Source organism: Pleurodeles waltl, chromosome 12, assembly GCF_031143425.1.
Source record: "Pleurodeles waltl isolate 20211129_DDA chromosome 12, aPleWal1.hap1.20221129, whole genome shotgun sequence".
Classification (NCBI taxonomy): domain Eukaryota; kingdom Metazoa; phylum Chordata; class Amphibia; order Caudata; family Salamandridae; genus Pleurodeles; species Pleurodeles waltl.
Window position 1 is genome coordinate 686,119,939 of NC_090451.1, and position 72,089 is coordinate 686,192,027.

Sequence of the window (72,089 nt, forward strand, 5' to 3'; positions counted from 1 at the left end):
ACTGAGGGGCTGCAGGGCAGAAGGTGGTCTGTTTAATATGGATATAAAAATCACTATTGGGTCCTCACTACCTCTGCAGTGCTACTGACTGACCGGCTCGCCAGGGACCACTCTGGACCATGCTGACCTTTGGACCAGAGGTTTGAGAAGGACTATTGGGAACCAGTGCCAGCCCAAAGGCGTCGAGTGATGGACAAATATACCTGAAGCTTCTATAACATTCCTATCCTCAGGAACATCGTAAGGGACTCCTCCAGCACAGCTGTTCTGGTGGTTTAGAACTGCCCCTCCCCCCCACCCCCCCAACCCAAACTATTTCATAACTGGGCCCTTAAACATAATTCTTCCCAAAGCACCAATCACAAAGATTAAAAAAAATGTTTGTATCACTCTTATTTCACTATCGCCCCTGCCCCTCCTGTAGGCAAATTATGTCTCTGGGAAAGTGTTAAAGGTTTCTAGCCAGCTCGAACTATAAATCCGTCACATTTTGCAGCACTCTGTCCTGGTCTTGGCCCTAGACTGAAAATCGTGAAATTCTGGACCAACCCCTCCCTAGATCTCCATTTTAAAAAATTAAATCAATTGCCATCCCCTCCAAATGACAAACAAATATTCTATAAACAGCCAGCTCTGAAAATGTTTGTTATAAACATCACACATGGTAGGTATTTCGAGTTTTCCCTTTTAAAATGGGATCAAATATTTGATTGCCAACACTCTATTGGCAACCTGGTCTCCTTGGAAGTGTTAAGGTACCCACAGTGTCAGTGAAATGGGACTCCAGTTTTTTTGAGGCTCCCTAGCTCCTCACTTTGACACCTATTCCCAGCCAGGAGATGAGGGACAAGACTTTTGCTAGTCGGCTACTGCAATGAGTGGCTCATAGCCATTTCCTTCAGTATAAAACACAGCAACTGTTTTCAACATAGTGTTTGTATCTGCCACCTAGGAGCATAATAAAGGTTCCTGCTGGCCCAAGCCCGAGGACAGTCCCCTCCACCCAGAGCTCAAGTAAACAGCCCCCCACCCTCCAAGGTGGCCGGCTCGACGGTTGATGTAGACTAAAACAGAGTACCTTCATCCGAACAGCTACTCTACAGGACATTTAAATCAATACTATTAGACCACTCAAAGTCAGAAGGCCAGCTGAGTTATTAGAAAAATATTTTATTTTTCAACAATTGACAGCTCGGATTCCAAGGAAGATAGACGCCACTGCAAGTACACCGATGACCGCCAATCCGACAGACAGGAGCCAGGGCCATGTCATCCACTGCTTCTCACCTGGGGGACAAGAGAGCATTCTCAATCTTTGTCAGATCATATAAAAAAAAAAATCCATCAACAAAAACAATTTAAGACTTATGCAACTACATTTAAGACTGAATAAATATTCCTAGATTTCTAAAAACGTACTAAAAAGGCATTAAAAAAACCTCAATTAAAACAGATGCTTGTTTTTAGATTGTAACTGTCTGACTGCCTAGCATTTTGAGTCTTATTAGCCAAGGTGCGTCCAGTAATTCAGAAACAATATGCATTTTTGAATCAGTTTTGCACAGTCTTAGAACATTTATCTGGTCTGATATGCCCATTATATAATATAGCGGATCAATCAATTTAACCCTAGGTCTGGAATAAGTGGAGGGGGGAAAATAATAAAAGTTCCTTGAATTCTTCTGGCATAAGGCATAAAAAACCAGGCAAATGTAAATTTGGCAAATGCAAACCTTTATCTTAATCTACCACTCTCTAGGTCCTTGTACTTTAAGTTAAGTGTGAGGATTTTTTAGATTACATCAATCACAAACATTTTTGCTCCATAAAGCTGTTTAAGTGCTACAGAGGATTCCCTCTTCTCCATAAATCATTCCCAATACCTGGCCTTCACTCCAGCTACTGTATTTAGGCAGATAGAAGATGGACTGCACCAGCAGCTTCTCAGGCCAAGGTCTACCAGGGGCAGCTTGAAAAAACTAAGTGAAGGGATCTTTCATGATTGAGGTAGAGGAATAATATCCCGAAGCACATTCATGAATGGACTTAGCCCATCGGTACTCCGAATACAGATTCAAAATATTATGGGCCTCAATTTAGTAAGCTCCGCAATGCACTTTACTGAAAGATCTAATCTTAAAGGGAGCCGAGGAGTACTGCGGCCAAGATTCAATGTTATCAATTTATGCTCTTCAGTCCTTAAGTTGGACATCAAAAGCCCCAAAGCTCAGTATTGTAAGAGCAGCATAAATTGCTTGGGCTTCACAGATTTCTAATGCCAGGAAATACACTATGAAGATATAGGATTAGCAAACCTAGAAATGTCCCAGTCCCCGTGCATTATAAAGAAGTCATTTGAAATTACTGACGTCCATGAATTCGTGTTGGTTAGTCTAATCCCCAAATACTCAAATTCAGTGGCTCGAGGTGGTTTACCCTATCGTCATTGCCCCCTAAAATTTTCCTGGCAAGCTTGGAGCCCTTCTGAATACTTAAAAAATGAGTAATCGGTCATTGGTAAAGTCAGGCCAGGACCCTCTTCCCAGCTAGTTTTGGGGCATCATTTTCGCATCTTGACAGAAAGCTACTACAGTCACTGTTCGAGAAGAAAAGTGGGGACTAGAATGCAGCCTTGGCGAACACCTTTGTCATCCCTAATTTTGCCTGCAAGTTCTCCCTTCGTGCCTCACCTGACCGAGCAAAAATATCTTCGTGGATGGGCACTATGACTTACGGTGAAGAGGAACTCCGGGTTCAGAAAGGACTTCCCATTCTGTCAAAATTGGACTATCCAGTTCACATTGCATACATTCACCAGTGTATCCTTAGCACGTCTGAGGTGGGCTCTTCATGACCCACTGCCTTACACCAAGGTTCACGTTAGACAGCTAGCACATACGTCTACATGCACATACTCACTGGTGCAGCCCCCCCCCCCCACATCTTTGTCACACAAAGGTGAAATGAGTTGAGGTAATCTAAAGGTTATGATCATCTCTGCAGAATTTTAACACCAAGCACCGAGACTAGGTTCTCAAGAAGCACAAATTTATGATTTAATGGAGACAGCAGTTGTCATGCAAAGTCAAGTCACTGGAGCAGCATGGATGTTGCACTGTTACTCACGTGGAGCAGCACTATTGGGAAATGCCACTAACATTTTATAACAATCTATGGGGCACCACTGAGAAGAAAAGGACATTCAGTTCCTTTAGTCTTCCAATTCATACTGCATGAACCATGTGTCTAATGTTCATCTTAGCCCACCACTATAATCCCAATAGACCCCATTTCAATTTGCCTTTTGACCCAACGGCACACAATTCCCAGTTGGGTGTTCCAAGTTGAACCATCGACCACATGGACTTGTCCTCCCAACTAGCCCAAAACGTCTCACCACATACACTCTAGTGGGACAGACCCCCTCGGAGTGTCATAATTAAAGCGCTCTGCTGCGAGGCAGACGGCATGTGCCATATGTTCCAGTATGGAGTGAGAATGAGACTAAGTGATGCTTTCAGCATCACACTGTGGATGTCACCAACCACCACTGAAGAAAAGCTTGACACCACAATCTCTAAGGAAAGCATGCTATTTCACCCCCCCCATCCCCCTCAGAGGTGAAAGGGAAAAGGTGTGAGATAGGGAGCAATGATCCAGTTAGCACTATGTGCCAGAGCCCACCCTTGCTAGCATGACTAGTGGTATAAATATAGGAGACATGCTCCTTCATCACAACTGTACCCCCAATTTCTTGTTCTGCCTCCCCCCGCCCCCCAGTTAGAGACATTCAAACTGAAATCCCGTGGCCTGCTGGCGCAGCTTACCCGAATATTTAGAGCTGACCACGTCCTCCATGGCCAGGATTTCCACAGGTCCCAAGGACACAAACTCAGTCACTCGATCAGACACAAATCCTGTATGGAAACAAAAGCAAGCACATGTCAGAAAAATTGCGGACTTAAGTCAAACCACACATCCTGACCAGAAAAAACAAGCATTGGCAAAGCAAATAGGAATCAACTGTGACTTATTTGCTGTTCAAGGTGGCCAAAAACCATTAGCCAAAGCCATTGCAGTACTGTGCAGAGTGGCTAAAGTCAAGGGGGGGTGGGGTGGGTGGAAACCTTTGATGCTGCCACACATTTTATTGGCGGGCATGCCTTCAAGATGACAGTTGCATTATTCGTTTTAATTAAATGAATTGCTAAATAAAAAAAATGAAGCCAGCAAAAGCATTTTATTTTTTAAGCCAGTGGGGAGTGGAAGTAACATTGGGAACAGTTTTGGCACAGGAAAGGCAAAGCAACACGGGTGAGGGGGGTGGAAATGTCTGAAGCAACACAGAGGGTTGGAGGGGGGGAGGGGGAGACAAAAACATGGGCAAGAGTGAAAGCCACATGGGTTGCGGAAAGCTACACAGGGCAGAGCATACAGACAGGCACAAGAAGGTGGAGGGCAAGGATAAGCAGTCTTGCAACAGAGCACAGGAGATGTGCACTAGGCAGAACGCTGGAAACACTAATGGGGTGCTTCACGCAAAGAAAAACAGTGCTTGAAAAGCAAGTGGTGGAAGCACTGATGTCAGCTAAAGAGACTGAAGTACCAGTGTTTCACAAGAGAGACAGATACAAGATTGACAAGCTGGGACACGAATAAGAATAGGCAGGCAAATGAGTGGCAAGGAAAGCCAAGCAATGGACGGGGTCCAAGTCCTTTTATGTTCTCGGTGAACCACAGTATGCCTCGCATCAGACAGCACATGTGCAATCTAGTAGGCTGGATCTACAAATTAGCTAATATTGAGAGATACAAAAACAGCACAAAAGCCTGACAAAAGAAAGCCTGCATGCAAACAGGGTGAGAATGCGGAGTAGGTCCCTGGGCTAGACCAGCCATACTGAGATATTGTGCCTCTAGTCTTCAGTCACACATGCTGGTGCCACAGGCATTGCATAGGGCAGGGTTAACCGCTCTCCTTTAGCATTCATGATGCCCGGTTGTCCCTGGGGGCACTTGCACCCAGTGCTTAATCAGTGCTTGTTGTTTCTGGCACTTATTTTTGAGGGCCGGCACTTATTTTTCTGCCTCAAGCATTTACTGTGAGCAAAACACCTGTATGGAAAAGACTGAGGATGAGAAAAACAAAAAAGCATCACAAAGGGAGAAAAGGGAAAGCTGCAGGAGTGGGCTGAAGGGGCAGGGAGCGGCTGTAAATGGATTAAAGAGGCCCAAGATGGCTTCAGGATTACGCTTCCTCAGTATTCCGCGTTTGCACATTTAATTGAAGCAGTCTCATGTTTAAGAGGAGGGCTTTGAGCACCGGCATGTTTTTATTTACAAATTAATCACTGCTTGCACCAGACCCATTGTTCCCAGTTACAGTTCAGGTAACCCACTAAATTGGGAGGTTCTCCACTGGAGACGGCAAGAGAGAAATAATTGCTTACTGCGAGACTATACCTTTACGATGACCACCCTCCCCAGCCACTAGTCCAACAATGTTGATAAGACAGCACTGTTACTTGTGCACAGGTCTCCTTGGACCTCCCCCAGACCAGTTTAACCCCTTCCTCACCAGTTCTTTCCTCCCTGGGGTCACAGCTTTGCACACAGGCCTCCTGTCCAGCTTGGCTCCCATCACAGACAGATACTCTGCAGTGAATGTGTACCTGTCAAAAAGGAAGATGCAACAGAGTTCAAATGAGTGGTTCTATCAAGTAAAGATATGGTGGCCTCACTGGTTCTATTCTTAAGCAATGTACATGCAAGAAAACATGTGAGCATGGTGAGCAAAGGAACAATGGATTAAACCCAGATCTGTGACTGGGGGGGGGGGGGGGGGGGGGGGGAAGTGTTTGCATTGTTCAGCACTCCATCCATCACTCTTGTGTTGCTAAAGTTGCCCTAGTTGGGAAGGATAATGCCAGACCTGGGTCCCGTGCTCACTGGATTCAAGCTAGCCTGGCAGATTAAGGATGATATCCTGAAACTGGTCCCAGGATGCTGGTTTCCTGTCCAGGGAGGACCTAGCTTTGCAGTTCGGGGCGGACTGTTCCCATGAGGAAAACATGTAATTCAATCAGTGAACCACACAACATGACATAATTACCCATTCAGCGATTGAAGTATTTTAACCTTCCCCCACCATCTAGTCATGCCTAGTGTCAATTACAGGCACAATTGAAATTGTTAAAAGTACATTTTATTAACTCACAGAAAAAACAAAAAACGAATTGCTAGGTGTGCCCTAGGGAGAGCTATTGCATCCTTGTTAGCCTCACGATTTGCAATTTAAAATTTTAATATTTTCCTGGCATCCACCTAGAGAAGTTGAACAGGAACAATTATTTCTGTTCTCTTAAAACCCAGAAGATTCCCAGACCAGCGATCCTCTTACTGCCCGATTCCCCTCATTGGGGTGGAGCCCAAAATCCTTGCTAAGGTACTAGTCATTGGCTGTAGTGTCAATGGCAGAATGGATCACACTAGACTGATTACTGCAGGGCGGCCAGTAGGAGTGAGCCATAGAGGATCGTATTCACTTAATGAGGACCTGCCTCTTTTCATCCAGTCGCCCAGATGGACTGGGCAAAGATCAGTAGAAATCTTGCCTCTATATGGGGGTATGTATCCTGGGCGATGGTACACTAAGATAAATCAGCGATTGTGCAGCTAAAGCGAAGCTTTTTGCTACAGGTCGGAAGTAGAGGCTGTGAATTTAAATAGATCACCTTAAATAATTAAGATGCCTCTGCCACGAAGAGCCTACATCAGTGGTTCCCAACCTGTGGGCCAGGGACCCCTGGGGGTCCGCGAAGCCTCGACAGGGGGTACGCGGCAGCTTAAAAAAATGTAATATTAGGTCCCAGCTATCAGTATTGACTCAGTGGGGGTCCCCCGGTTCCAATAATGATTCAGTGGGGGTCCCCGGGCTCCAGTATTGATAAAATGGGGGTCCACAGAAGTGAAAAGGTTGGGAACCACTGGCCTACAGCCTTTCTGGGAATTGTATATGGTCTGCAATGGAGGGGTTTAGAAAGCATCTACAGGGCTGGGGTGCGTGCTTCCCACTCATGAGCAGCCTGGTTTAAAAAAGATAGCTCTCAAGAACTACCCTTTAAGAAATCCCAGAAATTGTGCCCTTGGCTGTGCTTACCTCTGGACAGGGAAGCAACCCAGCGTGTCCTCTGATAAAGGAGTCCAAGGGGTGAACGGTGATTGTTTGGGGAGCAGGATATGTACCCATTACTGGGCTCTGCATATCAACCCCTTCAATGACTCTTGAAATGGGGCAAGCTCGCCTCAGACTGGACCTTGACTTGTTTTGAGAGCCCAGTCTGTTGGGCTCTTTACAGCTCTAAGATTCACCCGGCGTTGCCCTCCTGACTACCAAAACCATCTGCTCCAAATCTTGGGAATCGATGGTTCAGAATACAACTCAAGCGAGACTCCGCTTTAGGAAAGCACATAGCGGACATACTGCACACCAGAGTCTGCCATATTTGTGTTGCACCACCCTGGTGTACTGTGCATCTTTAAATGGGTGTGCTGTGAGCCGACAGGGTGCACTACCCCAATCTCAGTGGATGCACTTTCCCCCAGCACAGTCACAACTTATTCGCCAGTGAATGGCAGACTTGCTGCTTAAAGCCACAGGTCGGTCTTTCCCTGTGCAGGTGGCACAGTGAGTGACTGCATCTGCTTACAAGGGACTGTCTAGAGCGTCCATAGGACCCCTTCTCCTTTCAAGAGGAACTCTGGGCATGCATAGACTGCTCCACCACTGAGGCACACAGTCTGTGCACCACACACTGCTCCTTTACCTCTGCACCTGTGCCGTATTATAAGTACACAGGCAAAGAGTTTACTCATTGGAATGGTGGCACCCCAATGGAAATGAGTGATGTCCCCTTGGGATCACTCTAGCTATACGTTGGCAGTTGCCCTCTTCATGCATTTGGTAGTTCAAGTGTCATTCACATTTTGTTTCTGCCCACCCCAGCATACAACATGAGGCTATGGGTCAACCCCCTTCATCTGTTGACTGCATTTTGCCCGATCACCCGAGCACAGCTGACTGAAAAGGAATGTACCGTCTGGGCTACTGGGCCACGCTTTTTTTTTTTTTTGGTGAGACATTTCCTGCAAGGGCTTGGCTTTTGTATGCCTGATGCTGTTGCACCAAATGATAAACCTTCAACGACTTATAACCCTATGACTGCACCAACTATCATTCAACCATGTGGTTGTATTATAATAAAACCATTCTCAAGCACCTCAGGCCTACAAGGAGCACCATGCCCCACCAGAATTTCAGGCAGGTCATCTAGCCGAGTAGTGCCTCCAATTTCCTCCATTGCTTATGTCATGGCTGGTCACTGTGACCCCGCCCCCCCAAAAAATAAATACAAAATAACAAAGGACTGAGGGCTTGAGAGGGACCTTTGAACCCAGTGGATGGAAAATTAAAAAAGAGGGAGGTGTATTTGTTGTCAATGACAAATGTAATTAAACTTTAATCCAGGCAAAAGCAGGCCACTCATCACACAGAAGTAAATTAAATGTTATATAGGCCCAAGGTGCTAACTTCTGGCAAGGCAGGTTAAATCTCCAGGGCACCCCACATGTCCAAAACACTGTCAATGCAGCATACATGTTACCCCCCCCCCCATTCAGTGACACAGCAGGAGTAAATTTTGTGTCCCACTGGATAGGGTGCTACACAGTTCCAGACCACTAAGTAACATTCTCAATGACTAGCAGTTACACCTAATTCAAGTTCACATCTCACTCCACCTCACATTTACCTTAAGATAGCAACAGATCTGCCCGGGACAGCCTGGGTGGAGACAAACCATGATGCACTGTTTTCACACTGTTACCCACCGGTCATAGGAGAACCACGACGAACATGAAGATCAAACAGAAACCAAACAGACCGTCCATCCCTTACCGGGCCACGCAGTCCATTCACATCTGCGGAAGGCACCGCTTTGACAGCAAATCGCTTCACGTTTTCCACAGGACTGTCCTTCAGGCTGGTGCTGTGGGAAGCTCCAGCAACAGCACACCTGTAACGGAAATTCAGCAAGTCACTTAATTAACATTAAATATTAAAACGCCTTTGAACAGTTGATATAGAGCGACCACCAGAACCCACATTTCCAGAGTATGGTAAATACCTAGTCAGGTACGAGTAGACAGGCCGACAACACAGAACGAGGACTTCAGCGCCAATATACTGCTCCTGCCTCCCTCAAGTTAGGAGACGCTGGGATGCAACTAACCAATCAGTAATGGACTTTTCCTCAAACCCTGATGCTAGAGTCATCAAAAAGCCAGGGTACCTGTAAAAAGAAGGAATTCTTTTGCCCCTCAGCTCCTTCCCGGTTGTTCCCTCTTAGGCTGTGAGCCCGAAAGTAAAGATGTCATTAGAACAAGGGACAGGAGAGGCCACTGTTGGGAAGGAGCCAGGACTCCTGCATGGCTCTGGAGAGGGTGTGCCCCTGCCTAGTTCATCATAGCAACTACTGCAGTTTTAACCCAAACCTCAGCACACAACATTCATGCATTTCCCCTGGAAGGCTTTGTGGCATGGATTGCAACCCATGCAGAGACCCCAGCACATGAGGATCTACACTCCCAGGTCTGCATCATAGAAGTGACCAATGGTTCCAACTGAGTCTATGGTTGTTTTGGCACCCCTTGGTATACAAAGGGGTACCCACCTTCATACTCCCACCAGCCTCCTTTACTTATTCCTCATCCACACAATACGTGCCTGTGTGATATGAAGTCCCATCGCATGGCGTCATCCGAATTAGCAGTCTGAGTTGCCCAGCAGTCCTCCAGTCCCAATGTTTGCTGCTCGCCATGCTGCAGCAGATCCACTTCCAGACACAGCACCGCTGATGCCAGGTTCTTCTGACTGAAGTCTTCAGCAGAGTAAAAGGTGTCGTAAGAGCCATCTGAAAGTGAACAAAGAGGGCAGATGGGTTCCTTACGCACTGCATTTATAATATTATTGTGCCGGCCATGTGATTATCTCATTTAGACCAGCAGTTCAAAGCCAGTGGTCAAAAAAGCTGGACAAAGAAGATTAAAGGAAAGGGATTAAAATAAGGCAACCTCTTCTTTAGCAGTCCATCAATAACATATCACGTTGGTCAATCAAGGAATTTACCTTGCACTATGACAAACACATCACAACAACCAATTTACATCAAGGCTCTGGGATACCTGCCACATACCCGGGTGCACACAGAACCACCAAACCAACCTTCAAAGTTAGATAATCTGCAACTTTGTAGTCTTTTTCCATGAGGTCTAGACCCTCCTTGCAATGCCAGGGACACATCCGCCATGTAAAGAGTTCCACAAGGCTGCATAAAAGATTTATTTCTCCCGGAAAAATAAATCTGGGAAAAAACCCTTTCCCTGTGTAGCACACTCAGGGGTGTCTCTAGGGCACAGAAGAGCCAACAGGTAAGTGGTTGGGCCATCTACAACTGGCCTTCATGGAAACCGTGCACACGAGTATGTATATGTATTATATGTGCACGCACAGTCCTTTAAACATTTTAAGCAGGCCAAGCATTAAACCATCCTAAAGCCTGTAGAAGGGGTAGTGGTCTTAGGGGTAGTGGTCTAGTGGCCTGTAGAAGGGGTAGTGGTGCCACTCCCATTTTTTCTCAGACCACTTTACTCTGCATTTTTGGATCCACTTATAAAGATGGAGGGGGGTCAAAGATATCAGGAGAAAAAATGGCATCTCGCACCTGTTTTTATGACCACAAATGCATCCTAGCATCTGCTTCAACTCACCTCCCCACACACCACATCCACTCACCTTTAAGCACAGCTTTGTCTTAACTTTTAGTGCCAATATTTTGACAACTGTATACCTCCTTCACACATTTCCGTCCCCACCTGCCCCCTTGCTCAATCAGCCACTTCAGTGGTTCCCAACCTGTGGTCTGGGGATTCCTAGGGGTCTGGGAAGCCTCTTCAGGAGGTCTGCGACTGCTTAGAAAATGAAATATTAACAGATTAGGTCCCCAGCTTTCAGTAATGACTCAGTGGGGGGGTCCCCAGGTTCTAGTAATGATGAAGTGGGGGTCCACAAAAGTCGAAAGGTTGGGATCCACTGTATTAAGCACACTGGCTGCATTGTCAAACAAGTCACGTCGGATATCATCAATACATCAGGAACATGTAGAGCGATGTGGCCAGATCTCAGACTGTACAGTTTTCTGATGTCTAAAAGGAGCTGTCACTGTCTGAGGTGAGGGGGAGGGGGGGTGTTAAATGATGCTCCATTTGTCTAGCCCATTTCCCACCCCTCACAGACTCCCATAGGTTGATCAAGTTTACATCACTACATAAACAGGCCATTCGTTAACTACACTCCAGGCACCCATCGCTCACCTTTGGCCAGCATCAGTTGTAGATTCGGGGCACGCCGGGCCACCTTCCTGGGGGTCTGTTTCCTTTCAACTGAAAAAAAAAATTAAAAGTAAGTCAGCAGCTGGAATCCCTGCCCTGACCGGTGTTCAACATGAGGGTAATTGAGCAGGATCAAGGGAGCACTTCTTCATAAGGCCACAAGAGATGAACACAAGATTCTCCAGAGGAAGAAAAGGACATTGAAAAGGCAAGCTAGGTAAAGTGACCGACTGTGCCTCCGCTCTTTCGACTAAAATTTGGGCCACCCGGACACATTAGGGATGCATTACTGCGTAATAGAACTCACTGTTCACTCTACACCATTTAAGAGTCCACCCATGCATTCCAAGTGATTGAGAGAGACTGTTTACCTTTGGCCCCTCTCTGAACAATCAGCCTCTTCTTTCCATAGACTCTCTTGGTTTGGCTGATAGGGTAGCGGCAACGGATGGTTAACCTAGAAGAGAAACAAACGCAGAGTTTCGCAACTCCAATTAGCACCAAAGACAGTAACAGGGACATAGCCCTTTGGAGAGTTATGGTTGTGCATAAAGATTATATACGATAAATGAAAAGACAATTGCTTCAGGTGTGACCTGAATTCAGGGAACACCCTCCTGAGCATCCAGGCTAAAGATCCACTATGCCCCAACCCCCTTCAATTTTCAACTTCATAGAAACACGTTTCCCCACTTTTTCCACTTCTCAAATCTCCAAGATAGTATAGCATTGTACTTAGGGAAGAAACTTACTTGTATTCTGTATCTCTCGAGATTACCGGCTTTTGAACGGGAATCAACTCTCGGTTGAACACGATTGAGTTCTCATTCACCAAATACATGCCATCAAACTGTGGTTGGGAGAAGACAAAAGCAAGAAGCTCAACTGGAGGGTGGGGATGCAGGAGCAGTCAGCGATCACTCTTACAATGTACAGCAACGGTAGGCTTATCCAAGGTCAGATCACCGGGTCTCACTCCATCCGGCGTTTTTGTCCGCCTCCCACAGGTTACTTTCAGATGCCACCCATTTAAATGTGCAGTCAGGCATGCTACTACGCCATGGATGTTCATGATGAAGGCACTATTAGTCATGGAGTATCATGGTTTGTCTATCATACACGGTTATCAACGAAACAGCATCACACGTTTCAGACATTTCCTCGGATTTGGGAAAGGGGATTCATCTTCCGAGTAGTCCATTTCCGAAATTCTCAAGTAGACCAAGTTTAAGAATTCTGCACTACATTAGATATCAGAAACTTATCTGGAAGGAACCAACTTTACATTGGCCACATTCCAAACAGTGGGAACAACGGAGACACCCATTTCCATTGACTTCCCACACCCAGCTTATTGTTCATTTAAAACTTTAGTTAGTAGCACAAGTGTGTTGCAACAGCCCCGCTTGTATCTACAAGAGCACTGACTAGGATGGACATTTGCATGTGTTTACATTTGCAATTGCTCTATGTTGCACAAGACAATCACCTAATGCAAACAAAGTAAAGGTCACCGTTTACAAGGCAACTACTGTGTGGAAAGTGGGGTGTATGCATCTAAAGGCTGATCTCACCACACAGGCTCAGACCACACGAGATCCCAATTCACTCACAAGTGATAAAAAATAAATAAAAAAAAATAAAAAAAATAAAAACCTTCACTGGTCATCGATCAATTGTTTTAAATTATTTCGTTTTAGTCCAGATTCAATAGTAAGTTAGGTCTTGAAAAGTTCAGGCATCGGAGGGGCTCAAAAGGAGAACTTGCACATGCCTGATGAGGGTGGATCTGACCAGCTAGTGGTTGGACTTCGCCAACCACTAGCTGGTCATTGGTCGAAAGCGTCAGCACCAATGCCTCAATAATGGCTTCTTACCTACCCTGGATGAGGTAATCTGGGAAGGACTCCACCATGGCAGGATCTTCCAGTGGGCACAAGTAAATTATTTTCCTTCCACTAGACTGAGGAAGTGATTTAGATCTTTGCGATGGGGAATACTGTCACAAATGTCACAGGTATCCCCTGTATGCTGTACTACGACCCCATGATAACCTATTGAGACCGTAATATGGCAGATGGGATCGGTCATGTTTGGGACAGTACTCCATCCGCCAAGATGTAAATCAGACCCTTAGTCACTTGGGTGGAAGAAGATCTCCCACTAACATTCCCCTTTATTTGAATTTCTTGCCCAACATCATGGCTTGAAGCTAAAAGGTTGGAGCACACACCAATCTTGGGTATAGAGTTATTACAAATATCGGTAAAATGTCTAAGGCTTGTGAATGAGTCCAGTAATATTTATTGCTCTTCACGAGTTGCCACAAGTGTTGATGTAGAAAGATGAACAGCCAAGAGGCCGACTAGTGTTTGGTCCTTTTCAACTTTCAGACTGAAGACATCCGGTAGGTTATAATGCCAACAGTGAGGGTCAACAGGTGATTAATTTAAAACAGTGATATTGGGTATTCAATTGTGTGCCATAAATAGCACTATTCAAACATAACATATCAATCAGCCCCCGATCAAAAATACACCATCAAAATAAAGGAAGGTCACAGTGGGAGGATACAAACTACTTTCCCCCCGCCCAGTGTTGAAATACCTCTCTAGCTATCACTGCCTGGACATAATAGGCGTACCTGAGCCTCTTGCTATCAGACTCAATAGGCTTAGAATGCATCAGTTTAGGGGAGGTCCAACACAAATCTGGATCTTATTTAGGCAAGTCATGTACAAGGTTAACGGTCAGACGATGACCGGGATTAGTAGTGCGCTCACACGTCAAGTGGCCTCAATTCACCCTTGCACCTAAATTCACTCTGCCACCAGAAAGACACTTACCAGCCGGGAAGTCCCACAGGTAGAAGAGGATGTGTAGAATAGGGCCATGGAGGAGTTGGCTTCCACTGGAAGACACTTCGGATCCCGAAGGTGTGTTCTGCGTGCGTCCAGTTCAGGTAGCACATCTGCACTCAGGATGGTGGCGATCATGGTGCCATTGGGCAAGCACACTAAATCGGGAACCCAACAAGAAAACTAGTTAGGCGCAGCGGAAGTACCAGATTCCAATTTAAATCCTTAGCATTGAACAATAGTGTCTGCATTGAAAAGCAGGGCAATAAGAGCACTTACCCACTAGATCTCACCAAGTATTCATTACAAGGAACCAGAATTTTAAGAAGCCCACAAACTTTTCAGGGAATGTCCAGAACTCATGACTTGCTCATGAGAAGACCTGCCTGCCATCCAGGTTTATTGGAAGGGTCTTCAGTGGCAGGGATGGCTACAAATTGCTTCTCTTAAGACCACCAAGAACAGGTGGTGGTGGGGTACAGTACCCCTTTAGGGCAACAGAGAAGGTCTGAAATAGTCTTTTTACTGGAGAGACTCGGTACACAACTAAATCAGCTGTACAGATGACCCTGTCCCCAGCTCCCTTGCCATCATTCATGCACCACCTCCCAGCCCACTGCAAGAGATTTCTGTAGTATGTGTTCATGCAGTGTCCCCTCTGGCACAATGTGCTGCTCTGAGCAGGGGCTGGACCTCAGACCTCTGAATAGCAGAGTATAATTTCACTGACCAGGCCAAAAAAAAAAAAAAAAAAGAAGTTAGGGAAAACATTTCAAAGTTAGAAAGGGGGAGGACAGGGACTTGAACAGCACGTTGAGTGAATGAATGTAAGAGATGGGGAGGAGATTTGTAGGAAGTCCAGCTCAAGTTTATACCTGGTAAGCATTAGACTGGCCACAAAAATGTCAGCTCGCTGGTCAAGAGGGACACTCCGGGAGGCTCTAGATAAGGCATCACAAGTGCCACAGGCTTTTCGCTACGAAGGAACACACACCTGCGGACTGTGCCCCTTTATGAGATTGTGGACTCTTCAATAGTGTTCTTTATGGAAAGTGCAATTCATATTGATGGACCAGAATACTTCCAGGCTCATGGGTCAGCCAGTGATCTGAACTCGGAGATAGGCTCCACCACCAGGGAACCTCTTAAGGATTTTGGGGCCTTGGGCCATATCTATTTTAGGGGCCTCTGTTCACAACAGCTTGGATTTCGGATCCAATTTCAGCTCTCTCGTACCCTTTTCGTCCATTTCACAGGAACACTCGTACAAATTCCTAATTGTTTACGTCGCATTCAGGGATAGTGACTTAAGTTGTAACAGCAGCAGCGGACCAATATTACTGTGAATAATCCAACACCCTCCCGTTTCTCATATGCGAGGTCCTGTTTTAAGCAAAAAAACTAAAACAAAACACCTGGTTTCGTTTGTTGCATGAAACAACCACGTCTCTGAAAAATGTCTGTAACACTCACATCAAGAGTAAATTAAATGGAAAACGGTATTTAAAACAATATGTGTATGAATTAATCAAGGAGGTCATCAGGCAAGACTTTCTGCAGAAAAAAAACTGGTTCCATCAAGGGGAACCATGACAGGCTGTGGCCCTGGGACAGTGTCTACTTTGCACATGCCTTAAAACGTCTGTCCACCCCTGCAGTTCAGGAACCAGACTCCTCTGGTAGGGCCGCCACCGCCCGTTGTCATTCAGTGAAACAAATGCGCGGGTAATTGTCGCAGTTTGAGATCAGTTCTATTCGCCTTGGTCATATTTGCTTTGACTTTGCCGCCATCTCGTGGCCGTACTGGGCACTGCAAGGAGGATGACCAGAATGTCCCGGTTTCACCAAGTGTCTACTGCATAGAGAATAAGCTCTATGAGAGGGATTCGTTTAAATGGCTGAACGTGAATACCAACTTGAGTGATGATAGGTAAGGGAACGGCTGGCTTGAGGCCGCTGGTTGCAGACTCAAAACAATCAAACGAGTTAAGTAATCAAGTTGTATAAATGCACAATTGGAAGAATGATGATTCGAGTTTGTACAGCAGCCACGAGTATTTATACTCCAATTCTCAGAGTGTGGGGATTGTCAGAGATCCATTTCTGGGCAGCGAGTATCTGCTTTATGGGTTTATGGGGCCATCTGCAGCAACGGACAGCTCAAAAGTTTGGAAAGTCGGAGAGAAGATTTGGGGCGATAGTAATTAGACCGACTCAAGGGGTGGTTATGGGGGGGGGGGTGGGGGGGGGGCTTGTGGACGGTGGGGGAGGTCTCTAACTAAGTTAGTGGCACACTACTTAGGAGTCTACAGCAGCTCATCTCATCTCATCCACTTAAGCTTTCCGAGAGCTCCACTGGCGAGTGGTTTCCTAAAAATTATGCAGCTACCAAAATCTGCTTCATACTGAAAGCTCTAAATAGAGCCACATTTAGGGTTCAGGTCCCAGCCCGTTTTTCCCAGCTGTGGCACAAAACCTGCACTGAATGATCTCAACTCTAAAATCTGGCCATCGAGTCTCACATATTGTGAGTGAGAATCACACATTTTGGAATTAGCGAGCTGCAGGGAGGATTTGGAAATAGAACCCAATAACCAGTTTCTCACAGGGATTGTTTGGCCTTACCAGATCCTTAAGTTGAGCTCCCGAGCCAATGCAAGAAACTCTGGTGCCACAAGAGAATTTAAATCAACCTCTGCTATTGGGACAGGAATCTGAGCAGGAGTTAACAGCACTCCAATATGCAGAAGACTCTGCCTGCTTGTGGAAATTGAATCCTGCTAATTTTGGCCCTAGTGACACACTGATCTTGCATGTATGCAGAGTTCTAAGTCCATCTCTGGTAGTGGGAGGGTTGGACCCGTCCTATGACCTGACTGCCCTTGGACCATCACAAAGCAGTTGTGGTAAGAAGTGTTTTTGTGACTTTCAAGTGACAAAGCACTTCAGTCAGTGTGGTCTACTGAATCCTCTTGCGCAAGGTTACACTGTTAGACGAACCCCAGAACCTTGCACGGAATTTATGCATGCCTCAAGTGACTATGTGCAGTGAGAATGCAGCAAATGCATGACAAATGGACACTGGTTTGAGTGCCAGGAGCAGCGGAGTTCTATTTTGATGACAGCCAGTACAGCAATGTCTTACTTCAGTATGCTTTATTTATTTATTTGTTTTTTTCTATACAAAAGATGCTCCTGCTTGGAGCCAGCACCACTGCAACCTACTGTAATAGCCATTACCTTGCAGCCAGAAAATGACATTTTACAAAGGAAACTTCCTGGTTCTGCAACTTAGACAGATCCAAAAACCTAGTCGGAAAATATGTAGAGAAGTGGAACGTAAACCAATAAACTTTGTTCCTTTAAGTTCTTTGTGACCAATGGAGGGAGCACTCTGCGGAGTCCTTGAAGGACTGCAGTGTGAGCCGGGCTGTTGTCTGCAGGACACCCAGTCTTAGAAGTGACGGTGCATCAGCTCAGATCTGCGCAGCTTGAGCGAGGGGCCCGCGGTCTGCCTAGCACATAGGTGCCGGCACGATCAGAGAGGAGTATCTGGCACTGCATGAGGATAGAGTGACTATCCTCATGCAGTGCCAGATACTCCAGAGGTCTTCAAACTGGGAGGCGATCCCCCCTTGGGGGGCCTCAAGTGATCCCAGGGGGGGCGCCAAACTCTGGCCAAAAGAAATATTATACAGATAACATGCTTCTGCTCAGAACAAAGGCATGTTATTACAGTTTTAAAAAGGTAACAGCACTTAACTGCAATGTTTAAATAGGTTTAGACCTATTTAAACATTGCCATCTTTCTAAAATAATTTTGAAAAATTCTGAGGGGGGCCCAATGATTTTTATTTTTCAACTGGGGGGGCGCGGCATTAAAAAGTTTGAAGACCACTGGGATAGACTGTCTAGGGGGAGCCAGTTCTGTTACAGTACAAGAAACACCTCGAAGTTGCTGAATGTTTTAGGGATCAAAGAAACAGCAGAACAGTGGTGAGGGGGTCCCCCAATCAAAGCCCTTACAGTAGACCACATAAAATCGAGCCAAGAAGTTAAATGATGTCCAGTTCGCATGCATTGCCGCAAGGCTCAATGCTGTCACTGCAGACTCCCCAGTGAAACTGGAGGCAGAGGATACTGGTGGAGAAGCGGATTCCAACCCAGAATCCAAGGCTGCTAGAAGCACACCTGGAGGCCCACAGAAAGCACTGTCCCGGAGGCTGCATCTGCCAGGTAGGGCACCCTCGAGCAGGCCTGATGGGCTTCCGCTCTGCAGAGGCTCCAGTCTACTGCTGCGGTATGGTATCGGTGTAGATGCCGCAGGAGCACCAGCCATGAGGTGCCCATCGGTGCCATCCAACAGCAGTGACTAGGACACAAGTCACGAATGAGTGAGCTAGATGTGCTGATCATGTTCTGCAATATGAATAGTAATTGATGCCCAGGTAGTCCATTTTATTTGGTTAGGAACTACTGAGCTGAAAGCTAATGAAAGCGAGTAGATATCCATTGAACTAAACCTGTGCCTAGTCTCTGCCGATGATTACATTAAATGAAAGCAGAGACAATAGACAAAAAAAAAATGCATTAAATTGCTACAAACCAAAGGGCATGAGACTCCGTGTGCAAGGTTGGGACTGCTTTGACAGAGCAGCCTCGGAAACCTTGGTGGCCATTTCGTCACTGCATCTTTGCTTGCAGTCCTTGCCCACCAGACCAAGACATCACAATATGCAAGCTAAAGGCCAGGGCAAGAAGGGTACAGGTCATGGTCCCTTCACACCCAGAGTAAGCCAGTAAGAGTCTCCCAGACACACAGGAGTCCTCGTCCCTTTGTCTCCTCATAACCTCATGATGGACACTGGCCACAGGCCATGGTTGAGGCCATGCGGGTTGCACTTTAAGTCAGTAGAGATTTGGAATGGTAAACAATAAAAACAACAGCACCGGAAGTTGTCTCAGAGGGGGAAGGAAAGTGAAGAGAAGATAAGCCAGGTTGTCAGATGAAAGTACCGGCCGGCTCAGTCCTCAAACTCAGGAGCTTGTAGGTTAATGCTCAAGAGCAGGAAATTAAAACTCCTAAAGATGCAAATTGGGAAGAGGACTACAGTGACCTAGCGTCCTCATTGGCCATTCAAGGTCTTTTGAAGACCTCTCCACTTTTGCCAAACTGGATGCCCCCACCTTCAAGACCAGTGGTTAAAAAAAAAAACAATTCCCTCGGTTCATGGATCAATCAATTACAAATCGGTCTGCTCTTTCAGGGCCACTAGAATCACATAGAAGCTCCAACTGAGGTAAGCAATACACATGGCCTCCTAGGAGTTTTGGCAGCATGACATCTTAAACTGAGACCAAACGCAGAATGGTTTGTAAATGTCAACAGAATCTCAAAATGGCAATATAGGAACACATTACTCACATCTATTACGTACATTTTATTTTGCGGTAATGAACATATAAAGCGGTTTCATTCAAAGTGCAGATAACTACGATCACGGATGGGAATTTTAATGTTTGACATAACAATGGACACTAATCCTGGTGGCCCTGAAGGGTAAAACCCTGCAGGGTGATTTGGTCACTTTTGTTGAAAGCTGTATTTCTCAAGAGGCCATTGAAATTTTCCATATTTCATGGTCCCTTATGGTCTTTAAACCACTGCATTTGGTGCAGTAAATTCAAGCAAACATGTAACAACTATTTACACACCTGTACACCCCAAAATAGATAATCCATCCTTGACGCCAAAATAAGAGTTACTTTTGATGAGACCACCCTTTCAACAAGTTGAAAATAAGAGCTCTCCCCCATCCCACCCACAACTACCATATCATTGTGTTTCAGGAAAGCGGATCTCCTGGATTTGACACAGGAAGTGAGGTGAATACAGAAAAAGGGAAGCATTACCCAACATCCGGCCAGTTGTGAAGTTGCAGGTGACCGAAAAGGAGCTCATGGTTTCCAATGTCTGGTTGTCCTTCAGGGAGAAGTCCAGTCTGGCCACAGTCCTTTCCAGTGTGACCTCCTAAACACAAATGTCTCGTTAGAACATTCAAGGATGGGGCCCCCACCTCCCTTAATACAGTTGGTCATGCAATAGTGAACATCTCACCAGCCTCTGGCGTCAAGAACATCTTAAACTCAAGCAAGCATGCGTAAGATGAGCCGCATAAATACACTTTACCTTGTACACCAGACCAACAGCTGGGACGGGCACCTCCAGGTGGAACACAGAGCCATTGCCAGCTACTATGTATTTCTGAGATCTGCTCAGCTCCTCGGTCAGAGGGAGGTCACCGATGTAGGGCACCCAGTACTGGTCCATTGAACCATGGGTCAAGTCCATAATCAGTCTCTTGGTGCTACAGGAACCCTTGTAACTTGGTGGAACTGGAAAGAAAGATGGGGCACGAACAGTCCCATTAGCAACAATTGCAGGAAGCATAGATTTTGGCAGGTGTAAAGCAGCAGTGAGAGGACTGCATAATTGAGAGATCATCAATGACACTGTTGTGGACACAACCCTTGCACCTTCTTTGGTGCCAGAAATCTGTAGTGTACCCTGGGCATACTGAAACTTTTTCAAGAGCTCTTCTGCATGGAATTTTAAGAAAACTCATGAAACATCTGTTACAACTATTACCCCATCTAAAAAATAAAATACGAAGAAGCCAGCGTGGTGGGCACATCTACCCAGAGCTTGTTTGTGCGATCATGATTCAATATATATATATATATATAAAATGTAGGCTTTAAATGTTAGTACTTTAATAGCTTGGACAACACCAGGATGATGTTGCTAGCTGCACAAATAGGTCAACCGGATAGATCATACATTACACCAAGACCAGCGCTACCTATTCTGTCCGCCCCATGTGAAACAAGTCAATCAAATCCAGTAAAGCCCAACAAGCATTCCAACACCCTGGTTTGCTGGTAGCAGCTACACATTTTGATTCACAAATACTCATGTATTGGAGTGACATCTATTGATGTATCTTGAGCTTGTGGAACTAGAACCAGCAGACCTGGGAAAAGGAGGGATGGATATCTTTCCCTCCAAGAGCCATATGCAGCACACTGGATCAATTTAATTCATTACATTTAGTATACACCGAAGGATAGCAGTACATCCAGTGACAATGAAGTTAGTATACAGGTAATCTTCTCAGTAGCTCCTGGCTTCAAACACAAAGCCCTTGAACCCCACACACCTCTTCTGCAGCCTGTGACTATTTACTTGAAATGCCACAACATGTAGTTGTCCATCCGGTATGACGGCATCCATGTGCCAAAGCTTAGTGGAGGTAAATGAGCTTTGAGGAGAGAACTGGAATGGAGGACCAATTTTTTGAGCTGCTAGAGTCATGCTTCTGGAATGGAGATTAGCTTCTGCAGGGCACCAGTTATAGGCACCAGCTGTTATAATTGGTAAACTATTGAATAGAAATGTTTTCTGTGATGCAAAAAATCATTCAAGTCAGGTAGAACATTGCCTGAGCCAAGATTCCACACATTCCTTTAGCATCAACTGCATGGAACACTTCCTGCTTTAGTAGGAAAAATAAACCCTCCCAGGGAAACGCTTTAGAGGAGCAGGGCAAATCAAAATGAGGTAAAGTGTTAAGACCATTATTCCATTCAAAAAGCTGACACCACAAAACACTAAAGCACCAATTCAAAAAAGGCAAATTTTCAACAAAGGGAATTAAGTGTCTAATCTGTCCATACTGGCTGTCAAGTGCCCCCCCCACTATGTGCGACACCTTTTGGAAGTTTTGAGCTATTTAGGTTTAAGAACCTTGGCTTCCTAAATGTCACTGGACAAAAAGCCAGGACTTGCTGGAGACATCACAGGACGAAATGTCCTGTGCAATGAAGGGAGTCAGCATCTTACAGGGTCCGGCTGCTTCTTACTTCAGATGTTGGCATTTAGCCTGGTCTTTAACATAGGAAACCACTACAGGTTTTAGAATACAGACAAGTGGATGAGCAGCCCATGTGTGAGAACTGGAAACCTCTAGACAGCTACACGTGCTTTCTGACAAACATTTAGGGCTTTGAGGAGCATCAACCATTGCAGTCCCTGATGCTCTTTGTGCCTTGCCTCCTGATTCCCAACAGCAGCCCCTCACGTACTCCACCCCGCAGCCCCTCACGCACTCCACCCAACCTGTGCCTCTTGCCAAGTAGGATTATTTAGGACTATTCTGTCTGCATCAATACGTGGTGTAGGTGCTCATGAAGTTGACCAAAGCCTTCGTATCAATGCTAGTATTTTTTTTGCATCAAGTCTGGAGACCAGCCCGCCTTAAACACTGGTGGCGGCAGCGTGACAGCTATTTTTGGCATCCACCCCCTCCCCACAGTGACCTCGTTCACGGATTCCCTCACTACAGCCTCGCCACCAGGGCCACTCATCTCTCCATAACCGCTTGCATTTATTATATTTGTTTTAACGCACTGGTTTGCATTGGCTTCACAAATAAGAATTAATTTCTACCCAAACAAGGACTTTTCAGCAACATTAGGAATAGCTATGAAAGACTGAGGTATAATACATAACCTATACCATGCAGTATGCACGCAGCTCTTTGATGTTAGTTCGCAAGTCACTGTGCTATATTAGGATTGTAACTTCTGAACTGCGAGTAACAAAATCAGTATCCCACTGAGCTATTCACAAAGTACAGGTCTGCGATCTGCATTGTACACATCCTTTTCCCACTACTTTGTGATTCAAACCACTACACAAAACTCCATCTATCTCCAGCAGGAACATTACATCAGAGTTTCTGGAAATTGTTACTATTGCCTTAAATCTGCTGACACAGGAAACTCTTCAGCATGTGTTTAGAAATAACTCATTGATTTACAAACAGAGGACACATTTCCCCCCGCCCCCACCCCCTGGTCAGCACCAGTTGCAGCTTCACCAGTCGCACTGCCCTAAAGTTGGCCCCTTCTGCACATTTCCAACGTCCTCTTCAAATCAGTACACAGCACGTTACCGTGACTATTGAGGTTCGCCTGCCTTTCATGGGTTCTATTTATTCCAATACAGGCAATACCTTATAATTACGTTTAGGTCTGGGTTGTGGTCGCTTTACTTGTACCCCCAGACCTGAGATTATCAGAACACGGGGGCTTAGGGTCAGCCCTCCACAGCCATTGGTTTCTTTGGCACAACCTCCTTCAGCCATTGGTCTCTCTAGACCAGCGTCTCGCAGACACTGCTTATAAGCCATGTCAGTTAATTTAAGTTCAAGCCAGGAGCATATGCAGGGATTTTATTGGAGCATTAGTTGTAGCACAACACCTATGTAGCACTGTCATTGTAGTGCAACTCTGGGCATCGTTGATGGTCACCTTGATATTGTGTTTCTCATAATGAGCTTCAGGACAGTGCAAATCACACTCCCCTACGCCAGCTGAGCGAGCCAGGTTGAAATTATGAGATTGGCTGTGCTGCCACATGGCTGCCATGTTTGTGAGGGGCAGCGTACCACATTGTATCATGCATGGCCTTCCTTTCTGTATTTTTATGTGGTGCACCAAGCATGATGTGCCTTGGCCCCAACACAGAAATAGAGAAGCCTGAGAAGGACACCTACAGAGGGCAGAGGACAGGAGCTCACCCTTGGGAATGAGAGACCAGGGCCACTTGGGGACGGTCATGATGGATTGGAGTGGATATGGTATGCTTCTGAGTACTCTCTTCATGTTCTCACTTATGGAAGAGCTTGTCCTTGTCCTCCATGATAGAACAGTAAACGGAGCACAATTAACCTATCTGAACTGTGTCCAGAGCCAGACAGGAGCTGCAACCAGCAACAGACTTGGAGATAGGGGTAGACCGACATGGCTGCAAAACTCTCCTCACCTCGGCAGGAGCTTCTACAGTGCTCCTTATGCTAGAGAAGACAGGGGGAGCTTTTGGGAGAGGAAGCCAAGCAGATCCTACCTGTGACGACACTAACAGGCCAGCTTTCAATGCATTGATGTGGTGACGCTAAGCATTTGAGGCCACCTCAGAAGAGCGCCAAGAAAACTAAACCTAGCACTGGTCAAGCCCTGGCAGCACTTTCATGCCATTGCCGCCCTGGCATTCTGCATTATGGACATTGGAGCTTGCACTGGGGAAGACTACCTGGGGATTCACTTCAAGGTGTGGACTCCGCGCTGGCTGCTGAGTACATAATTTCTAGATTTGGGCACTACTTGGAGCAGTTACGTTAATCAATGACCGCTCTCCTCTTGCAGACTTTTATGCAGATCTCTCTGGAGCATCTAACTGGATTTAAACTTTGGACGGACGTGTGCCTTCAGTCAGTGTTGAGCATGTAGAAAAGAGGCGATAGGGCGACATGAGTAATGGCATGGCCACATGATGTACCGTTCAAGGCTTGCACCAGGTACAATCCACCAGTAGTTGGCACTTTTCCAGAGTGAAACGGGCAAAGAAAATACGGCAGTACATTGATAAACAAAAAGCATTAACACCCTCTCGGAGGACCCAAATGTGGGATAAAAATGTCCTCAGCCACTAATTGTGGCATCTTTATCATAGGGCGTGCTACAACACCCGCTGCATAAGCGCCACAAGGGGTGAAGCAGTGTTTTTTTTTATTTTCAAAAAGCACTTAAAGGGATCTACCATATATAGAGAGGGCATTAATCCTTAATGTTTACCTCCTCATGCCTTGGAGGTAACAGTAAAACACAAGTTTCCTTTTTCTAGTATGGGATTCAGTCATTCTCTTAGTGCATTAGCATTGGAAATGTGAACATGTCACCATGGTACAGCAGATATGTGATAGATGGAAGAATAACCCTGCCCTGTACTGGGAAGGATGGTTGCAACGCCATATGTACTCTCCATGAAACAAGGACAATGATTTGAATATATATATATATATTCCTGTATGCAAATTTACTTTACATGTACATCTATTGATCCGGCCATGTTCTTCCACACTACACCAATGAACCAGTCGCATTTGTGCACCCACCCATCTTCACATGCTCCCTAATCAGCAGTCAAACAAGCATGCCTTTATAAATACAGACCTATGGGCTTTGGTAATGCTGGTTTTTGACTGCTCCTGTGATTGCAGGGATGTAACGCAGGCCTCTGACACAGGAACCCCAAAACCCTTCAAGGGTCCCCAGTCAGACCTCAGTATATCAGAGACTTTGGACAGGGGGGCGGTGGTGTTAGCCAGCCATTGCCGATAACCAACTTCAGGAAAGTCTACTCACCAATATCTTGTAACTTGGCACGCACCACAGCTGTGAATGTGATAGTTTTGCCACTGGAGACAAGGACCAATGTATAGGTGATATACAGCGTGTACTGCCTCATGTAGCCAGGGAGAACCTGCAGCAAAAGAAACAGACCAGAATGTGAGGTTGAGCAGTGCAAGATTCTTGCTGGGAGGTGGGGGCATCAGCGGCTCATCTGCCCACAAGCGTGAGACCCTGAAAAAAAGATTTGCCTCCTAGTGCCAGGAAGCCCCTCGTGGCCTCAGTCGTGCTTCATAAACTTTCAAAATACGTAATTACGGCCTAGTTCCTACAGCCACCTGCTTGGAGGGCTCCGAGACCACATGAAGGCTCCTCGGAAGCATTCCCGTGCCACCTTTAGTAGAGCAGGTGAAGCTGCAGCCTTAACCTTGAGAGAGCGTAGCTTATATAATCTATATTAACATGAAATGTTAATGAATCAGTATGTGATGTCGCATAGAAAACTAGAATAGTAATTTTGCTTAGACGTGCACTCGAATAGTGACCACGATGAGTGGCCACCAATGTATACATAGAATAATAATGACCAAAGTGTTTATATTATGTTTAAATGATTTTACACTAATTGTGTTATTAAATCTGTACTGAAAACCTCATAGGTTAGATTACCTAATGTGCTTTATGATAGGTTAAAGATAGTGGGGTATAGCAAATGTCCAATAGAATTTTGGGGGAATGTACATCGAAAAAGGGATAAAAACCCATGTCACGGAGTCATTTAGACGGTGGGTTAGGGAATGCTATTGATTTTATCCAGAAACTCTGTCACTCAGTTTGATGACTTGTTGGTTTACTTAAAACTATCCTCGCCTTTAGATTGTCCATTATACACTTTACCTCCTTATGAGGAAAGTGCCCTTTTGCCCCGGTGCGGAGTTCTGACTGATGGCGATTTGACTGATGTCCTGAAGACGAAGACTGATCCTGTGCGCTGACCTATACTTTGGAGGGTAATTATGACAATGCAATTGTAATTTGTCTGTTTGCTTTTCCTTTCTAGGTACCAACTGCTTGCTTTTGACAGACTTTAGCTAGATGTTTTCCAAATAGGTGTTCTAAATTGTTTTGCATGAAGCCCAACATGCTAATGCTAATCAGTGGTTAGGACAGGTGTTCAAAGTGACGCAAATAGACAAACGACCAAGATTGTTTTGTTGAACTGACGTATTATGGACACTCTGCTAAACTGATCTATGTTCACGCCGTGTTACATTCTGATGTTTGTGATTCTCGCTTTAATGAAAGCTTACCAAAGTTGCCATATCGTGACTATGCTATTATGTTTCTTGGTGTTGAGATTAACGCATTTGCTATTAAACTGTAATTAATAGGGAATAAAATTCTACTAAACAAGGTGTGGTTATTCATGGCTGAAAGGTCATGGTAGTGTATTGAATTGATTAATGACTGACTAAAGTGAAATGCATGGTTGTGATAAATATTGATGACATGGATGTATTGATTGATATATTGATTAGCTATCTCGTCCTAAGGTGGCTCAACTGGGTCAAAAGATTCATTGGCCTAAAAAGGAGTCCTGATGTGTAATAAGATATCATAAAGGGACGCGTTAACAACCTCATAATGCTGGAGAGATCAAGGAAGCATTGTTGTGTAATCTGACTCTGGCATAGTTGTACATCATTTGCTTTCCCACCTGCGGGTAACCGGTGAATTTGGTTCAGTGCACCAGGCCGAATGTGAAAGATTGTAGCCCCGCAGAACTCCATACGATATATTTCTTAAGTCAAATCATTGCTTTTGGGTTACCCACACTCCCTTAACTGGAATCTGTATTTTGCTGTTCACAATAACACACAAAACTAAGAAATTTAGAGATGGTGCGTTCATTCTGAGAAAAATTGCTACTGGAAGTTTGTTTTAGAGCAAAACTTTAGTAGGATAGGTGTCATTTTCGTTTGAGCAGTCCACAAGGATGTAAAGCTGGTCCTGTTGCCATGGTTAAATGGAAAGGTCAACAGGTATGGCCTTGGCAGGCAAGCCATTTTTTTAATGCTTTATTTTTTGCAAACCTATACAAAAAGTATTGTGAAACAAAAATCTAAATCTAAAGGGGACAGCCAACTACACCAGCCCTGGTAAAATTATTTCACTCCAGCTGCAATAAAGCCAATGGATGAAGCAGTATGACCCCTTTGTCCTGATTGGCATGTAGTGGTGGGCGAAAGAAAATTATGTCTGACATGTGAACAGACCTGTGAAGAGATCAAGATCTAACCAAAACCCTGCTCCAATTTATAACAAGAGACTTTAATGAACAAAAGGACACTAAAAGTGACAAAAAAATCCAAATAAGAAGAAGATCAGAATTAATAAAGTCAAGGTGGGTTTCACATCGCACCTTCTTCATTGTTTCAGAATCGAGGTAGCTTTATATTCTGGGCTGTTAAACCCAACATTATGAACAACTCTAGACTTAGTGTTTTTGTTACAGCCTGAAACTCAAAGGAATAAAATCCACCACTTCATTGCTATTTTGCGGAGGAAAACAAAACTGTATACATGATCCTTTAGCCAGCATCATCTGCACTCAGGACGTAGCCCTATCCTACTCAGATTCCACACAACTCACTTGAAGACAAGACAGCCCTCCAACCCCAAGAGAAGCCGACTCAAGTACAACGCCTGAAATCGCCCACTGAGTAAATGAAGACCAACTGGCTGAAGCTAAAAACCCACAAGACAAGGGGTGTAGGGGAGTTGGTGGTCACAGGATATTGTTATGTCTTAAATTATAGAAGGAAGATGCGCCAGCTACCCTAGCTTCAATTAAAGAGTATATCTTTGAATAGATTTATCTGCAAACAGTATTCTCCCCTTTACTGAATTACAAAGAAAAACTCTTGTTTAAATTGACTATCTACAATGGTTAATGCATGGAATGATGGGGCAAAGATAGATGGGTGTGAGGATGAGAACAAAGTAGGAATTTACATTGTCTACTTACTCGTTCCCCACTTTGTCCTTTACATAAATGGGCTGTGCTATTTTCAACTACTGCATATATTTGCATACTATTCATTATTGCAAAAATTGTAGCTGGGTACTTCGAACTATGTGGCATGAATATTTGATAAACCCAAAGAAATCTAATACATTAACTTTACGCGAAGATTACTCAGATTTGAGTTACTTTACATTTGATTATGGGATATTGCCTTGCCATTGAATAACTGAAGTATATCACTAGGATTATCTTACCTTGTTTTGCAAAATATCAGATGACTTCATGTTTTATATTAAAGTAAAGGGTTACTGAGATCCAATTTGATAAGGTCCCATATGCAAGTTGCTCTGATTCTTTAGAATGACTTGATTACTCAGATTACTTTATCCCACATTAGGTTACATAAACTCTTGCTCTGAACATACCACTCAATTACATTGAAAACACTGACTACCTTACCCTGCATTACAATACAGAACAAGATTACTGCAATTTTACACCACCATTCCACTGCCAAAGGTGTGTTTTCCAATTCAGATTCCTCTAATGGATTGCAAAATAATAATTTGGATTCAGTTACTTGAGTTACATAAAAGGCAATTTTTCAGATTGTACCATTTATTTGACTGATTACATCAAGTTAATTTTCTTACACTGCATTTGTTTACCAGCGATTATTTTAAATAAGATCAAGATATTACACTGACATTTACCCTGCATAGGTTCGATTTTCATTTGCTATCTCAGAACACCGAAGCAGATTGTTTTAATCACTTTTCCACGCATTAGATTGTGAAAGGCAATTTTGCAGATAAATCTTTCCCTTTTCCAGATTTTGTTATTGCCACTTTACAGCCTGGAAACGCTCAATTTTATCCCATAGTAGAATTTATAAAAAAAAATCTGAATAAATATGTAAAATTTTGTAAAAGGTCATTAACTTACCATATTACTAAAGGTTACTTCCCTGGCTTCATCCCATATTATAATACGAAAGACAATTACTTTACCCTGTATCAAATTACAAGATTTTGAGGAATATTGTATCGGAGGACTGCAGTGTGCAACGTCTTGTGGCATACGTTTAACAAAGTTAAAGGCGCTCTCTGGTTTGGAACCCCCCCTAGCTCACTGAAGTCACAAGGGCGAGCGAGTGCCTACCGTTTGTTCCACCAGTGGATCCAGGAACGGAACCTGCAGAAAGAATGAGTTGGTCCCATTATAGATTGGGACGGTGGTCAGCCGGAAGCCCCGACCTGCAGCCTCACCGGGAGTCAAGGGTTGGTTTTTAATGTTGAGGATGGACACCGCAACATCAGGAGCAAAGTTGCCCAAACTAATGTTAAAATACTGCCATTCCGGAACAGTGTCTAGAACAAAACAAATAAAGAAAACATAAGGGACCGCAGTAACAAAGCTAAAAGGTACACATCGCATCCCCGGAGAGCAAGCAAATATTCCCTGTACCAAGAGATATTATTTGCATGTGTGCTGGACTAAGTTGTTACATTGCAAGTAATTACATCGGGAGTCATTACACCACAAGCATCCATACATTGTGGTACTTTACTTCTCAAACCAGGGTGCATTTACCATACAGCGCAGGCACTTGGCATTTATAGTTAGCCAAACAATAACAATTGGAGCATCTGAGGAACTGGGGGATCAAGTTGGACCAGCCATGGACCTTTCTAAAGGAAGTGTAATACCATTGACCCGCCACAGGGTGCATCAAGCAGGATACCAAACAAGGGAACCCTTATGAGAAGTTACAAACTCCACCCAAACTGGCAGCACAGATGGCCGCCGCAAAAAGGAATTAGCAAGCCAGTGCTAAATTTGGGCTAGTGTTTGCTGGTGGTGGGCACCAGCACTCATTTTTGGATTTCTATTAGCAGACACTGACCCAGATCAAGAAAAAAAGCAGAAAAAAAGGTGGGAAAGAAAGAAGCAAAGACATGTAAACAATGAGAACTGGAAAAACCAGGAGTGAAAAGAACCAGAAAAATGATACCAACATCTGGCAGACAGATGCTCTAAGTGTCTTTCTGGTGAGAGTAACCGGTTAATTTACGTTAAGCCTCCACAGAGTAGAGCTCAGTCCTGGATAGCTTTCTAGGATGGACAGTCAGATGGCATGTAGAGAGGGAATGAACAGTTGGGGAGCTACAGTACTACAACATTTGCAGCAGATGTCCCAGGGGTCTGCGCTAGTATGGCTCAGCAAACAGGGCTAAGTACTACCCATTCAGCACTGGACTGTGGCGGTGATGAGCGGTCAGAGGCTTCTCAGGGAGGTAGTGTGGGGATGTACCACTCAGAACTTCACAAATCACTGACTAGTGCAACAATTTATGTAGCAAGAATTAAAGATTGCCTTGCACTCCACCATTGCCTAATTAGATGCAAGATATGGTACATGCTACCCCTCTTGTTCAGAGCTTGTGTGCCAAGTATTCAAGTCTTCGTCACAGTATGCAAATCTCACCAGTTCAAGTCCTATTCTTCGAATGTCATGGATAAATGCTCAAAGTCAAAGCAGAGCAGCTCGCTGGGCACACTTCAGGACTGTGCTACGGCTAGAACCATAGAGGCCTAGTCCTCTTTGGGCAAACTTTAACAGGGCAGTGCTGCAGGTTCTTCAGGCAAGAGCAAAGACTCAATGGGTGCTGCTTGTTCTTTCTAGGTGCTGGGTTGACAAAACCTCTTATCTGGGGTTTGCTGCTTCTGCTCACCTGGGTAGCCCCCCCCCCCTCCTCCTACAACTTTGGCACTATTTCCTGGTAGTTCTCAGACAGGTCAGACTGTGCTTCAGGATAGTGAGACCGGACACTCTTCCTTTCGGGTCAGACCTGAGGGGTACTATCCCCCTCACTTCTGTGGAGCTAGCAGTCAGGCAGACCGCTCTAGTAGCACAGCAAGCCTCTGGGTGCTCTATGCAGCACCCCCTTTCTTGCTCAAAGAACTTGGAACTGGTACATGTGCATCAGCAACTCCCTTTTTGCTCCTAAAGCAGCCCAGCCATGTGAATTCTCTGCTCTTCGAGAACCATTTTTTTTTTGTGGGCCCTTTCCAGGGGGTCTTCCAGACACTGTAGAGCGATGCTCCTCACAGCAGGGTCGTCGACAGTTTGAAGCATCCATACAGTTAGAAAGAGTTGAGCTTTCTGCAAAAAGCCACTATCGATCTAGAAGAGAGAAAAGGTTTACTGCACCTAAAAGACCATTCATACACTGAACAAGAGACTGGGTCCCGTCATTCACCCCTCCATCTGCCAAATGATGGTGCTCAGGGAGACTAATCCGCAGCTTCTTGCAGCAAAATTACGCAAATTAATTTCTAAAGGGAGCCCTGTTGCCTATTTCCCCACTTCAGTGTCTAGTTATCTTTCTGGTTTCAGGAATGTCCGCAATGCACTAGATTGGATTTAAAATTTGGAAAGGGCAACGATTACCCAAGGTAATCAAGGTGCTGTAGTTAAGGCCGACCGCTGGTGAAAAATCACAAGCCATACCAAAACTGGATCAGGAAAGTCTATGGTGTGTAAATGCAAGTCTTAAGTGCCTTTCTAAAAGGAAAGTGTTCAGCAATCCCAGTCAGGGACTGGGAAAGTGCATTCTAAATTCTGGCTGCAGCGACTGAGGCTTTGTCTCCCTCTCTTTCTTACGAACTCTAGGTATAGAGACCCAATTGCGATTGCCGGTCTAGAATACAACAAAGAAACAGCCTGAATTCCAGGAGCACTACAATGGTAAAGCGCCTTGTGCACAATGCAAATGACCTTAAACATGATGCGTCTTCTGACAGGAAGCCAATGCAACTCATCCAACCCTGCAGCGGCAGACTGGTGCTTAGGAATACCCAACACTGCTCTGGCCAGTGCTTTCTGTACTATCTAAGGTGGACTCCAGGAACAGAGTTACAGTAGTCTAATCTAGACATTACTAAGGCTACGGCAACTTGTTTCCGCTCTGGTATAGAGTGAAATGGCTATGGATTTCTTAAGCTTCCTAATAAGCCAGAAGCACGTTGGCCTGGCTACTCTAGGATAGCTCAGTATCTAAAATAATGGCAAAATGTTTTGGCCGTAATAGCATTTCATCCAAGCAGCCACAGCTGTGACACATTGAGAGAAGTTGCATGCAGTGTCTCCTAAAATCCTGGGGATCGACATGATATGGGTATTGGCTGCATAAGAAATCATGTTTAGCCCAAAAGCCTGAACAGTGCTGCAAGAGGAGGCACAGACAAGCAAAAGTGTGTCTGGCTCAGCGAGGAACCTCGTGGCACACCACAAGGTAGGGAAAAAATTTTGACTGGAACTGTTTTAGCAGGGCTCTCTGGGAACAGTCAGTAAGGAAGGAGGACAAGGCCAGTGCCTGACCTGTAATACCCTGAATATGGAGGCGTTTCATCAGCAACGAAGGAGAGACGGTATCAAAGACTAAGTACAGGTCAAAAAGAACCAATGCCGTGCCTTGCCCCTTGTCCATTAGCCGCCTAATGCACTCAGCAGAAGAGAACTAAACAGTTTTGGTGGTATAATATTCACATATCCTAACTGTGAATTGTCAAGCCACCCCTGCTCTTCCGCAACCTCATTCAGACATTGAGAACCTTGGCAGGAAAGTGAAGCAAAGCTTGGTGACAGTTTTTACAATCCTTGTTGTGTAGATTAGTTTTTTTTTTTTTTTTTTTAAATAAAAGCTTTGATAACAGCTTCCTTCCAGTTATGAGGGTAACAGCCTGTGTGGACAGCTTTATTCATCAAGCTATTAAGTGCACGGGCTAAGGCACCAGCAACCATATGCAGGATAGATGAACACGCTGTTCCAAGGTGGCGCCTGATTTAGAGTTAAGAATATATTGTGTTCCATAGTTTCTGGGTTCATTCATTCCAACACTAAGGGGCATTGTGCCACTCTGTAACCCTTTGCACTACATTATGCCCATCCCAACAGTCAGACTGCACCGTTGTCTCCAGTAGGGTTATGCTCTTCCCTCACCCTCCAACCACTAAGTCATCCAAAAAAAAACTACACTTTTAATACATCCCACCTTCAAGTACTCATCCCATTAGCCCTACACTGGAGCATGCTCATCCTCCCCCACTGTAAGTGCTAAGGGAAGAACAGGATGAATTCTACCTCCATTCCCACCAAAGGCAATCCCAGATTGGGGAGTACCAGTGATCTGGAGCATGGTGTGAAGACCCATCCGGACAGGCATGACAAGTCAAACCACTCAAGGCAAGTCTCTCAGTGTCTATGACAGACCCCCACATGATCCCAGGCAACACCGTTGCACCCCAGTGAGCAGAACCCAAACTCACAGTCAATAAAGATGAGGGGTTGGGGCTGGAACTGGGAGGTGATGAATTTGTATGCAATGTGTCTTGTGATGTCATTTCTCACTCCCCTCCAGTTCCGCTCCAGTAGCAGACGGATGGCGTAGGTGGTGCCATACAGGTTATTCTGAACATCACTCTGCAACAAACAAAACAAAAAGTTAAACTTGTTTCAAGACCCCTAGAAATGCCATTGGCTACTGAGTGTGCACTCTTAACTAGCACTGGCAAAGCTAACACTTGAGCTTTAAATGGCAGAGTGTTTGCAAATCCTAGTTTACGCCGGCATAAAAAAAAAAAAAAAAAACAGGTGTCAAGATATATCAAGCAGTTTTGGAATGGTTTTCCGTTAAAGGAAACCCATTCCTAGATGGCTGCCATGCATCACGATGCACTTGCTTGTATCGTGTGAACATGTGTCATGGCTAGGCACCCAGGTGGAGAAAGCACGAAAAGGAGAAAACGCAAAAAATATAGTACAAAGGGCAGCAAAGGAGAGCAACGTAGAAAGCAGGAGAGCAAAGGACAAGAAATAGGAGAGAAGCGAGAAGAAAACTGACCTATCAGAACAGTGCAACCTAAATGCTCCTGGGTGCGACAGACACGAATAGGGAGAAAAGACATTGAATCAAGACCAGGGAAGTCCAATCATATCCCACTATGTATTTTGAAAACTGGTCTGGTCGTGCCTGTTCCTCTGGAAGTATGCAGACTACCCATAGCTCCTAAACTAAATGGTTAGAGTGTCAATGCACTGCTCTATGAAATACTAAAACTAGCCTTACAGTGCTGGCAGTGTGAATGGGCCAAGCAGCACAATAAAGGGATTTTTTGCATCAATGCTGAAACTATCAGACAATGATTGTGTGAGGAGGTCCCAAGCTAGTGTGAGATGATCCCCTTTGTTAAGGAAACTCAAGCTGCTCAACATGAGCAGCTCTCCGACAAGGTGTCCCCCACATTATATAGTTATTTGCCCAATGCAAAACCAAAAGAAACCCCTCCCCCCCCCAAAAAAAAAAAAACTACAGTAATGCTTGATGTTATCGATTCAGCTAGTTGACGTGTGCCAGAAGGGGCATGAACCATGCCAAGTGAAGATATGCCTAAGAAGGGCACCATCACTTGAGGAGCAGCTACTAACCTTAATCTTGCCTCCTGGGGCTCCAATAGGCACAGTAATGCCCACAGCAGTGTCATTCCTGAACAACTTGTAACCGTTCTGCTGCACGGTCTCCACCGTGATCAGGTTTCCATCTATCCCCATGGTGGGGCCCTCGTCATTGTAATTTTGCAGGTCCAACACGATTGGTTGGAGGATGGCTGGCGTGACCCACGTCAGCGAGGTGGGGGTTAAGACTGGCGGACCTGGAAATGATCAAAATGTACCCGGAGTTACTGGCGTCAAGCAAAGAAAGAAACAAGGGCCAAATCCCTTCTCCCAACACCCAAAGATAGACAGTTTACTTTGGGTAGTGTATGGTCACAGCACTCACTGGGGGCAGTAGGTGGAATACGGATTGCAAAAAAAGGTGCCACTATTATTAAAGCATTCTGTTATCCAAAATGCTTTCGAGTTTGCAATAGCGAGGAATATATTTGTAGATCTCAATATATACAAATATTATGCCATTGGTTAATTACCCATGTAGATACATTGGTTTAGAAATCTCAAAGCAATTCAAAGCTACACTGTGTCCTGCACTACAGCTTATTAGAAGTTCTCCAGATATCGCCCCCTCTCCACCACCCACCCCAGCATCAGCAATGGACAACTGAACTCTAAAGAAACATCCCTCTTTAACTTGAAGTGCAGCCAAATGGAAATACGTTCATACCCTTGAACATTATGGTACCAACCCAGCCTTAAAGTTATGCTCCTTAATGTTTATTCTTCATGAACATCACAGAAAACCGTAAGTAGGATTACTTTGATAATTCGCCATCTTTAGTATTGTTTGAATTAATGAGAAGCTTCCCTCACCATTCATTCAGAAGCCTATGAGAATTTTAATTTAATCCCTACTTGGACCTTCACATCTTAACCGACTGCTGCATTTTTGGTTAGCGGAGCACTTTAATTCCTTAAAGGGCATTGGTGTAAATGTCCTGTGCATTCAGGGATGCTATGCACACCACTTCGTACATGGTTATATTTCTATTAGGGACAACTATATCTGCTTAAAATGCATGCATTGTAAAATATTAAACATATAACCAACCAAAAGACAACGGATGCTGCTAATATATACTTTATGTTAAGGCAGACTACTGGTGCTGAAACTGATACAACTGCAAGAGTGTTTGGCTAATCGAAGTCATGTTTTATGATTTCCTGAAGGTGATTGCGCAGGACACTGCATGCAGAGGCAAAGCATCCCAAAGGTTTGCTGCCAGATAGGAACAGGAATGCCCTTCCATGAGAATCCTTCTGCTATGGGTCCAACTTATGGCTCTGTGGGCCACGTAAAGGGCTTTAAATACAGATATGTTCTGGCCAGGAACCCAGCACAGAGGTCAGAGGAGATAGGTAAGGAAGAACAAGGAAGACTCCGAGCCAGCCTGGCTGCTACTACCTGAAGATGCTGCAATAAATAATCCACAGTTCCCAGATAGAGGACATTCCCATAACAGAATTAAGGAAAGACTAAGAATTGAACCACTATTCTTGTAGTTTCGGGAAGAATAACCTTTTCTAAGACTTCTAAAATGTAAACAATGGGCAGGTCTGATGAAACCATATTGCAAGAGTAGCTCCTAACAGGTGACAAAACTTAGGTTTTGGGCGGATTTGATGGTAGGGAAAGGCCCCAAATCAGGAAGCAACAAGGAGTGGAACAATTCAACCATTAGTGTTCAAAAAGCAGGACCTTTGTTTTATTGGTGTTGAGTTTGATCCCTCATCCAGGAAGCAACCGTTGACATAAAGGACCAGAAATGTCTTGAGGTGGCACCAAGGAAGAATTTTCAAATATGAAAATTAAATACCATCTACTGAAACATGTTCTTGGGTCCCAAACAGACATGTTTTTGAAGATGGTCCCCTTTTGATAAAGCGGACTGTTGAAGATGGAATCTTCTCAGACCTGGGAACAAGAGCTGTTGCAGATATTCCTGTTGCTTACATAAGGGACAGACTTCAAAGAGCCTGCAAGAATGACCCTTCTGCTCCAAAACTAGGCACACAGGTAGGTTGGGGCAGTGACTGACTTGCAAGCTTGCTCACCTGTTTTCAGAAAGATACACCCTCACACCAGAGGCTGTTAGAGCATCTTAGGTGAACGGCTAAATGATCTGTCAGCACATCCTGATGGACACAATACTCAATCGACTCTCGTATCACCTTGTTATTAAGTGCACCTTCCTCCCACTCAGACACCCCTTGTACAAGTGATTATCGTATTGCCCTAGCGAGGCAACCAAACCCACAGTATTCCACAAAGGTGGAGCCAGGACTTAGCGGACCTCAGAGCAAAGATCACAAGCCCGTTCCAGATTTACCTTGAGCTTCATGGATGCTACCTTAGCTCTAGAAATAGGTGTACGGACATATCTGCTCCCACTGGTGCTCGAGTTGTTAGGTTTTGTCCTCTTTAACTGGTCACAGGGCCAGTTAATAAAGGCATCCTTTGAAAAGAATCTAAGTTGCAGCATTTTTCAGACTGAATATAAATTAATCTTCCTTTTAAATGAAAACTGACTAGGCATTGGTCTTTGAAGTTATGCTGCGTACACTATGCCAAAAGTTAAACTTAAATTCTCGAACAAACTACAACCAAAGAATCAGATGCAGAAACTAAGTCTTTGTTAACCTTTTGACAAGCATCAGAACCCAAAGCGCAGTGTCACTAGTGGTACACTATACAACGATACTGGTCTAGTAAATACAGACTGGCCACAGACATCCACAAAAGCAAAGATACACTGAAAAAACTGCCACTACACTTACCTACTGGACAAGCTGTTGTGGTTTCCACTATGAGAATCACCCATGGCTGCTTATAAGACATGGTGGATATGGTAACTTCCAAAGGGAGATTTTGAACCTGCAACCGAAGAGATAGTTCAAAGACATTCAGCGTCTGGCACAAAGGTCCCTGAATAAGCTGGTAGGGAGGGGACACTGTTTTGGCAAGGGACTGGCATATACGTATGCCACAACGACTACTTGCTTGGTCAGAATTAGTGCAACTGGCATGCAAGAACATTTCTTGAGATGGCGGTTGCACGGTTATACAGGTCCTAAACATGCACCAACCAAATTAAATTTACATTGTGCAACATTCTATGCATTGGGGTGTATATTAAACAATTTTGTACCAAAATCAACTTGTTTAGGGCCCCCCCGATTTAGCAAAACAAGAATCTCAGGAAGTGTTTTAATCACATCCAGCCCCACAACTGTAGGGAGCAACAGGTCAGCACCCCATGCAGCTACCACCGAAGAGTGGAGTACGCGGGACACCTTACCAGCATGACCTGAGACTGTGGGGTGTTGTAGGGAGACCTCAGCATCACCCTGGTTGTGGTGGTCCGCACTCCATAGCCCATCCTCGTGGCAGTGGAAGAGCTCACAGTGAGCACTGTGCCATTCCTGAACTGAAAGTCAATGTACCAGTCTTGGGTGAGCACCTGCAAAAGGGAGACAGATGTTAAAGGTGGTTTTTGAACTGGATTGCTATTCTTTTGGCCCCAGAATAGTAATGCAATGTTGTGCGGATTACTAAATACCTCCAAATTCCATCCCAACAACTAAATACACCATTCCACATATTCCAAAGCAAAATACACGCTAGAAGTACAGATGATAACCCTGATGAGGTGTGAAACACTTCAGAAAAGTAACAGCGGAATATAGATTCTGTTCCAAGCAATGATATCACTACCAACTGGGTCACCCAAAAATATATATTTTTTTTTAAACAAAAACAAAAAAACACACACACACACACACACGGCTGGGTCAGTCAAGAAATCTCCTCCAATGGGATTGGACTGGGATAGCTAAAAAAAATCCAGTTTCTCCTCCAGTAGGATTGGAGGCTCAAAGATCTGTCCCTAAACCAGCCAATCGGCCAGCAGGCAACTTAAGATACCTCCCAATCCAGGAAGTATAGGTGCATCTCAAGAAAGCAATCCCATCCAATATAATCCAGTAGAAATGTCCACTCCTCCGCCTTTAGGGTGGAGTGCAGCCAAGAACTCATCTCTTCGTCCCCTCCCCACACCCACCTGAAGCAGGTCAATAGAATTCACCAAATGGAAATTATTTTAATTTTAGAATCCCAGGTCCCAATAATGGGAATTTGGGATTTTTTATGGAACACATTCCAAATGGAATTGTCAGAATAAAACACAATTTAGATGGGGTGCCTATAGCTACTGGCCATCTGAGGCCACAAGGTCAGTTAATAAAGTAATCCTTTGAAAGGAATCTAGGTTGCATCACTACTACTGGCTTGAAAGTCATCCAATGTGGAGGTGAAGGTAGTTGGCAAGACAGAGGAAGCACAATTTGAGGGGGGGGCTGTGGAGTGCATTTAAGCTGTCGCAAAGAGCTAGATTGTACATGGCAGCAAGCTTGCACCAAACCACAAGATCAATCTTACCCTTTATGAAATGCTTCCCCCACCCCAAACAATAAAGAAATTAAAAAGGTACCATGGAATAATTAACACTCCCATGGTTCCCAAGTAGTACCAGCACTAGAAATAGGCTTTTACAGAGCCTCGAAATAAATGGATGTAGCAGTCCTAGTCCAAGGGTACTCATTCTAGAATTGTGATGAATAAAAAAAAAAAAAAATGATTATAAACTGGTCATACAGCTCAACAGCTAGTACATTAGTCCATTGCTCAGTTATCTCCACAAAACGATCCCTACTCAGACCAACTTCACCTCTCCTATAACACTTCAGCTTCATCCTACAGGTTGATCTGCATCACAAAAATAGTGCTTCGCTGCTGAGCAGTTGCATATTAGGCACACATTAATCCATTGGCATGTTAAATTCAGCCATTACCAGCATCCCCTTTCACCTACCACAGGCCAGGAGCTCTGCTCGCCCAGCAACAACCCCTCCAGGCCAAATTGGTTCGGCACAATTCGCGTGACTGACACCTGGGGAAGAAAAAAAACAATGACAAACTGATTGGAACTTCCAGAGTCTTTTTTTTTTTTTTTTTTTAAATGAAAAGTCGCTTCTGCTCAAAGTTGTTCTGTGATCCAGCAAAAGGGAGGAGCAAGTCAGGGTCTTCAGAAACTAACATTTTAAAGTCCTTCTCGGACTTCCACCAATTTCCCCCGACACCTGTTTTCCGTTTAAGATAACTGCCCAATTTCTTTCTATAAAAAGGTCTAGGTTTTGCATCAAAAGTAGTAATTTAGTTGTATTATATTAAAAACCATTATAATCTTATTACTATAAGAATAAACAGTATTTGGAGAAGTCCTCGCTGCCATCCATTAGACCTGCTAGTGGTGCACCATAGACAAACAAACAACACTCAACTTTATGGAGCGGTTGACCTGCCACTTCTCACACTTAGCAACTCAGACTGCCACCTTCCATTTCATCTACAGATCAGATCACAAGGACTCCAATGAATTTTTAGATTTCACCACCACCTTGTCCACCAGAGGTGCCCTCACCCTCCTCTCGGTTGCCTTCAGCCTCCCAGACCAGGGGGGGAACTATCCTCAACCTAACTGAGGCACTCAACGTGATAGACCATGTCACACAACCAATGCACTCAAAGCCACATCCTCCACTTTACCTTCTCCGTATCACCAACGATCCATAGCAGCCTTCAATGCCCTCAGATTAGAGCCATCATGTTGTTATTCCCATCTCCCTACTCGACATCCTACCAAGAAGCCAAAGTCAACCCAAGAGAGAAAACCAAGCCTTGAGATTCTGCACATACTTCCCTAAAGACAGAATCTAATGCATAAACTCATTTCTCACCACATCAGGTCCAGGTCAGACGCAGCTCCCATCTAGGCTACTTGACCACTTTTGTGGAAAACTAAGAACTCCTGTCCCCCAATTCAAACAGGAAAGTGCAAGCAAAAACCTTCAGCACAGTTACTCTAAAATCCCTGCTAATAATAAACTATCCACCTGCAGACAGGATAGAATATAGAAGAAAAGAAACTCCAGAGGAAATCAAGGTACTTAAATCACCATGTGAAACATACATCAGCCAAAGCAAAGTACTATAACACCACCATCAGTGAAGTCAACATGATAACAGTAAGAAGAGCACTGCATCAATAGCCCACCAGACCCACCTATTCCTCACTCCACAGAAAAATGTAACACCATCAACCTCTTTGGTGAAAAAATACAGGTTATCCATCACCACATTAACACCCAGACTGCTTCAGTTCTTATGCCCACCCACCCACAGCTGTAGAATCTCACAATACTCAGTCTTCAAAGATTCATCTCTGGCAGATCACATGCTCTGCTCCCTCAAAGCTACTTCTTATAAAGATGTCTTGCCCTATTCCTTAATCTAGGGATACTCTTTCACCCCCTACTTGCCACTACCAATGCCTCCTTCACTCAAGGAAACTTCCCCTGGAAGCTGTGACGACAGAACAAATCCTCCTACCCCTAAAGAATTCCAAGATAAACCCCTGATGACCTCGCCAACTATCGACCCATCATTCATTAGCATTCATTGTCAATAACAAGGCAGTGTGTGTTAAACTCCAAAATGACATTAAATCTAACCATGTCCTGCACAACTAACATGGCTTCAGGTCACACTGCGGCAGGCTTCATGTAGTCACACACATCGTAGAGTGCGCCCTCCCAATCACAGATGGAGATGACTCCTCCGTCATGCCACCTGATACTGCTGTACCTCCCAGCTGCCTTTATCACCGTCTACCATCCCACACCCATGTTTACCCTGAAGCCTTGAATGGGATTCACTGGTAATGACCATCACTGGTTCTTCTCCCACCCCTCCAACTGACACCTGTTTCTTCACATGGACAACCCCAGGTACCAAGAGATCCATCACCTGCAGAGGCACCCAGGGTTCCACGTTGCTCCCAGTCATCGTGCACCTATGCATGAAGCTGCTTGGTGCTTTACTCAGATAAAAATCAAAATTTACCAATTTGCCAATGACACACAGCTTTACTTTAAAGTCTCCTCTGCTTCAGACATCGACCGCTGAAAACACTGCTTTCACATCATCCAGGCCTGGATGTTGAGCTCATAAGAGAAGCTTAAGCCGACCAAGTCAGAATTCCTTTTATTTGCCAAGAACAAGAAACAGCACGAACCTGGCTCTGTTACATGAACCTTCACTCTTTCAAACCCAACATTCAAACACTTGTCACTGGTATTCCATCAGGACACCACCCTCACATCAATGAACACGCTATCAAATATCCTGGTACCAACCTCTTCTAAAGAGCAACCCTTTAAGAGAAGAACTTTAAAATGGCTGCTCAAGCGCTTGTACTCTAGCATTGGATGGTGGCGTGGATATGCCCTGCTCCATTGCCTGCATGATGATACTACGCAAGGGCATCCTGCATGCAGCAAAGCAACGTGGAAACATGCAGCGGCCCTTCTTTGAGCTCTGATCCGAGAAGCTTTACTGTTTTCGCCGAAGGTACACAGGACGACTAAGATGGTCAGATCTGGAGGAGTCTGAAATCTTCCAAGGGTAGTTTAGGATCTAGAAACACTCTGGATGTACCACAGAACCTTCCCTATTACACTCATCTATAAACCCGGTCTGTGTAAAGCTCTTAAAATAAACCATTCTGAGACTCACTCCCTATAAGCAAGATGCATGTGCTTCCTCAAACAGAAATATGTCCTAGCCCCTCCGTGGCCAGCTTCTAGCCCAGCTCCCAGGAAAATGCACTCCTCGTCTCAGCACCATTTCCTAGTTCATGTGCCCCAATCCCAGGTTGTAAACCTACTGCCTGAACTACAGCACATGGTCCAAAAACCCAAACCAATTCACAACAAACCAGTCACTCATTTACCACCAATGCCCCATTTAAGGACAGCAGAAGTCCATTGATGAATCCAGGGAGACGAGCACCAGTAATGGAAACAGAAGATTGGAATCATATAGGCTGTGTTCCAGGACACAGAAGTGGAGAGGCACCACTGTAGGCAGTGGCAACAAATTCTAGATAAACATCACCAATCCTCAAGAGCAGACTCCAAATTGAGATGTCAAAAAGTGTCAGTCAGTGGGCAATAATTACTACACAGAAAAGCCTCCAAGTAACTTCTCCCAGGAAGCAGACAGGCTAGGTCCAATACTCACCTCAACATAGTTTTCCTCACAGATCATCTCACGGGGACTCCATGGTACAGGAAGAAGGCAATTCATCACAATGTCGTAAGAAACAACCCCAGAAGGAAAGGACACCAAGAACTGGAGGGAGATGTTGAACTTTGAATCATCCTGCATGGAGCAGAAAGAGCAATACAGGCATGTTTAGGGGTTGGGAGGTCTGTTAATGAGCACAAGACTAGCAACAGTCATTCAATGTCAGGTCACTCAGTCATTTCTCAGGTCATCCTCATTTGGTTCGGACACCAGAGTCCTTTCATCTGATCTGCATGTCATGTCAATTACTGCAAAGCAATGGTGCCATATGCCTTGAGATATAATCCAAATGACAATGTTTATTCTATTTTGTGCATTTGAAACCTAAACCATACTAGTTTTGGTCATAAACCTTTGGGGGGGGGGGGGGGGGGGGGGTGGTGTAGATCTACTCCCACCTTCACACCAGGAACTGTTGCCACCACCAAGACCAGTATCAGTCTTGTGCCCCTTTTTGTGACCTTTGAGCATCCCTTGCCCATCCGGATATTCCCATTTGGAAGGTCCAGCCCTCATTTTTAGAGTGAATGATTTCATTTGCATGGGGACTCTTCCCCAAACTACCCTCCCCCGAAAGTCCACACCAATGCAGAATACTGGGAAGTAGGAATGGCCTGGCTGCAACTTTTAAAAGGTTGCAAAATAAGCTTGGGATCCCTGCTCTTTTCCCCCCTTCCCTCACCCCCCAATGACCCAGTCTTTCCTCAACTTCTGCTGGTAACTCTTACCCTCTGCCCAGTTCTACGTTGAAAGGGGCTGTATCAAGTTGAAAGGGGGTGCCTTTAAAGGCAAGCATTGTCAATTAAAAACTTTGGGTGACTGAGCAGGCAGGTTGATAGTTTGTGGGAAGAAGATAGATTTACATAGAGATGAATAATAGAGCAGAATTCTAAGCATTATACCAAATACGTTTGTCACGCTACAATACAACCTTCATGTAAAATTAGAAACAGGATGTAAAGCAGTTAGTATTGGCACATATACAGGGTATGAACGAGGGGCTCATTCCTGAAGCAAATTAGATCATGTAGCCACATTCTGAGATTTTTTCTTAGACGAGTTGAAGATGAGTCCACAAGAATATTACCAGCCTTTAATGTGGAAGTACAATAGGTTTGTCTTTTAGGATTGTTGACTGCAAGGTATCCACTACAGGCTGCCTAGAATGATAGTCCCACAGGATATTCAAGGCGGGGCGAACGAGATGACGTTCCCTGGCAATAGTGAACAGCGGCTGTCTACCCAACTATTGGAGAGGCATTATTATCTATGAAACTATGTAGGAAAAGTGCCATTATGATCATGGTCAACTCGTCTCTGCAAATTTCAGTTGGTTGACCATGTTTGCTCTTCTTGTCAAAAAGAATACAGGAGTTCTATGTGTAGAACTGAGATTTTTTTATGGCACAAGCTTGGTTTAAGTAGGGTTGATCTACAACCCACATTGTGATGAATGGACCACTTGAATTCCAAATCCACCGGCTGTACACTAAGCAGCACAGAAGTTGGGGGCAGAGATGAACAGGAAGGGTGCCTCTTTCTGCACTTACAAAGTACCAGTCAATTTCTTAGTAGCCCCGAGTAAGAGGGAGACTGCGTAATATAAGCTCTTCAAGGTAGTCAGTTGACAGCGAAAAGTGCAACAGGGTAGCTTCATTACTACCACTTCAGTCCAAGATTATACAAAAGTGATCTACTAAATCTTAACTCCAGGAGAAGACCGGTTTAGGCGTATATGTGCTCTTGTGCCTATATAGTCTTATGTGACAGACTATGTATCAGCATAGTCTAAATACAGTTGAAGATCCTGCAAAATTAGCTTGTAACCAAAATGCTGATCCAATATCCAGATTATGTCATTTGGCAGGAAGTAAGTTTTTGCTTAGTATTCCAGAGCCTCTACAGTGAAGGTAGTCATATCAATTTTGTGGTACTAGTTGATAAGCTTTCATGGTCCTCCACATCTTTGAAGAAATTAAATTAACATCCGTAAGGTTGACGATTAATATTTTAGAACAATGATGGCTACTCCATTTCCAGAAGAGCATCGTGCACAGATGTTGTTCAGATGCAGTCTAAAGGAAACAGGGTAGGATTTGGTGACCGTAAATTGAAATTCAGGTGACCGGAGGGTTAAACTGGACCAGTACTTGGGTAAGGTAAGCAACAAAGATTAGTGTTATTCGATTGGATGAAGTCCTCAATTCGGTCAGTTTCACCCTAGTCGTTGCCTCTCCCATTCAGTAAGATTACATGTGCGCCAAAATACCTTACTTGCACTAACTGGGGACTGCTTGCATCAACAGTAGGATAATGCAAGTAGTGGAATCAGCACTGGTCATTAGCATAGACCATGGACATAAGGCAATTGCAAAGTTATCTGTAGACCATTTTAACTTCACGAGTCAAGAAAAGTGCCAAGATTGGAGAGGTGATCTTAATGTTCAAGATGACCATATGATTTATGGTTAAATGACTCCTCGTCCTGTGTGGATACTTTGAATGATTACACTTGCCCTGGGTGGGTAGGGGTGGCATATGCTTTTTAGACCAGGTACCCTACACCACTGTGTTGTGGGCACTCTTAGGAGTGACAATAGGACAGAATGTTGGTCAGCTACATAATACTGCAGAATATCCCTTTCTCAAACCCCTCAGATGACAAATTAAGAAGTCTTCATTCATCCCCCGATCACCGGAAACTGATAACACGTGTTGGATGAACTGGGAACAAGGGCACTTCTCAAAATGAAAAGGCCATGTTGGCAGAGTTTCTATTTGTGGAGTGCTTGTTCCACAACATGGACATCATGCCACTAAAGGAGCACTAAAACCAATATAATTTTTTAAAAACAATTATGATACAGTTAAGAGAAAAGATGAGCTTTGACAGCCATTCTCAACACTAAGTCTGTGCTTTTGATAGGTAGGGAAAGGACGTTCCAGAGCTAGGGCCCCAGGTAGCGGCGAGCACACCCACCTGGGCAAGGTTTTTTTTATTTTTTTATTTATTTTTTAAAGGAAACACACTAGAAATAGTACCCTATAGGTGTAATGCAAACTTTTCACTTAAGTATAGCAAGTGAAAATTTCAGTAAGCCGTAATTTTTCAGGTCCATAGAAGATGCTGTGCATTAAAACAAGGTGTTTGTTCATCATGAATCCAATGAAGGTTAACTCTTCCCTGGGTACATTCTCAAATCTACAGCTTGCTGACCAGTTGTACGGTGATATTCTGAATCAGAAAGATTCAGACAAGCCCAGGTAGAGAAGTTTGCACTAATTAACCTTAAAGAAATGATGCCGATACAACCCAGGAATTCAGATAGTTAAGCAAAATGGCAGAATTTTCCCCTCAAAAAAAGGATGTACATTGGAAACACAAGGAACAAACAGCAATGATCTTTGTTTTCGGGCAAAGAGTGGCAACAGACTAACAGAATATTTAAGGCATTGTTTGTATTGGATAATGAAGATTTGACATAGTGAGCCTTTTAGATGGCAATAACATGCCTTGTTCATTGCATATGAAAACTGTACTCTGGGTAGGGGGCAGTTGTGAATGTACCAAACCAGAAATGCACCAAGATTAGCCCTCATTCGAGGATGCACCAGGAATGTATCTCAGTGCCTTATTGTTTTAAAGATCTTAATTGACTAACACTTCCCTGGCAATACTTCACACAACCCCCTGCTAGATTGCCAGTGCATCAAAGCTATTCATTATGCTATGTTCTCTTGATTTATTACACTGCCACTGGTCTCCTACATCCTTTTAGAGCACTGACAGGTGCTTTATCCGTGAATTACATACAGGTCAAAATGGGAAAAATCCAAATTCTACGCCTCAAGGATTCACATTTCAGCTCCTGTGGTACCTGGTTAATACACTGCGTGAAGTTTTCTAGCTTGTTAATTTATTGGCCCATTTAGTTTCCCAATATATCTCTTGATTGCTTCCACTGACTGCCCTATCTAGTAAACAGTCCTAGGTCTTAGGAAGTTAACATCTTTAGAAAGAATCAGACCTGAATTCAGCCTGACCGGTCACTCAATTTCTCATGCAGCACATTACACTTTGTCCTGGCCGGCTTTCATGCAAGTTGACAATTTGTTGATTAATTTTGTTCAGCTTCATGTCAGACCAAGTTTGACCAATGTATGCCTGTCCTATCTTTTTATGTGCGGTGACTCTGCAGTTGTAAATATACTACTAGTAGCATACCTTTGTGAATTGCAAACAATCATAAGCATATATAAAAGTGTAAGTTTACCTTTGAAAATCAGGCTCTCAGTAATTAACATTGTCATTTTTATTGTCTTTTTACTAAGCAGGCAATGCTATTTTGATAATTTTAAGTTTCAGGGTTTTCCTACCAATGAATATGAAAAAAAGAAAAAAAATTATAGTATTGTGCATTGCCAAGATCACGGCATTGATCCCATTATACGTGGGACCTCAGCTTCCGGCCCCATCCTCTTGTCCTTAGAGTTATTGAGCCTGCAAGGCTAAGGTCCCCTCATCTCATACTGGGGCAGACACACCAGCGAAGACCGAAGGATTATTTGAAACCTGTCAGCACACAAATCTCTATTGCCTGCTCCCCATGCCCGTACTCTGATGTGATCTGACTCATAACCCATAACTTTGTCAAATAGTGTGCTGACAGTATTCAAGCTTTTCGCCGTGACTGCCCATAAGGACGCTGTATGGGAAACTGGGCTCCACTCCGCGGCCAGCTTGGCTAAAACCAGTCTGTAGCAGTTACTTACTGAGGACTTGACAGGGCAGGCAAAGTAAGAGATCCGGATTTCCACGTTGTCATCCAAGTCTCTTGTGATGGTGAATCCGCACTGAGATGCAATAACGCTTGTGACAGTGTAGGGCCTTCGAGAGTCATCTGCAAAAATGAGTAAATTATACAAAGTAATGATTGACTTCTTTCCACCTCAATATAGTTGCAGTTTCTGTTAAGTGCATACTTAACAATACAGCAGAGCTGGTACTAACTTGAACAGGCAATCCAGATCAAGACATTTGGATCTCAACCTTTACTATTCAATTTGTGGCAACCAACTTTGTGAGTCCTTCCAAACGCTCAAAGGATGCAGACAACACAAAATCCCTCTTGCAAACCTCCTCATTCATGAAAGGTTTGCTGTTTTGCACAGTCCCACAACCAGAATTGGTCACTAAAGACAGAATCAAAGATTAAAATGTACTTTACATTGGACTTCAGTAATCCGCTGATTAAGGTGATTAACCTTCACTAGAAGGATGACCGGGACAATCTTTAACAGCTACTTTTCTGAAGCTTTTAATGGTTTGCCCCCCCTATAGGGTCATTGCTAATCTATGCTTTTCCCAATTACTTATGTGTTTATATTTGTTGTGTTAGTACTTACAGAGGGAAGCTTACCAATGGCAGTCTAGTTTGGTGTGCCTATAATAAAGTACCTTTATATCAGCAGTAACTTTTGAGTTAAGGTACTGTGTGACTGCTGTGGTATTTCAAGTGCTTCACATGCCTTCTAGATTAGTCTTGGCTGCTCACCACAGCGAGCCCCGGCGGTCTAGACACTAACTCACAAATAGGGGTTTGCTTGGACCCAGACTAAGATTTAGCACCATAGGTGCCCACCACACACTGGGCCAGCTTCCTACACTGGTCATCAGTGCACCTACGTCCATGCTGCGTATGCACAAGCCTTCTCTGGATCTACACTACTTATGCCTTGGCGTAACACAGGGTTTTGCCCACCACAAGAATTACACTGCAGAGCTTCACTCTTAAATTGCAGCAAAAAAAAAAAAAAAAAAAAAAACTGCAATAAGAGACCGCCCATAATCAGATTGTGTTAACTGACAAGCTGTCAGGGGCCATTCAAAAGTTGCACCAATTTCAAAAATCATACCCTCAGCCAATGAGAGCAGGAGAAGCTTGGCAGGTGCTTTCCCACAGGTTGAGGGGACAAGTGTTTGGGATGAGAGAAAAGAATTACATTTTGAAAGGGAGTCAAGGGCTCAGTATGCAAGGAGGGGTTGAACCTTACCTGGCAGATCAGGGAATTTGTTAGCCAGGCAGTCAACCAATTCATAGATGAGCGGGAGAGACTAGCAAAAGCTTGTCAAAGCTCTAAAGCCAGCAAAATCGTCCTGGCCGAGGAGTTTAAGCCAAATCATCCTACCTGAAAGGATCCCAGGAGAGCAAAATCCTAGCAGTGTCCGAGTGTCCAGTAAACCTGCTGAGCGTGCAAGAGTCAACCCATCTCTACCTCCACCGGAAAGGCTCAACTATCTCAATTTTCACGAGACACCTCCAGTTTTTACAAATGTTTTGAGATCACCCCCCGGAAAGCGGAAACTCTCGCCTTTCTCCCCCCCCACTCCCTTCCTGGAATACTTACCCACAACTTGAATCTGCCACTGGTTCGAGCCTAAGAAGTCCTTGTTTATCCAAACCCAGAAGGCCCGGGGACGGCACTCCATCCGCGACGCCCCTTGGTTGGAGAGAAGAAAGTGTTTAGCGCATTGGTAGCTGCAACAGTAAGTACGGCAGACCCTTCCTGATGCAGAGGATTCAGCACTTGGGTACATCCGCGGTCGAATACGTTTCCACCCACACCCCACCAGCTCCATCCGTAATAGACTACAAGGGACAGTGCAATCCCCGCTGCCCAGACATCAACTCCCTTCCCAATAGCAACCATTGGCTTTGCAAGCCCCAACAACCCCCCTCCCCCCCGACACACACAAATCCCCCGCATCATAGTGCTATTCCCCAAGCCAATGATACTAAGTATGGACGCTGGGATTGTGACAGACCAAGAAAGTCTGCAGGGGGCTGGTTAACCCACAGCTATCGTACCAATGACCCAAGACAGCACAAGATTGCTGGAAAGGACTGAGGCAAAGCTTCGTAGCCACCGATCAGGATTTCGTCGATTAAACCAGGCAATGGCCAGATTAATAGAAACTTCAGGGTACATGCACTGCTTAATTTGTGCAGGTGGTGGGCACTGGCATTCATTTTTGCCAAAACCATGATAGAAAAGTTGATAAGTGAAAAAGGCAGTAGTACAAAGTAAAACAGTGGCAAAGGGAGAAATCAGGGATCGTAACTTTACTGCAAGAGTGAGAAACAAACAGGAAACGTACTGGGTGGTTAAAAGAGCCATAAATTGGAATCAAGACAGGACTCCCTTCGTGTTCAGGGATACCACACATGGCAGCACAGGGCACACAGGAAAAACTGCGGCTCGTGACCCTGGTGTCAATTATTCACTGTCCGCTGTGTGCGTGCATCATTCCCAACCACTGACTACCTCCATCACACTTACTCATCCCTGACCTTGCATTTGGAGATGCTACCACTCATTGTGGGGCGCTGGACCCTCCTTCACTGGTGGTCATTTGATTGCAGGAGTAGTGAGATGTGAACACTTTCCTTGTCTGCTTTATAGCCATGGCTCCTGGCTAGGGGTGTTGGGGAGCTGTGTGCTCCTAGTTCTGCCTGCCCATCCTTACATCCCTAATGAGCTTGGATTGAGGTTGCCCTCCTTGATCTGGGAGTAGCCTGATCTTCCCCCACCACCTATGTGTCTGCTGGGCATGGGGCTTGTGGGGTGCGTGCCCTGGCACAGTCTCCGCTAAGACCTAGTTGACCGAGCCTACATTTGCTTCTTCACTTGGTTCGTCACTGAGCTGTCCCCAACGCTCTGGCAGGCATGTTTTTTCCTACTCTGCACTGCGTTGGGGGTGGGAACCTCACTCAAGCTCTTTGGGTCCCTGGTAATGGTGGGAGGTCACCTTCTGAGCTTGCTTTGCATACAGTTGCAGGTTTTGTTGGGCTTTAGGGTTTCCCTCAGCTCTTTTCGTGTCAGGTTCTGCACTGCGGTCTGTGCACTCAGCTGGGTATTGGACTGAGGCTGGGTGCTGCCCTGCTTGCATCTCTGGCGTTTCTCAGCCCTGTTTGAGCAAAGTCTGAAGATCCTGCACCTTCCTGGTCCCACCTGTGCTCTGATGGGCCTGACTTGGTGTCTCCTGTATATCTCTGCCTCTTTCTGGGCTTATCCCCTTCAGTGGCATGCCAGGTGCTCACCTTGGGCTTTTAGGTTTTTTACGCTGGTGGTTCCTCTGGGCTCAGGCATCGCCTTGTCTGCTGCTCAGCGGTATCCCAGCTTCTGGCTTCTCCCAGCTTGGGCAGCTGTGTGCACCAGTGTGGTGTATTGAGTTTGTGGCCATCCCCCAGGACTCTTAAGGATGCTTTGAGTGGAGCTTACTTTGAGGACCTAGGTCTGTCTGATCAGAGCTTTGAGGTTAGTGTTCTGGTTCCCCTGAAGGTAATCTTTAGCTATTGTTCCATAGGCTCTCGATTTTGGGTGGACGATGCATGCTCTTCTTGAGTGTCTTCATGATGCTGCCTTTTGGTATATTTTGGCTCTTTTGACGCCTTGTTGGTTCTGTGTATGTGATTTTGCCTTTAGCCTCGGTTTCTTCAGTGCCCGCTGGCTATCGCTATTTTCGTGCATCCTCTCTTCTGTGTCCTGTGGGCCACCAGTTGTACCTTTTGGACAGCTTCTATTGCTTGCTGTGACACTGCATTTGGGTCTTTGAGGTTCTGTACTTCCTCCTTTGAGTCTGGACTGCCCTTTCTGATTTGCTACCTCTGTGGGTGATTGATGCTTGTTGTGTGTCTCATTGGTAAGTCTTCATGAATTAGGGAACGGGCCGAGGAAGTGACGAGAAGGCAATATTTAAATTACCAATAATCCCATAACTCAGATTATATTTCCTCCCCCAGTCCTTACTCCCACCCCTCGTGCACTACTGGGTTGCTCAGGTGGTTGACTCAAGTGGTTTCAGAGTGTGGGTGGTGCAGAAGACATGGAGCTGAAAGTTCATTTTTCTCTTAAGTAGGCAGCGGGGGCCAAAACCTAAAGTGGGGCCCACCTCAGTGTAAGGTTTGAGTAGCCTTGGAATTACCAGTAAATAAATGAATCCTCTTGAGCTAACTCAGTCATCGTGTTGCACGTCCTGCCCCATCCCATACCCTAGTTGTGCAATAAAGGCAGGCAAAATATTAGCCCAGGTTAGGGTTTAAGCAAAATGGCTGCCAGTCTTGCAGTGACACCTACCGGCTGGAAAGGTGGCAGACATCACTGCAGATGGCAGGACTGCCCAGAGCAATGCAACTCTGCAAGAAAAGAAAAACACGTGTTCATTCGGGGTGACTGCAGCAAGATGTCAGATGAGCCTTTAAACCCAATGGTGACTGGCCAGGAATTACTACACAGGACAGTGGCCTCTGTCTCAAACCGTGCACTCGCGAGGTGGAGACAATCTACTCTTGGTGAACATATAACCCTACTGGATATGTGCCACTGTGCCCACCCTCCACGACACATTGTATGCACAATAGGTCTATGAAGATGGAAAATCAATGTAGGGCAAACAGGAAGCCCAGTCTACAAGGCACCACCTTAACCCAGCCTGCTGCTTCACCCTACATAACCTCACTCACGCAAGGTAAATCCCAGTCGCCACCCTGAAGTGACCTCAGAAACAGGCACCAGAGCCAGTGTTGATACTGTAGAGACGACCGACTAACCACCTGCATTAAAAACACCAAGACTTATCTGAAACCTGCACAGCTAAACTGAGGTATATCACACAACTACAGCCCCTCCTAAAGTACGTAAAACACCGTAAACTAAAGAAAAAAAACATAACATGACGCAAAAGGAACTCCTATCTGCACAAGACATGGGAACATTTACTGTCAAATATAAGAGATTGGCACTGAAGCCATGAATAGACTACTTGGCAACAAGAAAAAAAATTGCTCTTAAATATCACTTTGTAATTTAGACAGTGTTTCAGTTCGGTCGGTTTGCATATAAGAATCCTAAAAACACCAGGAGGTGGCCGGGCTCACTGGAAATCTTCCCTGAAAGAAGACTGGTGCCCACGGGTGCCTGCGCAAGTGAGCCCTCACCTGGGGGTTCAGGGAGGACACAAGAAGGACCACAAATCACCCCCGTGTGTGGAGGGAGCTCTCCGTCTTCCAGGCTCCGTGAAGACAGTGCACACAGCCATCGCTGCCACGCACACGACACCAAGCATCTCCCACCGAGGACAACTTGCAGACACCCCCCCTCACCCACACACCAGCCCCTACTGCTCAACCACCCCCTCTCCTGAGGTACACAAATGCGCAGCATTAAACACACAGTAACACACCACTCTTGCTCTTGAAGTACAAATTCAAACACACTGCTGACATAGCTGCCAAGTTTCCCAGGTGCATGCGCGATGTTCTGCTCCAGACCAGGATTTTTACTTTGGAATTCTGGGACTTTTTGGACGGTTTTCATAAAGGATTACAAAGACTACAAATCCCAGGATTCCAGTAAACAAATCTGTTAAGGGACATTTATCATTTATTGACCCGGGAAAGTTGCTAGGGGTGTAGCCACATAGGACCCATTACAGTCCACCATGCAACCCCCGAAAATAGCCTAAACTCGCAACTGAGGCCTCGTCAGGTGTCTAAGCACTTTACAAATGCAGGCCCATGTTACGTTACCAACGAGGCGTGCCTCCGGGAGCTAGGCTCAGTAGTGAGCCATCACCTAGTGATGCTTGTGTTCACTCGTGAGAGCCAGGGTACCAAGTGACCCCAGGTCACCGAGTCAGAGAGGCTATGGAAACGTGAGGGGCACTGTGTGGGAGTGGTAGTGAGGGGATTAATGGAGGCCCGGCCCTGATCTCGAGGTTTCTGAGGCTAGCTTACATCTAAAAAGCTTAGAAGCGAGCCCATACCCGGAGCGAGTCTGCTACACTGAGCGCTCACCCAGGGGTGTGCGCACTCCCTAGTGTCAGCTCACCTAAGTGACACGTGCGTTCACTAAAGAGGGGCTTTATTTGCGGCGGAGCGCGCACAGCCAGCCCTCGCTTGAAGTAGGATGCAGAGGAGACCTATTAATCCAAATAACGAGGAGGAGGCGAACAGAGGCCTTCACCCTTTAACTCACTGGTTGATCTCATTCATAAAGTGGTTTCACTCCAATAAAATACGATAAAAACTAAGAAACAATTATAATTAGTGTTATTAGCATTTATATTTCGCTTCCTAAGAATGAATATTAAGGAATCGAACATCAGAATAGCAGCAGGAAAAGCGCCTCCGAAACTTTAAAGTAAAACGCGTGCTATTAACATTATGCACACAGCTCCTCGAAGGTAAGCCATATAACGTTATATTCATTTTGCACCAGAAATCATGGCTCATGGTTAGCTAAGCCACCCGTACTACAGACACAGACTTGTATGCACAACTTCTCATCGACGTACGCCGTTTTCACACATTAAAGTTTGTCCGCACATATCAATGCCGGCTAAATCTAATGTTGGAAGAAAAAAAAACAAGGGGGGCGTAATCCAGATATAAGTGGTACGTTTACCACATGACTGCATGTTACGAGGATACAGCTCTTCCCGTCAGACCTCCCTGTCCCAAATCATCGTTTTCTGGAACGATTAAAAATGTTAAGGCGAACTTTATCAAAATACATGTCCCAGAATGCACCACAATGATAAACGAAACCAAGGCCTGAATATATGGCAATCTGTATCAGCCTCGTTCTATGAATGTGTGTGTGCAAAAATGAGGCAGCGATGAATAAAAACACGCGTTTAAAAATTGAGCAATGGTCTCAACCTGTAGTGTAACTTGTAGTTACCAGTGCATTCGTTTTAGGTGTACCACGTCCCATAATGTGGCCAGCAGTAGCATTTCTGAAGTATTATGTTAGTATAAATTCAGTTTTATTCTCACATGGATGTCAGTCTGCTCCTAAAATTACAGAAAAGTTATCAGTCCCGTAATGCACCTTCTATTAGGTAAAAACGAAAATGCGGAGGGGCAGAAGGGGCGACGTGGCCTTAACTTTACACCACCAAAATCTCGTTTCTTCCACCGCCCACACTTCCAAGTGCAACTTAAACAACCCTTATCCGTGGTGTTGAAACAGTTTTCACTTCTAGTTACAAAAAAGGATGAACCCCCCCCCACAAAAAAAAATATATATATCTGTGAATCTTCATTTAAATAAACAGTTATTACTAACTGCAGTTTTGTAAGTGGGAAGTGTCCCGACTCACCCTGTGAGGAGTAAAGGGTTCATGGCGGGAGCTCCTCGCGCACCTGACAGCTCGCCTGACTGACAGCTCCCACTGAGAAATCTACCAGGGGGCAGGAAACCTGACAGCCCCCAAGATGGCGGCTTTATAGCCAAGATGCTGATGGGGCGGGACAGGCACGGGGCTTGTCCCCTCCTCTGAGCCAGGTCCGGGTAGGCAGGGCTTCCCAGGACCCCTCTACCAGGTACCAGGCCCAATACACCTAAAACACAGACAAGCGGCCTTCCTTTCTATCTGGTGCTGAAATGGGGCGCCATTGGTTTTTGAATCTGAGGCCTCCTTTTACAAAAGACAGACCAAGTGCCCCCAGTGCATGCCTGACACTACAGCCTATTTTGGATTTTTAGGCAACATCTTTTTGCGGCTGGGATTTCCAAGCCAGGCCTGTAAACGAAAAAACTACAAGTCCCAGAATGCTCCTGCAACTGGCTAAAAGTCTATTTATGAAATGGTCAATTTCAAAGTTCTATTTCTAATAACTGTCATCTTTTTGGGAATATTGTTGTGATCAGAATACAATGCCAAGCGTTTCTCATATGTGAATAAAATGTGTGTGTTTTATTGTGAGCGTATGTCTCTTCTATGCAAATCAACTCCACTCCTTATGGCTGCCCAGAGGTCCACCCAGGACACTTTCAGTCGATGCAGGCTTTTCAGCCACCTACTACAAGTCACATAATGCAAAGCGTTTATGGACCGAAAAAAAACCTGGTAAGTTGTTCATCTGAAATAGTATCCAAGGAGCTTAAATGAAAGCACTCTAAAAACTTGTTTCATGTCTCTCCACGAGAGCATTCTAGACAAGCCCAAGATCAGTGTGCTTTTCGGAGGCCAGTTTTTCGCATTCTGATTACCCAGAGCTCAGCATTAATCTGGAGATAAGCAGTGCTCCAGGTACCACAACAGAGATATAAATGATGGTGCTTATGCTTGTTTTTTCAAACTCAGAAAATATGATTCTGTCTCAAGTCCACCGGCCAATGAACGCCTCCCATTTGGGCAGTGAGTCAATTTCAAGGATATCTGTCCAGCTCACCCGGCCTTTTGAGAGCAAAGGCCCAAATGTTTTCTTGCCTGCAGACATTCTTGGCATGGCACCTCCGCATTCCCTCCTGTCTAGTCTGGATATGTTCTTTTCTTGACAGTCCTATGTTTTAAGTGCTTGAGACTTGCAGGAATGTGCTTTTCTGACCTTGTCCCCACAGAGTTGGACTAGAATCCCTCTAGCTAGTCAATAAATTGCAACTCATGGAAAGTTCTGTAAGGTGCTTAAATTCCATCTTTTCTTGTAACAGCCTTTTTAATATGTCTTCCCTTTCTTCCCAAATGTTCCTAGCACCTCAGTGCTTTTGTGTAGAAGGAGCCCTTTCAGGTACCCAGACACTACTGGTCGAGCACACCACCTGTTTTCTTTAGAGTTTGGCGTACAAAGTACTCTGTTGCAAACATGCTAGATGTCCCATCACACCCTAAGGTAACTATAGTTCGCACCCCAGCCATGCTCAATTTTCTTGTCAATAATTTTATTGCAATTCTTGCAGTGTTATCAATGATGTCATAAAAGATGTCATGACTGATGTAACATGTGGGGTAATTAGCAGTGCATGGTAAGGGCGCGAGTTAGAGATACCTTAAGGTGCGAGTTAGAGTTAATTCAGTTAACCTTAGCTATAACAGCTGAATTTGTATGGTTTGTGCCAGTAAATTCAGAACCTAACTATAACAGCCCTGTAACCTTTGTTTTTTCCAGTGAGAGTATACATGTATGGACAAACACACACATATTTTATTTTGCCTTTTAGTCACTGCTTGTTTTACTAAGGTAGGGGGCCAGCAGCACCCTCAACATTTCCACCAGTTCTTCTGTGTTTTCATATAAAAAAAACATTCAGAAAGAAAATAAGTATTGACAAAGACAGTTTAGCACCCAACACCAGTTGTGTTGGCTTTGCCTATTCTTGTTGTAAGTGTTGCATTCCAAAGTGAATGTAGTTTATTAAAAAAAAACAGTTTGCCACAAAACTCTTCCGGTTAGTGGGGCAAACAGTGACATGGGCTGCCCCCGTCCTCACAGTCCCCAGCTTAGTTACGCCCATATGCATTCTGGGAGTTGTAGTCCTCTCTTTTCAAATCAACCTAGTGGGACGAATTCTTGTAATACATTGGCTGTAGAAGAAGAAAAAAACTGACTAAACCTTGAATCCCACTGTGATGTGGAGTTATCTAGTAACAAAGTCCCTCCTCTCTCAGCTGGATTTCTTCTTCGGAACTTGAACCTGGCCATTCTGGAAGTAACTTTTGCTTCTTCATTTTTGAGTGGCATTAAAGAGGTTGTGTGGTGTCCCCCGTAACCGCTTGTCCTTTTTTCTTCTGAATCTTTTTTTTGCGTTCGATGGTCCTTATAAAAATTCCTTCCCATTTTGCTCCAGTTTTCCAAACGCCTTTCTCCCCCGCCCACTTTATGCCTGTTTTTAGTAACCTCTTACTACTCCCAATGTATCTCACCCCTGCCTTCCAGCTTTAATTCCTTTTTCTAGAAACCTTCCTCCCACTCTCGCTGTGCTTCGATTTTTAAACCCCCTACCCCCCTCCTGCATTTCCAATTTTTATTATAAAACTCCTTACTCCCCATTTTTACAAACCACTTATTCCAACTTCCACTGTAGTCTTTTAAAAAAACAAAGTGCACCCCCCGCTTCATTCCCATGTTTTACATTCTCTTCCTCCCATTCCTGATTTACTTCTTTTTCGTTTGTACAAACCACTCCTGTCCTGTATACCCACTCACTATCCCTTCTCACCACTTTGCCAAACAATCCACTTCTTCACAGCTGCCTTTTACAAAAAACATTATATTTTAGTGGACAAAGTATTCCCTGGTTTTAACTTTTCCGTCAAATAAAGTTTCCTCAGTCTGTTTTCATCAGGCTGACTAACTTCATTTTATGAAATTGTCAAAATGACAGATTCCCATCAATCTCCAGGAAGTTCATTTCATCAAGGACATCTCCTTTCAGATGATCTCTCTATGGTACATTATTCAGAAGCTGCCCCTGGAGATTGTTTGATATCCACAGATCTGAGGATACATACTTTCACATCTCTGCACCTCCTCACCTCCAAGGATAAGTTCTGTCCAAGTCGCTGAAATTAGAATGGAGGGTTTTTACCTAAGTTCTAGCCTTATTGGTTAGCCTAGTGCATTCACAAGGCATTTTGTTACAACCTAGGCAATTCACTAATTTATACACCATCATTACATCTGGCCCAAACTCATACAAATCTGGTCTGCTCTCTTCTGGACAAATTTGGCTGAATTTAGAACACGGAGAGGTCCTGTTTTCTCCTGTATCAAGACATGGAATTTATAGTTGCTCCGTTCAACACAGTGCTAGGGAAAGGTTTCTTTCCTCATTTCAGAATTTTAAATTTGAGATCCAATCTGAGGGATGTCCTCAAGAAGAAGCAGGGTTCAAGTTCATCTGTGGTTGCCTCAGTATTCCTGGTCCCTCGTGCCAGACTGCATCAGAAACCCTTGGCTCAGTACGTTCTTATGTCCTGGATTCCTAGTCAACAGACTACAAACCATTGATCCCAGCGTCTCACCAATTCGGATGACTGTAGTATTGGTGGATACTGGGAGAACATCTGTGCAGAGGAGTGGACATCTAACCCCCTCAACCAGCAACCTCGACAGCAGATGCCGGACTTTGGTGTGACCTTAGAGACTTCTTCAGCCTACAGAAAGTCCGCCCCCTGGAAGACAGGAGGTCATCGAACTGTAGGGAATTAAAGTAGTCAGGATGGCACCTCAGACTTTGCACCAACAAGTCTTTGTCATGCCTTTCTTGGTTCGGATTGGCAATTTAGTCACCAAATGCAGCATAAACCTCCAGGGCTGCACCTGGTCTCCATCTCTGTCTCAAACGGCCAAGATGCTTGTGGAGAAGGCAGAAGCTCTCTAGTGTGTTAAAATGCGGGGGTGGAGAACCTCCAGGCAGATGCTGACAAGACATGGAACTTGCTCTGAGTTGAGATCTGTTTTTGGAAATAGGAAACTCCCCTGGCTGGATCAGTCCACATCTCTCCAGATTGAGCAACTTCAGGCGTTTTGCACCAGGTGAAATACTCTGGGAGCATGGCGGATAGATGAAATGCTAAAGGACTGAAGTATGGGGGTGATTTCTGCAGAGATTACTGGCACATTACAACAGTCTAGGCGCTACACGTCCTTCCACTCCCCAGTCTTATCCTAAACAGTGCATCTTTTTGTATGAGACCTGAAGCTTATGCTCCATATTCACTGACTTGTGAAGCATTGTGGATCCTGGATTGTTTTAAAGGACAACATTGATTTTGATTTGGTTCCTACTTATTTACACGCTCAGGTGGCTCCTATTTAGGTGAACCTTGTGTATCCCACTTACTGCTCAGTTTTGCCTGATCGCGTCCAAGAGTTCCAGATGTGCTGTCTTTGTGGGAGTTTTATCTTGTACAGAAGTCTTCATATGCTGCACCATTTAACCTTATGGAGTTTATACTTTTACAACTCTCAGGGTGTTTTTTCTACTTGGGATAAACTTCTGCATGTAGTCGTGAGGAGGTGGGTGGGTTCCAATGTAGAGATCCATATCAATTGTTTTTTGCTTGAGGGATTAGTTTTACGTTCATCACTTTTCACACCTCGGGTTCTTTGCTGGTTCCACACTGCTTAGTATGCGATTCTTCCAAACTTTTCTTCGGAGTCATCCAATTCATAGACAGTTTTTCTATCCCTTAGATGTTGAAAGGGCAGTAAACATTTACTTAGATCCTACTGAAAAATTCTGTCCATTGGAACATCTCTTTCTTTTGGGCACGGTCAAGTTGGTTGTTCACGGGGTATTTGAGCCAAATCCCTCCGGGGTGAAGCTGGGTCTTGGGAAAGGAGCATGGGGCATCTACTCTAGACAAAAGTAGAACTAATGTGTGGGATTCCCTCAACACCTTTGTGGCCCACAAGATGAATGTGTCATCAATCTCTTTCTGAGCTGCAATCCTGAGGAGAGGTTCCTGCATCTCTTCCTCTACTTCTGGGTCATAAACTGCCCTTCTTAAAATATAATTGTCATGATGTTACTTGTGAGGTTCAACCTGCGATAAATCATATTTTCTTCAATTCACTACAAGTTGGTTTAATATTATGTGTCCCCTTTATTTCTTGCCGTATCCTCACTTTTAATGACTGTAACGAGGAAGAGGGGTGAGGAGGTAATGCCTGGATTACTTACTGGTAGTATTTATTAGTCCTAGTCCTACTCTTCGTCACCACAGTCCTTCATTCCACTTACTCAGCCCTCGCAGGCCAGGTGCACGTGTGTTGTAATTACTTATCTACAGTGATGGCATAAGGCGAACCAGGCTTTTCTAGGAGGGTCAATGGAATTTGTTTATAAAGGAGATGGCTTAACCTCAATCTTAAGGACTGTGACAAGAAAGAGTAGGACTTAGAGTACTGAAGATTAATGTAAATATTCCAGTTAATACTTCACATCCCCTTGTTTTTTTTTTTATCTAAGCAAAAGCATGTAAGTCAGGGCACTACTCTACAAAAGATGCAGTTTTATTATTTGTATACTATGTCCTTCTTTGACTCACTAAGTGGTTGATTTCTTGATAATGCAAGCTCACTCTGTACTATATATTTCACCAGTTTAAAAATAATTGATACTGTTTCTTATGTATCTCTTGAATATACTGCATTTTATACTGTGTGCAAGCGTTTGCACTTGTACGAATGTTTTAAAATAAGCAAATTATAACTGTGCTAGCTTCATTCCAGCTCGCTTTCTATGTCTTTTTTTATTGCCTCATTTCTGGTTTGTGGGGCTGTCATAGCATACAGTCAGTAATGGATAACGCAGCAGATGGCTGTGAAGATGGGTTTTATATTGGCCTAAACTCTGTTGCACCGGTCATCGACCCCCTACTCTATTGATCATGGGGCACCACTGTGACACCTGATGTGCCTGGCATGGATTGTATGATGAGTTGTCACCTCCTGCCTGCACCTTAGCACAGTGGTTCCCAACCTGTGGTCCGGGGACACCTGGGGGTCTGCGAAGCCTTAGAAAATTTAATAATATTAACAGATTAGGTCCCCAGCATTTAGTAATGACTCTGTACGGGGTCCCCGGATTCCAATAATGATTCAGTGGGGGTACCCGGGTCCCAGTAATGATAAAGTGGGTGTCCACAGATGTCAAAAGGTTGGGAACCACTGCCTTAGAACACTACTAGTGTTGGTGGCTAAGCACAGCTTGTTGCTGGGCCTTCACTTTCTGGGATCCCCAAGGTGTATTAGTTCTCCTTTTTGACCTATGATCATGGAAGTGAATGAATGAGTTCCCTGTACCCAACTATTTACCAGGAAATACATTCATGAGAGGTGTAAGACCCCCAAACCCCCCGCCTAAGCTACTCCTCTGGTGTGAAAAGGCTATGGAGAAAGGGGCCTGGATTCAATATCAATGTGCTAGACAGCGCCTGACCACTGACCCACAGAGAGCTGCACATGATAGAAGAATTCATCTAAGGATGAGGCAGTTATAGTTTGGAGACTGAGTGCTACCTTGCGGCATACTCTGCCCAGAAACCATGTGCTGGGGAAGTCACTGTTCTGCGCACACCATTCTGGGAAGAGAAAGGGATGAACAGATTGGGCCAGTGGTGTACAAGCATGTCAGCAGCCATGTTTCTTTGGGATATCCTGCATGGGACGCAATGCACTTTCCCACATTTTGCATGTCCTTGACTTCATGTGGAGGATGCACTTCTGGGTTATGTTGAGCACAGGTGGTATAATAGGCTGCAGGAAAAACAAGCATTTGCAATGCAACGGGTCTCGCTTTTGCTCATGTTAGAGCTGATAGCGTTGTAAACTCCTAACCCGACTTTTCACCTATCGGGCAAAAGTGCATTTATATACGTAACCCGAAAAGTGCAATTAACTATGTAAAGCGCTCGATTTCTGCCAAGCGAGATCGTGCTCGTAAATTAGAGAAAAAGAAGTCCACGAGCCCGATGGAAAACAGCGAGCCTCGCATGTTTTCTGTACTTGGTCACTGCGCTCGAGGAGGGCTAGCCACCGGAAAAGGCATGACTTATGCGTGCCTTCGACTAATGAAAGCAAGCAGATTTTATTAGGCAAGCCCACAAACAAATAAAAAACACTGACGTGACATTGACAGGGCTCCGAGCCCTTTTCTGAACACTAAAGAGTCTCGCTGCGATACGCATGCGCGAGCACATGCAATGCAGGCTCGACCCTAAAAATCAGTGTTTGCCTAGCAAAATTATGAGTTGGTGGGTTTATCTTGCTTTCTGTATAGTTCACACCCGGCCTCCTGCAGTGTGCACATTTCTAGTCCCTCCCTCGGTTCCTTTCTTTAGAGGGCTTGATGTTGTTGGTCCCCTTCCATATATATGTTTTCTCTAGAGCACTGGTTCAGCTTTGAAGTTTTCTGACATAGCAAGACCTAGAATTTGGGGTGTGAGTTCATTGTTTATTTAAATGGTACTGTATTTCTGACCCATATGTTCATGGGGTAGTTAGACATTTCTTGTTTAACCCTACCCCGCACTTGGGGTCATCTGTGAGAGTTACTACCGACCCAGCCTAGGCTCATATTTCCTTGTTTTGTTCCTTGGTTCTCCCAAAGGCCAGTATATTAGCATGGTATCCACTTTTTTTGTTGGCAAAGCGAACACTAGAGATACTGCAGGTCGAGCAGCAGTTTAAGACACGACAACACCCATTGCATAGGGTGTTGGAGACAGTATTACACGATGAATGACCGTTTAGTCAACACGGGTTCGGACTTTTTGATAAATGACATCTTGCATTACCATGGTGCCTGAATTATGTTGCATAATTGAATAAGGGACCCTTTTTAAGGGTGCATTTTTCCATTATGTCAGATCTATGAAAGAGAACTATTTTCTGTGGAATCTCTCTGGCAACAGTTAAAGGCCCGGGTTCCTAATACTTGGATCCCTTGTTTTCAGCTACCATGTACTTCAAAAGTGTGCCTGACAACAGTTTTAGAATCCTGATGACCTAATTACAAGCATTATGCCACGACTTGAACAGCATGCTCACTTCCCTCAAGTCATGTAACAGTGAGTAAATCAATCAAATAGCTGTTAAAGAGAAAAGAAAATGTTACTACCTTGTAAGCATTTGCTTGTAGCTTGTAGTGCTGTAGATTCACAAACTGCATACTCATGCCATTTATTGGAGGGCTCGGACTCTGCTAGTTGTCTTGTTTTGCAGAAGTCTTTGGAGTCACAGGACGTCCTGTGATTCTTCCCTTAGCTGGGAATGCGCATGAGCACCAACTCCATTGAGCTTTAAATAGTGGTGAGTGTTGTCAGTATGGTGACCATGTGTGTAATGTACACAAAAGAATAAATGTTAAGAAAAAAAACACCTGCAGTAAACACTGGCTCCCAGGAATACAGGTGGGCGAATCTGCAACACTCTGCACTAAAAACAGCGCAGCATGTGTGGCTGTAGATACACATGCTATGCAAAGACTGTAAAGCAGTGCATCCCTACAGCAGTGCTCAGCCAGTGGAGGGTGCACGTCTGAAATAATCCTGTCAAAACTCTTTGACCAACTCTAGCCTGCTGATGGGCTAGAATATCCACACTATACTGTTTTGTGAATGTATGTAGAGTTGACCATCTAACTGCTTCACAAATACTGGCTATGTGAATGTTCCCCAAAAAAAGCCATTGTTGCACCCTTCTTATGGGTAGAATGTGCCGTAGGAGGGGGTAGGCTGGACACCTTGACACCTTGCAATGCTGGCTTTTGATATATGGTGACCTTTATAAGGTTTTGCAAAAGCAGAAAAAAGTTGCAGAGTTTTACGAAGACTTAGTTCTGGCTGTTTAATACAGAGGTTTGACAAGAATTCTGAAAACTAAGGGAATGCTCCCTATTTTTCACAGTCAGTAATAGCAGCCAGGTGAAGGCCTAAAAACGTGTAAGCTAGCGCTTACGATTGTTGATAAAGTAGGTAGCAGAGGTAGTGGGGGGGGGAAGTGGGGGGGGGGAAGTGGGGGGGGGAAGTGGGGGGGGGAGGAGGAGGGAAAAAGGAGGGGGGGAGGAGGGGAAGGGGGAGGAGGGGAAGGGGGAGGAGGGGAGGAGGAGGAGGGAAAGAGGGAAAAAGGGGGGAGGGGGGGAGGAGGGAAAAAGAGGGAGGGGGAGGGGGGAGGAGGAGGAGGGAAAAAGAGGGAGGGGAGGGGGGAGGAGGAGGAGGGAAAAGGGGGGAGGGGGGGAGGGGGGAAAGGAGAGGGAAAAAGGAGGGGGGGAGGAGGGAAAGGAGGGGAAAAAGGAGGGGGGAAGGGGAAAGGAGGGGGAAAAGGAGGGGGAAGGGGGAAAGGAGGGGGAAAAGGAGGGGGGAAGGGGGAAAGGAGGGGGAAAAGGAGGGGGGAAGGGGGAAAGGAGGGGGAAAAGGAGGGGGGAAGGGGGAAAGGAGGGGGAAAAGGAGGGGGGAAGGGGGAAAGGAGGGGAAAAAGGAGGGGGGGAAGGGGGAAAGGAGGGGGAAAAGGAGGGGGGAAGGGGGAAAGGAGGGGGAAAAGGAGGGGGGAAGGGGGAAAGGAGGGGGAAAAGGAGGGGGAAGGGGGAAAGGAGGGGGAAAAGGAGGGGGGAAGGGGGAAAGGAGGGGGAAAAGGAGGGGGGAAGGGGGAAAGGAGGGGGAAAAGGAGGGGGGAAGGGGGAAAGGAGGGGGAAAAGGAGGGAAAAAGGAGGGGGGAAGGGGGAGGAGGGGGAAAAAAGGGAGGGGGGGAAGGGGGAAAGGAGGGGGGAAAGGAGGGGGGAAAAGGAGGGGGGAAAGGAGGGGAAAAGGAGGGGGGAAGGGGGGAAGGGGGAAGGAGGGGGAAAAGGAGGGGGGAAGGGGGGGAAGGGAGAGGGGGAAAAAGGAGGGAAAAAGGAGGGAAAAAAGGAGGGAAAAAGGAGGGGGGGAGGGGGGGAAGGGGGTAAGGAGGGGGTAAGGAGGGGGAAAAGGAGGGGGGAAAAGGAGGGGGGGAAAGGAGGGGGGAAAAGGAGGGGGGAAAGGAGGGGAAAAGGAGGGGGGAATAGGAGGGGGGAATGGAGGGAAAAGGAGGGGGGGAGGGGAAAAGGAGGGGGGGAGGGGAAAAGGAGGGGGGGAGGGGAAAGGAGGGGAAAAAGGAGGGGGGAAGGGGGAAAAAGGAGGGGGGAAGGGGGAAAAAGGAGGGGGGAAGGGGGGAAAGGAGGGGGGAAGGGGGGAAAGGAGGGGGGAGGAGGGAAAAAGGAGGGGGAGGAGGGGAAAGGAGGGGGGAAAAAGGGGGGGGAAAGGGAGGGGGAAAAAAGGGGAGGGGGAAAAAAGGAGGGGGAAAAAGGGGAAAAAGGAGGGGAAAAAGGGGGGAAAAAGGAGGGGGGAAGGGGAAAAAGGAGGGGGGAAAAAAGGAGGGGGGAAGGGGGAAAGGAGGGGGAAAAAGGAGGGGGAAAGGAGGGGGGGGAAGGGGGAGAAAGGAGGGGGAAGGGGGAAAGGAGGGGGAAAAGAGAAGGAGGGGGGAAGGGGGGAAAAGAAGGGGGGAAAAGAGGGGAGGAAGGGGGGAAAAGGGGGGAGGAAGGGGGGGAAAAGGGGGGAGGAAGGGGGGAAAAGGGGGGGAGGAGGGAAAAAGGAAGGGGAGGAGGGGGGAAAAGGGGGGGAGGAGGGAAAAAGGAGGGGAGGAGGGGGGAAAAGGGGGGGAGGAGGGAAAAAGGAGGGGAGGAGGGGGGGAAAAGGGGGGGGAGGGAAAAAAGGGAGGGGAGGAGGGGGGAAAAGGGGGGGAAAGGGGGAGGGGGAGGGGGGGAAAGGGGGAAAGGGGGGGAAGAGGGGGGAGGGGGGAAAGGGGGGAAGAGGGGGGAAGAGGGGGGAAGAGGGGGGAAAGGGGGGAGGTGAGAGAAGGGGGAGGGGGAAAAAGGGGGGGAAGAGGAGGGAGGGGGAAAAGGGGGGGAAGAGGGGGAGGGGGAAAAGGGGGGAAGAGGGGGGAGGGGTGGAAAGGGGGGAAGAGGGGGGAAGAGAGGGGGGAGGGGGAAAAGGGGGGGAGGGGGGAAAAGGGGGGGAGGGGGGGAAGGGGGAAAGAGGGGGAAGGGGAAGAAGGGGGGAAGAAGGGGGGGAAGGAAGGAGGGGGGGGAAGGGAGGGGGGGGAAGGGAGGGGGGGAAGGGAGGGGGGGGAAGGGAGGGGGGGAAGGAAGGAGGGGGGGAAGGGGGAAGAAGGGGGAAGGGGGAGAGGGGGAAGGGGGAAGGAAGGAGGAGGGAAGGGGGGAAGGTGGAAGGGGGAAGAGGGGAAGGTGGAAGGAAAAGGGGGGAAGGGCGGAAGGGGGAAGGAGAAAGGGGGGAAGATGGGGGGAAGATAAGGGGGAAAGAAGGGGGGAAAGAAGGGGGAAAGGGGGAAAGAAAGGGGAAAGGAAAGGGGGAAAGAAAGGGGGAGGGGAAGAAGGGGAAAGGGGGAAAGGGGAAGGGGGAAGGGGAAGAAGGACGAAAGGGGTGGAAGGGGGAAGGGGTGGAAGGGGGGAAGGGGTGGAAGGGGGGGAAAGAAGGGGGGAAAGGGAAAGAAGGGGGAAAGGGGTAGAAGGGGGGAAAGGGGTGGAAGGGAAAGAAGGGGGAAAGGGGTGGGGGGGAAAGGGGTGGGGGGGAAAGGGGTGGAAGGGAAAGAAGGGGGGAAAGGGGTGGAAGGGGGTGGAAGGGGGGAAAGGGGTGGAAGGGGTGGAAGGGGGGGGAAAGGGGTGGAAGGGGGGAAAGGGGTGGAAGGGGGGAAAGGGGGGGGAAGGGGTGGAAGGGGGAAAGGGGTGGAAGGGAGTGGAAGAAGGGGGGAAGAAGGGGGAAAGGAGTGGAAGAAGGGGGGGAAGGGGGGAAGGGGGGGAAGGGGGAAAGGGAGTGGAAGAAGGGGGGAAAGGGGGAAAGGAGTGGAAAGAAGGGGGAAAGGAGTGGAAGAAGGGGGAAAGGAGTGGAAGAAGGGGGAAAGGGGTGGGAAGAAGGGGGAAAGGGGGTGGAAGAAGGGGGAAAGGAGTGGAAGAAGGGGGAAAGGGGTGGGAAGAAGGGGGAAAGGAGTGGAAGAAGGGGGAAAGGAGTGGAAGAAGGGGGAAAGGGGGAAAGGGGGAAAGGAGTGGAAGAAGGGGGAAAGGAGTGGAAGAAGGGGGAAAGGGGGGAAAGGAGTGGAAGAAGGGGGAAAGGGGGGGAAAGGAGTGGAAGAGGGGGGAAAGGAGTGGAAGAAGGGGGAAAGGGGTGGAAGAAGGGGGAAAGGGGTGGAAGAAGGGAGAAAGGGGTGGAAGAAGGGGGAAAGGGGTGGAAGAAGGGGGAAAGGGGTGGAAGAAGGGGGGAAGGAGGGAACAGGGTGGAAGAAGGGGGGAAAGGGGTGGAAGAGGGGGGAAAGGGGTGGAAGAAGGGGGAAGGGGGAAAGGGGTGGAAGAAGGGGGAAGGGGGAAAGGGGTGGAAGAAGGGGGAAAGGGGTGGAAGAAGGGGGAAAGGGGTGGAAGAAGGGGGAAAGGGGTGGAAGAAGGGGGAAGGGGGAAAGGGGTGGAAGAAGGGGGAAAGGGGTGGAAGAAGGGGTGGAAGAAGGGGGGGGAAGGGGTGGAAGAAAGGGGGGAAGGGGTGGAAGAAAGGGGGGAAGGGGTGGAAGAAGGGGGGAAGGGGTGGAAGAAGGGGTGGAAGGGGTGGAAGGGGTGGAAGAAGGGGGGGAAGGGGTGGAAGAAGGGGGGAAGGGGTGGAAGAAGGGGGGGAAGGGGTGGAAGAAGGGGGGGAAGGGGGGGAAGAAGGGGGGGAAGGGGTGGAAGAAGGGGGGAAGTGGAAGAAGGGGGAAGGGGTGGAAGAAGGGGGGAAAGGGGTGGAAGAAGGGGGGAAAGGGGTGGAAGAAGGGGGGAAAGGGGTGGAAGAAGGGGGGAAGGGGTGGAAGAAGGGGGGAAGGGGTGGAAGAAGGGGTGGAAGAAGGGGGGAAGGGGTGGAAGAAGGGGGGGAAGGGGTGGAAGAAGGGGGGGGAAGGGGTGGAAGAAGGGGGGGGAAGGGGTGGAAGAAGGGGGGGAAAGGGGTGGAAGAAGGGGGGGAAAGGGGTGGAAGAAGGGGGGGAAAGGGGTGGAAGAAGGGGGGAAGGGGTGGAAGAAGGGGTGGAAGAAGGGGGGAAGGGGTGGAAGAAGGGGGGAAGGGGTGGAAGAAGGGGGGGAAGGGGGGGAAGAAGGGGGGAAGGGGTGGAAGAAGGGGGGGAAGGGGTGGAAGAAGGGGGAAAGGGGTGGAAGAAGGGGGAAAGGGGTGGAAGAAGGGGGGAAGGGGTGGAAGAAGGGGGGAAGGGGTGGAAGAAGGGGGGAAGGGGTGGAAGAAGGGGGGGAAGGGGGGAAGAAGGGGGGGAAGGGGTGGAAGAAGGGGGAAAGGGGTGGAAGAAGGGGGGAAGGGGTGGAAGAAGGGGGGGAAGGGGTGGAAGAAGGGGGGGAAGGGGTGGAAGAAGGGGGAGAAGGGGGGAAGGGGTGGAAGAAAGGGGGGAAGGGGTGGAAGAAGGGGGGGAAGGGGTGGAAGAAGGGGGGGAAGGGGTGGAAGAAGGGGGGGAAGGGGTGGAAGAAGGGGGGGAAGAGGTGGAAGAAGGGGGAAGGGGTGGAAGAAGGGGGAAGAAGGGGGAAGGGGTGGAAGAAGGGGGAAAGGGGTGGAAGAAGGGGGAAAGGGGTGGAAGAAGGGGGAAAGGGGTGGAAGAAGGGGGAAGGGGGAAGGGGGAAAGGGGTGGAAGAAGGGGGAAGGGGGAAAGGGGTGGAAGAAGGGGGGAAAGGGGTGGAAGAAGGGGTGGAAGAAGGGGGAAGGGGGAAAGGGGTGGAAGAAGGGGGAAGGGGGAAAGGGGTGGAAGAAGGGGGGAAAGGGGTGGAAGAAGGGGTGGAAGAAGGGGGGAAGGGGTGGGAGAAAGTGTTGCCTCTCCAGTCCTGGCCCCTTAGCTGTGGTGATAAATGTGTCCAGATAGCCAAAGTCCGAAACTTAGACTTAAAAGATTTTTGACTAAAACTGCTCTGAGAACCAAGGGAAGGCCTGGGCCAACCTGCTCATCGGTCCACCTGAGGCACAATGCTGGTTGTCCCGACTTCTCTAGCTCCAGCTATGTTCTTCTTTACAACAGCAAATCCTGTTCAGCGATCCCTCGGAACAGGGGTATTTGGCCTCCTGGAATTCTCATTGGCGACAGCCTCCAGCTTCGTCTCCCTGAAGATTTTTAAGTTCTAAAAAAGAGACTAAGTCTGAACCTAGAAGTCTTCACCACAATCTTGTTCAGCAGCTCCCAGACAACAACGTTCTCTCCTTGTACTCCTCCTGCAGCCTTGCCCCATTGAACAGAACAATTTAATCTCAGAACATTTTCATCTATATTTCTTCTAAATCTGTGGGTAATCGCCAAACGGGCTCAATCCACTTTTTGTACATACGCTCCATTGGGGTCAGCCATATTTTTCGACTTTCACGCAGCGTCTCGTGACTAGATGTCTGAAAGTGTTGCTTCGATCTTTTAGGAGCTAGTTTTTAACTTAAATTAAAAAAATTCATAACTCTGGTTCTACTGACCGGATTGTTGTTTTTATCACAAAGAATTTATTAAAATTTACTCTATTTTTCTAAATTGCTGTAGGTTTTTATTCTGTTGTGTTCTCCTTTGATAACCGTTTGTGTGCTGCATAAATACTTTACACATTGTCTTTAAATAAAGCCAGACTGTTTTTTGTGCCAAGCTACCAACGGTTGAGCACGGGTTAATATAGTGACTTTCGTAGTTCAACCTGACAGGGATTGTGGCTGTTGGTTGACCAGGGCTCACACCTCAGTCAACCAACAACCCATTTTCTCATATCTATATACTGAAATACGCAAGGGCTTTCCCTTCAGAATGGGCAGGTGTCACCGCTAGACATTTTGTGAGTAGCATTGGGGCTGTGGTAACCCTGAAAGGCAACACCTTGTATTGTAGTGCTGTCGACTTACCACAAAGCGGAGGTAGCACCAATGAGCAGGGTGGATGGGTTTGTTGAAGCAGGTGTCCTTGAGGTCTAGCGATTTCATGAAGTTGCCTTGTTGCAGTAGGGGGATAACATCCACCAGAAGTGTCACGTGGAAATGTTGTGAGAGTATGTATTTTTGGTTGGGGGCATGACATCCAAAATGAACCTGAGAGACGTCTTTTTGGGACTGAAGAAGTATTCGGTAAACACTCCTGCCACAATTTAACAAAATAAATAAGAGGTATATAGAAGTTAAAAAGGTAATATTCAAGATAAAAACAACCTCAAAAGTTGTGCGGGATCAAACCCTCAAATCACATACCTAAGAGCTAAAAACAAGATGTGTTTTTGAGGTCACATGTAATTCCATTCATATTTACAAAAATTGAGGTGTAATAATAATTTGCTTTATTTATTCAATTGTCTCTAAGACACTTTTTGTAGTTACAGGCCAACGAGTGTTTCACAACATCAGCCGCCTCATCAGGGCCAAGAAATAATCACATCTTATTCATGATGAAAATATGACACAAGAAGTAAATTATAATATATTATTCACATATACAATCTTGATGCAGTATTACATAAATTCAAATAAGTTCTTTATGTTTTTGAAGCATCTCTCAATGGTCTAAATCAAAGGCAGGTTGATGGGATGCTGCTGGACCTCTGGTTTAAAGCCAGATATGGAAACAAGTGTGAGAGAATATGATGGAGGTGTTAACTCCCCTTGCAGTGGTATCAGCAGCATCAAGGGTGCAGCTTATAGTAGCTTCTGAGATGTTTTTTCCTTCTGCAACTGTTTCCTCACCATCAACTCCTACTGGACCCTATCAACACTTATGGTTGACTTCCTCACCATATTTCTCAAACTCGTCAGGGAGATGATAAATAAGCTCTTCCATCTACTCCTCCTGGATCCTTTCACAACTGGAGAGAAAATCCACCAAATTGCCAATGAGTGGCTACACATCAATAATACACTATTGCCTGCTGCTTTTATTAGCTTGATTTCCTTGTCAGATGGTGGGGGAAGAAGTCTGTTTACTATCAGTATGTACTACTGAGTCAGGGGGAACATGAACCATGATGTATGTCTGATCAAATGGGGATGGTTTGATTTTTCAATCCTAGGCGTAACCCCCCTGACCATAACAGGCTTGCTAAACGTTTCAGAGTCAGACTTAACCATTCCCTCTAACATAGGGAGGAACTGCATGGACTGCTCCAATTTGGAGAGCATCGCCAAAAGTAACTCTTCCTTCTTCGGCATTTCATGCATTTCCAGCTTGTGGTTGGCCACTGCCTGTTGGATAACCCCATGATATGTTGTACTGTCACTGGGCGAGGTTCCAGGGGAATTCTTCTTTGTGAAATCCATGGTGGATCGACGACATATTCTTCCCACGGGTCCTCTGTTCGGAGGGGGTGGTATAGTGTTTCATAGTAATCTACTGTCTGTAGGAAGGTAAGTGTGAATACCCTCGGGGAGAGTACTGTGGAGGTGAAAGTATAGAGAGAAGAGGTGGTAGTGGTGGTGGAGGAGGGTTGGTAGTCAT

The 72,089-nt window shown here is 45.8% G+C and overlaps 1 protein-coding gene across 1 annotated transcript; it reads right to left on the bottom strand.

The window, feature by feature from the left end:
* Positions 1-1,177: 1,177 nt before the first annotated feature.
* On the bottom strand, positions 1,178-55,559 carry LOC138267264 (uncharacterized). Its single transcript, XM_069216122.1, has 23 exons — positions 55,478-55,559; positions 52,450-52,508; positions 49,720-49,812; positions 48,085-48,212; positions 43,246-43,386; positions 39,977-40,054; positions 38,405-38,566; positions 37,884-37,980; positions 35,079-35,302; positions 33,920-34,073; positions 29,749-29,957; positions 25,575-25,692; positions 20,497-20,702; positions 20,220-20,337; positions 14,295-14,464; positions 12,201-12,298; positions 11,820-11,905; positions 11,431-11,499; positions 9,785-9,971; positions 8,957-9,074; positions 5,579-5,672; positions 3,828-3,917; positions 1,178-1,287 (listed from the first exon to the last, which is right to left on the bottom strand). The coding sequence occupies exons 1-23, from the start codon at positions 55,498-55,500 to the stop codon at positions 1,178-1,180; spliced, it is 2,832 nt and encodes a 943-aa protein (XP_069072223.1). The 5' UTR covers positions 55,501-55,559.
* Between the last annotated feature and the right edge of the window lie 16,530 nt (positions 55,560-72,089).

What these genes read in the sequence shown, in the direction of transcription:
- LOC138267264 (XM_069216122.1), bottom strand. Translation starts at nt 55,500, where the DNA reads ATGAACCCTTTACTCCTCACAGG. An exon ending in AACCCTTTACTCCTCACAGG is followed by an intron (nt 52,509 to 55,477) that starts GTGAGTCGGGAC and finishes CTTTTCTTGCAG; the next exon opens with AGTTGCATTGCTCTGGGCAG. An exon ending in TGAATGGACTGCGTGGCCCG is followed by an intron (nt 5,673 to 8,956) that starts GTAAGGGATGGA and finishes CCTTTTTGACAG; the next exon opens with GTACACATTCACTGCAGAGT.